This window comes from Haemaphysalis longicornis, unplaced genomic scaffold (assembly GCF_048455015.1).
Source record: "Haemaphysalis longicornis isolate Haplotype H1 unplaced genomic scaffold, Haemaphysalis longicornis Haplotype H1 scaffold_1, whole genome shotgun sequence".
Taxonomy (NCBI): domain Eukaryota; kingdom Metazoa; phylum Arthropoda; class Arachnida; order Ixodida; family Ixodidae; genus Haemaphysalis; species Haemaphysalis longicornis.
The window spans coordinates 47,531,041-47,603,129 of NW_027526203.1; the positions used below are offsets into that span (position 1 = coordinate 47,531,041).

At 49.5% G+C, this 72,089-nt stretch overlaps 1 protein-coding gene across 1 annotated transcript; it reads left to right on the forward strand.

Moving 5' to 3' along the window:
* Window positions 1-9,905: 9,905 nt before the first annotated feature.
* On the forward strand, window positions 9,906-50,154 carry LOC144163878 (ras GTPase-activating-like protein IQGAP1). Its single transcript, XM_077694553.1, has 12 exons — window positions 9,906-10,836; window positions 11,584-11,792; window positions 13,520-13,811; window positions 16,198-16,823; window positions 19,208-19,640; window positions 22,225-22,839; window positions 23,411-23,649; window positions 32,022-32,193; window positions 36,162-36,386; window positions 37,049-37,249; window positions 37,986-38,251; window positions 49,437-50,154. Exons 1-12 carry the CDS (start codon window positions 10,375-10,377, stop codon window positions 49,744-49,746), a joined length of 4,050 nt encoding a protein of 1,349 aa, XP_077550679.1. The 5' UTR covers window positions 9,906-10,374; the 3' UTR covers window positions 49,747-50,154.
* The last annotated feature ends 21,935 nt before the right edge of the window (window positions 50,155-72,089 follow it).

Sequence of the window (72,089 nt, forward strand, 5' to 3'; positions counted from 1 at the left end):
ACTTGCAGACCATTCATTTTCCCGTGGTTTCATTAACATATACCTTGGTTATTACCCTAAGGCATGAGTGGGCACATATCTGACAATGCACAGCCTTTGAGTGTACTTAACATTTTCGCGTGGCTTATATTCCCATAAAAGGCTCAAATTTTTGTACGCTATAGGGTTATCGCATCCCCGAAACATATTTTTCTACGACGTACATATTCGAAGCAAAGCCGCATTTGTTGTCTGCGCTGCAAAACGAAACAACCTCTTACAGTGACAATGTCATGTCTAAACGAGGTGACAATAAATAGAATTCACTCGTGCTGACGTGTTCGAAGGTGCCAGCTGTGATATGCTGCTGCCGTCGCCGACGCCCGCAAGAGCGGCCAAGAAGCGCGCAGAACCGCCTCCCCGGGTAGCTCTTGTTGGCGTTCGAGCGCTCTACCAAGACGCAGCTGTTTTTTTTTGAGCGCCCTAAACGTGCAGTTAGCTTACAGAAGTCACCTTAACAAGTTGTTTAGTGCGCGGAAAGGCAAACAGAAGCGAAAGAGAACCAAAACACTGCATGACCACCTATCAGCCACGCAGCGCTAATCACGCAAACGCCGCGGAGAAGCGGCGGCAGGCGGCGCAGCGATCGCGAATCTCGATCAGACCACTCACAGTAACGTCAGTGGTGTATAGATTCGTAATGTGGGCGATAAAATCGGAAATTCAAGCATGGATGGAAGAAAATGAAATAATTGGGGAACTGCAGAATGGATTTAGACAAGACAGGCGACTGGATGACAATCTGTTCGTGATAAGGCAATGCATTGAAATTGCGAAAGCACAGAATAGACCACTATTGATTACGTTCTTGGACATTAAAGGGGCATATGACAACATAAACAGAGAACGGCTGTGGAGAATGCTGAAACTCCAGGGATTAGATGACGGGTTAGTACAGTTCCTTATAGCAATCTATAAAGACAATAGAGTGCACCTTACTTGGGAAGGACAGAAATGCGTCCAGCAGGCCAACATCCATCGGGGACTGAAACAGGGATGCCCTTTGAGCCCAATACTGTTCATGCTTTACATGGCAGGGTTAGAAAAGAAACTGGAAGAAAGTCAAGTAGGGTTTAGCCTAACCCATATGCTGCAAGGCGAAGTGGTACAACAGCATATTCCGGGAATGTTATACGCAGACGACATTGTTCTTTTAGCTGATAACCAAACCGATATGCAGCGGCTAATAAATATTTGCGGCCAGGAAGCCACTGACCTCGGGTTAAATTTCAGTGCAGAAAAACCAGGAGTAATGGTTTTCAATGACGCTACCGCCGACGTAGTGTCTATCCAGCAAGGCGAATTACCTAGAGTGAATGAATATAAATATTTGGGAGTGTGGATAAACGAAGGGGATAACTACTTAAGTACTCACGAGGAGCAACTTAAGGTTAAGGGAAAGCGAAACGCAGCTATAATGAAGCATAGAGCTGTGTGGGGGTATAACAAATATGAAGTAGTAAGAGGAATGTGGAAAGGAGTAATGGTTCCGGGCCTCACGTTTGCGAATGCTGTACTCTGCTTACAATCAGACGTTCTATCAGGCCTTGAAGTAAACCAGAGAACGGTAGGACGTTTGGCCTCAGGCGCGCATGAAAAAAACAACTAACGAAGCAGTTCAGGGAGATATGGGCTGGGCGTTGTTTGAAATCAGAGAAGCTCAGAGTAAAATATGCTTTGAGATGAGGTTGGGGGCAATGGATCAACGAAGGAGGGCAGCTAAGGTTTTTAGGTACCTATACTTGAAAAGCGTGGACACGCAGTGGTTAAGGAAGACTAGACGGCTAACGACTAAATACGGAAAGAACAGTGGGGAATCCAAAACAGCCAAGGTAACCAAAAAAGAGGCAAGGCAGATTGAAACGAATAAATGGAGGGAAAAAATGGAAGCTAAAACGTCGTTAGAGATGTACAGGGCTGAGAAGATGAACATCAGAAAGGAAAATTTCTACGATAATCCCCAGGGCAGTGCTTTGCTTTTTGAGGCTAGAGCAGGTTGCCTGCGAACTAAGAGTTTTGTGGGGAAGTATTCACAAAATGATAAGGTATGTGTGGTCTGCGGAAAAGAAGCAGAAACTATGCGGCACATAGTGTTAGAATGTGAGGGTATCCATCCAAATCTACATGAAGGGAATATTGGGCTTTCAGAAGCCCTAGGATTTAAGGGTATCAGAGAGGAAGTTAACTTCAAGGCTGTCGAAGGGACGAAAAGAAGATTAGAATGCTGGTGGACGAAAAGCAGAGAGGGGAATATTGCCTAGGACAGTTACCACCTGTAACAGGGAAAAGAAAGTGTTTCGGGCCTAATAAGCTTTAGGGCCTGCCATAAGCAGCGCTAGTATTAAACCAAGAGTGTAAAACATGGTTATATTAGTCCTTTTTGGTAAGATGACATGTCATCACCCCGCTTCAAAGGGGAAACCAATAGGAATCATCATCATCATCATCGAGGCATTATATAGTGCCTAGAATATACAGGCTAGTGTGCGGAGCGCGCGCATTCTCTACGGGAGACGGTGGCCCCGCCGGCGATGACTGCGCGCAGAGGCCGCAAGGGCCGCTGCTCGGCGAGAGGGTGCATGAAAGCCGCCAAGCTCCTCTGTTGCGGCGGCGTATTCGACAGCCCACGCTTTGTCGGCGGCGTGTGAGCACTGCCGACCAAAGGTAGTCCTTTTTCAGAAACTGTTCGCCCATCCTTACAGTAAATAAGCTACCAATCGCCTGGCTATTTTGTGATTTCATCCAGAAACCCAAATTTAAGCTCTCCTAAGGCAGTATATGGTATATGCCGACTGAGCGCGAAATTTAATTTGAATGGTTTATTAATAAAATATTCTGATCCTGCGGGGAGCTAAATCTTTTAGAAAAAGTGGCGCTTACAGCAAATGAGATGGATACCGAACATCACAAAAATATTATAATGATAAAACATAGTTCACTATTAAACATGTAACAGATTTACATTTTTGCAGGCAATATATATATTTATAACAAAAACGCATTCCTATTGCATGCGGCTCTTTTGCTCTTAAATTGCTAAATAAATAAACAAAAATTTTTATACCTTACGCGCGTTTCGCCGAAATCCAACCTTCAAATGGGGCCCGTATACGTATTAGCATGCTTTCTGTTTTTATTCGTGTTTTAAGAATAGATAAAAAGTTCTGCACGTTTCTACAAGCGTTTCCGTTTCACTCGCTAGTTTGTTGATGATATCCTCACCATTGACGCTTTAAAGAATCTCCGTCCCCACGCTGAGCAGCGGCAAATCGCTGCAGCAGCTGTCAGTCACCACTGATCAAAGCGGTTTTTGATCGATTTCAGCTGGCTGAATGACCTTCGCCAGTGAAATTCGTTACCGACAAGCACAACAAGAAAATGTAACAGCAACATAAACATCTTGGAATGAACCTTCAAAGTTTTCACGGATTAGAAGTTTCACCATGTCCGTCACAGAAGAGCAGCCTTCGTTGCTCGCATATGGAATAAACTGCCTAAGCTTATCGGAAAATATGTGCCAGCCAGACTCGGACGGACACTTTTTGCGATGTCCAGTGCCTGTAGGCTCCTCGGAACTGGGGAAAAGCAGTTCCACTCTTTAATAACAGCAAAACAACTGCGAGGATACTTCGGTGTACGACATTTGAACGAAATTGCTACAATGATTCACACACACACATAAAACGTGTACACGCAACTAGCAAGTGAAGGCGGGCCTGGATGCGTTACATCAATAAGAACGCCGTCAGAAGACTTGAGAAGTCCTCGAAAAGCCTCTAGCCCGATTGGCCGTGAAACAAGGCACTCACTGCACAACACAGCACTGACGAGTACCCCCTTCCTTTCCCCCCCCCCCTACCGGGGCCCGTGTAACGCCCTGCATTCGCGCAAAAATTCGTAATTGGCAGCACTAACACACTAAATCGTTATTTAGCATGAATAGAGATAATCGCACAGACAAAATACTGAGAAACCAAAAAATAAAAAAATATAAATTTTACAAAAATGTACAGATGAGAAATATGCATCCTATAGGCCTGAACTAGAAAAGCTCGAAAAAGGACGATGCGAATACGCATTAAAAATAGCGAGATTGACAAAAAGTTATGCCTTGCATTTCCACAAATATGCATAATTGGTTGAAGTAACACATTTATTTTCTTATATTGGCGTCAATAATTTTTGTACAGACAAAATTTCAAGAAACCAAAATACACCACAGTAGAAAAAATCAACTACACTTTTTCTACGACCTCAGGGGTCGTCTACTTGCGAAAATAAATCCAAAAATTAAGAGGGGGGGGGGGGGGGAAGGACATTCCGCATGCCCACATTGTGCATCTTGCCTTTGTGTGACTCCAAATGACGGAAACATGAACGAGAGCTCTCACTTCACGGCCCATTTTGACAACGATGGGCTTGTTTATCCTAGTCCTGCCCTGTCCACTGCAGTTAAGCTAATAGAGGACGAATTGGCAGTCTTCTTTAGAACATTCTACGTGAAGAGAGTTTGCTCGATTTGACAAAGTGCCTACGTTTTCTCTCACTGCCGCAACTTGGCTGCTCTAGCCATTAAAAAGGAAAATAAGTCTGAAGTGGTCAAGTTCCATGTCTTGTTAAGGTTCACATTTTATGTTAAGGGCCTGAACAAGGAAAGAGAAGGTCAAAGGCAACGACAAAAACACCTTGAGTTGTGCCGCTGCCAGTAGTGTGAAGTGTGTATAGTTCTCATTTGACTCCTTCCTTGAGTACCTGATTTGTTTGTTCGAGATGCCGACACTTTTTTTTCATATTACCGTTCTTTGCCTTGCAGTTAGTAGTTGAGCGCGTCCTTTTTTTGTGTAGAACTATGTATAAGTGTGTATATGTGTGCGTAGGCAAATATATTCATTTTTTGTTTATTTTTCGATGACAGAGAGTTCTCTCAATTGTGCTGTAATTTTTTGTTGTTGTTTTTTTTTTGCTCATATTTCTCATACTTCCTTCCTAATTGCTTTATCATTTTTTCTTATTCCCCTATTTGTAAGTACTATTTGCTCTGGTCGATTGCATGCATAGACAAGAATGCTGAAATTTACGTTGCTGAGTGTTTAGAGGGCCGAGGACCTCCGTCAGGCCATCTGTGCCTTTAGTCCCAATGTCCTATTACTCAGACAAGAAATAAAGGTTTTTTTAATGTTCCATTTTCAATTACTGTATTCAGTGTTCTGTAAATAAAGTACTTCGTTTCATGTCAGCAGTAAATTTATTGCATATTAGCACTGATTTTTGTTTTCATATTTTTTGTCATTTTTATAGTTTCCAGATTCCCTAGATCTAATTCATACACTTGCCAGTGGCCCGACTCATTGAGTCAGATCACTTAGACAGTGGTGTGAAAAAAAGGCTTTCTCTGAAAAAGCTTGTTTTTTATAATGGAAAAAGACAAACAGGTTAAATAGTTGGCCTGTTTCGGCATACACCAGCCGCTACATGCTGCATTGAACACAGTGCTTGGGTTCTTAACATCACACTGAGCTATCTGGTAAGTAGGTTAGTTGAATCACGAGGAAACTTTTGGGATTGGTTAACGTGTAATAACTCGTGGTTTATATTGTTGGTCAGGCCCTTCGTGAAAAACAATTTAAAGTAGCAGACATAACAATGTTTTTAATTTGCTGCCTGGTGAAGCACAACAGCTGCTTTGAGATTTCGAACGCCAATATTATTGTCATTACGACAGAGCTCTGAAATATAATTCATGCTCTGTGCAGTTATATAATGCCGTAATAGGTGAATTGTAGGCTGTTAATTATGTCGTGGGTAACGACCGTCCTTTGGAGACATTTACAAATATCCATGTTCATTTTAAACAAATCGAAGGTGTCGCTTTAAATGTAGCTGCCATAATGTTTTCTGTTTCACCTCTGATATTGCCGCACATGCTATCTTATCTCCTTTGATTGAGAGAGTGTCACGAACTAACGTCACCAGCCCAGAATAATCAGCGCAGCGCAGCAATTAAGGCACTTCTGAATCTCAAACGTTGCTTTAGTGTCCGGTTATTTCTGGACGTACTTGCCATTACTATTTTGTTTTCACTTCATCTCTGGCAGAATGCAGGCCATGTGGTAAGGGGTTTCAAACTTCCTGTGATATTTCTGCTCTCAGAAGCAAAGTTAATAAAAAATCGGTTGGGTGGTTACTGAGAAGTTAAGTTTTTTGAGGGCTGGAGGAGACGGCGAAGTTTACGCCACACATTCATCTACATTGGGTTTAACAAAATGCGTGCATTTTAAACGCACTCGCGTAGTTCTTATATAGCATGGCGTTTTATAACGAACGCACCAAATACACGGAAATTCATCGTTTACGCGGTCGATAAAGCGATATTCATTTTATAAATTCTGAACGAAAAATTTTGTAGAATTCAAATTTGGCGCCCTTCGAAGACCGCCTCATAGTCTCTACAATGGCAGAAAGAGGGCGCCAGGAGTCCGCTAGAAGTAGGAGTTCCTGTATAAACATCCCCCTCTCGAGGGGCACGATCACATGCAGAGCATTTCCGGGGGCGCACGACGTTAAGTAGTTTGCGTTACGTTAATGTTGTTGCACTTGTGGCAACTGCTGACGAGAGAGCGCTCGTCAGCAGTAATTTGAATGAGTCAACGATATAAGGCGCGTCCGTAGCGTTCCATTCTGTGTCGGCTCTGTGGCGCAGTGGGTAGAGTGCCATGTACATTGCGTTCCGCCCGCGGGGTCGAGGGATCGAAACCTAGCGCCGGGTAGTATTTTCTTTTATATAGTGTAGGGGGAGGGGTGCGGACAGCGACAGTTCGGACTACGACGGGACAACGCGGGTGACATCGTGAGTTACTGAAATGCTCTGCATTTAAAAGTAACCGCCCGCTTCGCGCTACTCGGCTAACTTGAAGCTTCGCAGCGCTTGGGGAGCCCACGGAGCGCTGCGCGGACGGCGCGCAGATGCACCTTCTCGCACAGCGCCTCCCCAAGCGGGCGCCGCCGCCAGTCATCACGGTCGGGGCCTCCTCCGCCCCCGCCCTCAACACACTAACCAGTATATACACCGTTTTCCTTGTTAGAAGTGGGCGCCGCCATTTGCTTTTTCTGACCGGGCGCTAGCTCCGTCTATGAAGCGACCGCCGAAACCTCCGCGGTGGGCTGTTGAGTGCCCCGTTGTTTCCGTGCGTCTGCTCGGTATCCGTGCATTACCGAGTGAACCGTAGTGGTTTGGCGTTAAGTTAGCGGTTTGCGATGCTTGTGTGTTTGTGTGTTCTGTTGTTTTCATCATCTGCGGATGGATGTTAGGTCCTAATTTGCTGCCAGAGCGGAAAATGCCGACCCCGGCTGTTGCGAGCAGCAGTAGCAGCGGTGGTGGTACCGGTGGTGCTCCGCAGTTCCTCGATGCAAACGTACCGGTATGGCACCGACTGACAAATAAATGGATATCGAGGAGTAAATACGTGTTTTCAATGCCACCGTGCTTGTTATGTTCACCGAAAAGTCATGTTTACGGAAGCGCGGACGTCGAATGCGCAGCGCGCATTGCATATGTGGGTCACGGTGATCCGTGCTCGCGAGGGACTTTCGACGAGGCGATTGCTACGCTGTTGACCTTGCAATGCAATAAAATCTTTATTAACTAGACTTATGACGGTTACTGACTAAACGAAATTACCTGGGCGGAAAAACAACACGACTGAACAACCAGTCAAATTACTATTCGAAGGTTGAGCAGAATGGTCGACGTTCGGGCGAGTTAATATTGGTTGATCATGATCGTGATCATGATTGACCTAACTCTGCACAGCGCATGTGGCCTGTCGCTCGGAGCCCACCTTTGTGAAACCGCTGCTTGCACAACAAATGCTTTACGCGACCAGCAGTAACTGTTTTGTAATTGTAACATTTTAGATTCCGTTACAACGCAAAAGGATTAGAAGCTTTTCCTTTGACCGCGTTGTGGACAAGTTGAGCTCTTTTCCAAATGCAGCGTTCACGCGTATTTCGAGCTGCGTTTCCACATTGGGCTGCCTGCTTATCCTGCTATCGACCAGCAGTGTGCGATGGAGAGTTATCCTTTCATATCGTTTGTCAGTGTAATGCGTTGGCCTGAAAAAAAGTAAACAAAATGCCATGATTTTAAAGGTTAGATTAAATGAAAATGGGATTGTTTAATGCCAATCGGCTCTAATGACCAAACAATATATGGTATTTTAAATTGACTACAAGGAACCAGAAGTTATTGTAATGTATTGTATCGGCGCTCGTGAAAGATCCCCAGGGGGTCAAAATTAACGCGGGGTCCTCCACTACGGCGCGCCTCATCACCCATGAAGCGTCGCGGCGTTAAACACCATATCAACCAATCAATCAATGCTGTATTGTAAAGGATAAAGTTGCTTCTAACATTTCAGGGGGTGGTGTTCCCTGTCGCAGCTTTGCGTGTTATAAATGGATTTTGCTCCGTCTGCTTTCCGTCCAAGTGCATCCAACAAACCCTAGAGTTGGCCGTTGGCACAAAGTCGTGGCAATTTATCAACGGCATCCACCGATGTCTCAACTCGGTGTGCGTTGGGAAGCGATGCAGCAAAAACACGCCGAAACTGCACTGCATTTTCTCCAGGCAGTGTCGTGCACATGCGTGCTGTCAGCGACTGTTTCTCGCTTTGTCTGGTTGTTCAATAACCCACCACCGCGCAGTGCTGACCAAGCGACGTTTGCGCCTTGAACGGCATCGCAGCATTGGCAAAAACAGTTGAAAGTTCTGCAAAAATCAAGCACACGGTGCGAAAGACTCCTGAACTACGCAGCGGAGCACACCGAGCCGAGCGATGTTAGCAGCCCAGCGCGCACAGGCAACGCTGGTCGGCCGCCGAGAGAACTGGTTTGAGAGTATTTTCCTCCTTTCCCGGCTGCCTATGGAAAATGGTGTTTTCCATAAGCAGCCGGGAAAGGAGGAAAATACTCTCAAACCAGTTCTCTCGGCGGCCACACCGTCGCCAATTCATTCATTCGTCAAGGTCAACTTCAATCAACGCAGTAATGATCAAAATAGTCCCTTTTATTTCTTATTTTTCTCTTGAGTTGGATCTTGCGACCCAGCAGCTTACTAGGAGGTGTATGGAGAAATGCCATGCATTGGGTTCTCTTTGTCATCGAGAGGCTTGTACTGCCCTCTTGTGTTGCGGTTATGTCAAACAAATAATTTTTATTTTTTGCCAAACATAATGCTGCACGTTATTTGCATCCTCCGTGATCGCTGTCTTGGAAACAGTTGAAACTTATTTCTTTAGGTAGAAAACATGCTTTAAACCGCGCGTCATGCGAAACTGCGCCTGCTGCAAATTCGCCGACGTTTCACGGCGCCGAAGGTCGGGGAAATTTTTTGCCCTATGTCGCGGCAAAAGTATCCGGCATTTTCAGTGTACATAATATTACGTTGCTTTTTTTGATGGGCTTGTTCCCGCCAACTCTTTAAATTATGTCATGCTTTTCCAGCCGATCACAGAGACGGCGTGTATTACAAGCAGTGTTGTTCTTAAATAGCAGAGACAGGCTTACGTTGTCATGTCCGGTGCATTTATTGTAGTTTTTCATTGCCGGCCAACAATTATGCGCTTCCAGTAAAGACAAATAAGGCAAACTTTAAAACTGGTGCCCGTAAACGTCATAACACGTCAAAATGATGAAGGCGCGCACAACCGCTTTGTCAACCGGAAGCACCTGACCAAAACTGAAAGCCAATCAGAAAAGACTTCCGGCAAATTCCCAGTTTCCCTGGGAATTTGTGCAGTGGAGAATAGGGCCCCTAGAAGTATCTGCTATGCCGTCCGCGCTGGGAAGGCGTGTCCCCGCCGCTGATGCACGCGCAGCGCTGCACATAGGGCGCTGCGAGCAATCCGAGCGCCCGAGCGGCCTCCAATCGCAGCCCGCCAACGGGCAATGCACGCGCTGGCCGAAATCTTGCATCCTGACGTTCCTTTAAGGGAGAGAGAATGAAGATTATACCGATCAGCCACCATCCCAGAAACAGGGCTGAACAGAGCTGAACAAAGAAGCCCAGTCTGTTGCCTAACTCGCAGCGTCGGTGTGGCCGACCCTGGCTCGAGCGAGCTGCGCCTTCCAATCGCAAGTGGCGGAAGCCCTGCGCGAGAGCCATTTCTTCGTCGTTCTTCAGCTGTGCTTTGCAGCGGCAGCCAGTCGTCCTGCCGCTGAGCTGACCGCGCGGTGTCCGTGGCAAAGTCACCGTCGGAAGCACACAGCGCACGTCTCCGAGACGTGTGGTCGGTGGGGGAGGACGGGCAGGGCGATCACCGGCCGTCGTACGACGAGATGGACGAGCAGCGTGAGCTCCGAGTGGCGTACCTGTACCTGTGCCACCTGGAGGAAACCCGCCTGTGGCTCTCATCGTGCATCGGGGAAGAGCTGCCATCGGCGACGGGGCTCGAGGAGTCGCTGCGCAACGGCGTGTACCTGGCGCGGTTGTCGCACTTCCTCGCGCCGGACGTGGTACCCTTGTGCAAGATCTACGATGCTGACCAGAGGGTGTACCGGGAGCGGGGACTGTGCTTCCGACACACGGAAAACATCAACCTCTGGCTGAACGCGATGCGATCCATCGGTTTTCCCGAATACTTCTTCCCGGACCCGTTCGACCTGTACGAGAAGAAGAACTTGCCCAAGGTCATCTACTGCCTGCACGCGCTCAGTCTCTACCTCTTCAAGCTGGGCAAAGCGTCGAGGATGAAAGAGCTTAGAGGCAAGCTTCACTTTTCCGACGACGAGGTCGAACAGGTAAGTCGCTCTGTACAAGTTTTGTGACGTTTGCAGCTTAGGCCGCGAGGACCTGAAAGCAGCCACGCTTTACGAGTATGTCCGAGCTCGGGAGATTTCACGCGAGTGTTGGTCAGTGCTCGGTCAGAATATGGGGGACGGCAAACGGTTTTAAAAGAATCTGCGTAAGCTTGCTGGGATCGAGTACCCGCCCCTTTCCAAGGTGCTTTTTTTTGAGTAGTCGGTGCTGCCGTTGCCCATATGTTATTTGTAAAAGACCCAGCACAAACAAACCGCTAGCAGGGCCCTGTTCATGGGTTTTCTTCTTGTCAGTTTCGTTGACTACCTTCGCGCTCATTCACGCCCAATTTCTGTATGTCTTGTGTTGAGCCCTGACGCGAGGCGTTCTCGGACATGCGCAGAACGGGAGGTTGGCTGGCTATCGGCGCACGCTTTTTTGTTGGCCATGCAGAGCGGCATTGCTCCGTGTATTCCATGGTGCTTATCTCAGTCACCGCCGATACAAGGCACATCATCCTTATCGTTGCGTATTTTATTGCTCGCCGGTTCAAGTCAATCTTCAACGCCATTTCCAATGTATGCCCACAAGGGCTAAACTGCGGCTTCACAACCAGGCATCCCACCTCAACCTACCTTTCGCCACGAAACGCTTACAGCTCGCTGCCGGTGGTTGCATATGCATATTCAATGCGCGTGCCTTTATGCTAAGAAACCACAGTTCAATGAGCGTCGCCATTTCTTCCGCAGGTTCAACGGATGTTGCTCACGAACTCCTCGGCTCCCATGCCGGCGTTCGACCTCATCGACGGCAGCCTTGCCAAGGCGACAAGCGCAGACTCCTCGGCGGTCGTCGCCATCAACTCTGCCATCGACAAAGGAGAGTCCGCTCTCCTCTTCGATGCACTTTCGACGCCCCCCGCCCATCTCAGGGGGGTGCGGCCCGAGAACAGAGACAGGTGAGAGGTGGTTTCGTACACCAGGAACTGTGCACGACACTTTACCGTCGCCATACTTGGTTTTATTAGATAGCACCCGTTTATTTCTTCGTGTTCATGGTTTTATTAGATAGCACCCGTTTATTTCTTCGTGTTCAAATCGAATTAATCCAACCAATGCCGTGATATCTTTATACAGCAGGCATAGTGTTCCTTAAAGGTGGTAAAGAAGCTGATGAGAATAAAGAAAACGTTTTGGGAGGATGCGCAGTGCAAAGGCAACCCATTGGTGGTCGGCCTCCTGGCCGTGGACTGGTGATTCTGTCCAAATAGGGTTTTTAAGCTCCATGCGGTATTTGTATACTACATTTATGTGGTAAAAACATTCTGGTGCAAGACTAATGTTAACTTGATAAGTAGTGAACTGGATTTGTTTAACGAATTGACGAGACCATGTTCTATGGGTTTGCACTTCGGTTGTATAAAACAACGAGCTAAGGCGTCCCTTTCAAAGATGCTCCGTCTGCAGTTGCAAAAAAAAGATTGCCCAAACCCAAGTCGTCTTTAACTAATCAGTTCGAGGACTCCGTGGTGCCTGGGTCAAAGACCAGGGTTGGTAAGCGCGGCGAAGTACCGTAGCAAACTTTCATGGAAGACTATACAGTTAGCATTAGGGGAAAGAAGTACGCCTGGCGGATTCTTTAAGAATATCGCAGTGGCGTCGACCAGTGGGTGGGTCAGCGCCTTATTACGGTGGTACGTGGAGGAATGAGCGAGAGTAGTCCACAGTCGCACACGATTCGGTCGTGGAACCGCCGTCTGCTAGCCTGTTCCTGCAAGCCCGACACAACCCCTTCCGCTATTAATCGGTCAGCTATCGTTCGTGGTGGGCAGTGACAGCGATTTCGCGTGCGCCTTGTTCACGGCAATGACGATAGCTGAATTATTACCAGCTGAAAGTGGATGTGTCGTGCTTGAAGGATCAGGCTAGCAGACGGCGGTTGCACGTTAAGTGCACGCGATGGATCTTTGAGCGCAAGCTAAGTACTCTTCTTCGTTTTGCCGCTTCTCATCGTGATAACGCGCTGAACCACCAACCGGTCGACGCCTCCACGATATTCTTGATGATGATTGTGGGGTTTAACGCGCCGACGCAACGCAGGCGATGAGGCGCGCCGTAGTGGAGGGCTCCGGGTTAATTTTGACCACCTGGGGATATTTAACGTGCGCCGAAATCTCGTACACACGGGCGTTTTTGCTTTTCGTCTCCATCAGAAAAGCGGCCGCCGCGGCCGGAAATCGAACCCGCGACCTCGTGCTCAGCAGCGCAACGCCTTAGCCATTGAGCCACCGCGGCGGGTTCCACGATATTCTTAAAGAATTCGCCGGCTGTAAAATTGAGAAGGCCATGTGGATACGTGGTGCAAATGCAATGCTCCACCACAAAGTAAAGGGCCTCAAATCTCTAGTCCTGGACAGCCCGAGAGGATTGCGAGGATTGGTGTTTCCGTAGGAGTACACATGAAAATGAATAGCTGACTGCATATCCAACTATAAATTCGCGATTCAGCAATGATGATTGATAGATGGTGCTGAAAACAAACCATGAGACGAGCAGATACACCAGAGTATAAAGGCAACGATACGGCACAGTTCAGGTAGAATCTATTGGACTCTCGAGCGGTCATCCGTAGGGTGACTGCAGAAACTTGTGGGCTCTTCAGAACTTGATGTCACTCCCGCCGCAGGTACTGCGAGGTCCTGGGGCTTGCCAGGGCGGCCAAGCTAGAGCATGGCGTCAAGCATCTATCGTCGACGGGCGGCGGTGAGGAGGCCGCGAGCGCAGACATGTACGGGCGGCTGCTGAGCCTGGCCGAAGTGCAGGGATACGTTCTCGAGGCCAACGCCGACGTCCTGCTAGGCGAGATTGACGCCGCCATGGAGCGCGGCGACCGGGAGTTCATCTCCGAACTTCTACTCACCAGGTCCGACCTGGCCTTGCGCGACCTCGTGCCCGAAAACGTGCCCGCCTACTACGAGGTGAACTCCGACCTCCACGTTTCATGTCTCCTCTGGCGCTCGGCGCATGTTGAGGCCTGCTTAGCCTCCGGAGTCTCAATGACTACTTACTGCAAACAATAGAACGAACTCATTTTTAAAGGAGAGGCGTAGATGGGAGCAGCCAGAAATTTCTTTCGGGGATCGATATCAAAGGGCGTGCCAAGGCTATGCACTAAACAGTGCCCGTTATATTTCAAAACCTAATAACGCTCAAAGAACGCTTGTCAACTGTTCTAATATTGAAGCCTGCGTAATCGAGATCTGCCGAACGTACAGGTGGGGACTTAATTTTGCAGACCATGCGAGCGCGTGGCAAAAACCACCGATGCGCGCTCTGGAGGCTCGGCGCCTGTTGTCGAGACCGGTGCGGCGCGCATGCGCGTCCTGTTTTACTCGCAGGCACGCCGATTTTCTTGCTTCCTGCAGCGTTGCTGAGATGGTCACTGAAGCACCGCAGAGCGACGCCTTTGTAGCATTCCTTTCATCCCGATGGCACATTGGGGCCTAATGTGACGATTGCGCGGGCTTTGGCGCAAGTGCTCCTCGCGTCCTGATAAACACTTGCGTGGAATGTTTTATTTGTTTGTTCTGATCTTTATCTTTTATGGACGATGAGGCTCGCGGCTTGCGAACGGCGTCCCCGAATGAAGCGTGTACGAAGCACAATCACACGGGGCCGCGCTACGTATGTACGACGGAATGCCAGCGATATGAATCACGAACCCTTATTAATGTTGTTTATTTTGGAAACTATTTGCCCACTGGACTTATCTTTCACCTCGCTCTCCGCTGCCGATAAAGTAGGCGATTTGTACGTTTCATAAGAGAAATCCTCTGTTTTATTTTTAATGTCTGCTTCCTTACATAAAAATGATTGAAAGACATACCCATATAAATTGTCTGTTCGTTATGCGCGTCGGCATTATTCAAAACGGCACCTCGGGTTCCCATGCATCGAAGAACGCCATAACATTATTCGATACTTTTCGCCGTAATATTAATCGCGACTTCGGGCCTTCCGAATGTTTTTGTCACTAATGAACGGGTGCTCAACGAATGAGAAACAATCAGCTTGTCCTCCTGTTTTGTTGTTGACCTTGTCCTTCCGCTCCGTAGGGCATATGCAAGGTGGCCCGTTTCTGATGGCGGCGAAAAGCGAAAATGCTCAAGCGTGTTCGGGATTTCGGCGTATGCTAAACATCCCCAAGTAATCAAAATTGATCCGGAGCTTTCAACTACGGCACGCCTGTGTGGCCTCGGTGCGTTAAAACCTCATAATCAATCAATGCAAGCCGATTTTGAAGAATTGCCCCGGCCTTGGAGCAATTCCTCCCCGTAGGCAAGAATTTTTCGGCTAACAGCGTCTAGTGGCCTATTAGTAAGCTGGCAAATCTCCCTTTGAAAAACGGGTTCTCAAAAGTAGCCAATAATTTTACGGTGTTCAATGGGAACCCGAGGTGCCATTTTTACGAATGCGACGGGCAGAGCGAACAGACAATTTATGTGAGTACGTATTTCGATCGTTTTTAAACAAGGAAGTAGGCACCAAAAAAACCAAAATAATTTCTTCTACAAAACTTGCAAATCGCCTACTTTATGGGCAGCGGGCAGCGAGCTGAAATATATGTTCAGTAGCCAAATAAAAAAATAAACAAGGTGAATAAAGGTTCGCTAATCATATTACTGGCATTTAATTGTTGGTTACGTGGTACCGTGAGACTGTGCTTCGAACGCGCTTGATTTGGCTACGCCGTTCGCAAGCCGCTAGTATCATCGTCTATAAACGGTAAAGCACAAAACACACAAATGAAACATTCCACGCAAGTGTTTATCAGGACGAGAGGAGCACTTGCGCCATAGCCGGCGCAATCGTCATATTAGGCCCCAAATGTGTCATCGGGATGAAAGGAATGCTACAAAGGCGTCGCTCTGTGGTGCTTCGGTGACCATCTCAGCACCGCTGCAGGGAGCGAGGAAATTGGCGTGCCTGCGAGTAAAACAGGAAGCGCATGCGCGCCGCGCCGGTCTCGACAACAGGCGCCGGGCCTCCAGAGCGCGCATCGGTGGCTTTTGCCACGCGCTCGCATGGTCTGCAAAATTAAGTCCCCGCCTGTACATATCCCATGTCAAGCATCAGAAATTCCTTGGAACAAGACTTGAATATAGTGACACCTTCATTGAACTCCCGTTCCTTTATTCTTTATGGCGCTGTTGGAGGGAGACGGTTTGAAGCTCGGTATCCACCGCATCCTGAAGTTTTAGAAGTTCAGGTTAAATCCGGTTAACCTTCACGAACTCTTTCTGGCTCAATTCTTACTATTTGAAACCCTTCCAGCGTGTTCTTTGATGCCCATTATTCGCCCAGGTACTGTTCAAGATAAGGGAGGACGGCAAACAGACCATCAAGGGCTTCACGCTCACCCGCAGCGATCTGCAAATGGCCGTCCAGATGGCCAACGTGAAGGTAGGGGAAGAGGCACCGTTCGAGGCCTGCATCGATGCCGTCAACGTGTCCCTCGACTGCGGCCGCGCCGAGGATACGCTTGAGGCCTTCTGGGAGCCCTCGACTAACCTCCCCACCGTCTGCCCGCTCGCGGAGCCCCTTTATCACGATCAGCTGCCTTTCGGTCGGCGCAAAGCGTGCCGCGATCTAAGCCAGGACGAGCTGGTGGCCGGCGGCCGCATCCTGAACGCCATCGACGAGGTGAACTTCGCGCTGAAGGCCAGCGGCACCTTCGACGTGGTCGCCTGCCTGGAGAACCCGCACACCCACATCGCCAACGTGCGGCTGCAAAATCATGGCCGCTACGTATCCCGGCTGCGGGACGCTCTCGCGGAGAAGAGCCACGCCAGCGCGGAGGAAGCCCTCCTGACTCGGACCGAAATTCAGCGCGTGGTCAACGAGGTGAACTCGGAAGGCGACGGCCAGCCTGGCCAGGGGAAGGCCATCGATCGCATCAACAAGGCGGTCGCCCTGTACCCGTTTTCATGGTTGGATTTCGTGTTTCAAACGCGCAATATAACCTTTGAAACATAACCTTTGCACCTAACGCGAGACTTCTAGGCATACTATAAAACGCGACATCACCGATAGCACCGTTACACCGGCATCAGGTATGGTTACCGTCAAAACAGTGACGGCTGGAACAGTGTAAACAAATCCAGCCTTAAAGGAGCCATGAAGAGAAAATACAAGTTCGTTTTATTTGAAAGAACTAGGATTCAGCATCTCACTCAGCTCCATTAGAGCCACAAAAGATGTTTTTTAACGAAAAAAAAAGCAAGAAGTATTTAAAATCTTTCAAATTTTGCGCCACAGTGACGTGTTATGAGCAGGAATGACGTCATACGGGCCAACAATAAAATATAATTTTCAGTGCGTTAACTGCACGTTAGCATTCAAGTGATGCGGTCAAATGAAACTAGAGGCCCCATTACAGACGTCCAGTCATGTGTCGTCGCGACAGGTCAGTTAGGCGGCCGCCAATCGCACAAACAAGGTTCCGTGACGTCATAGAAAAGTTGCGGGAAATTGCCTAGGGGGTTGCCACGGCTTCACACGTTTTCTTTAATATCTCCATTATTTGTTCGAAGATTGTGATGATATTGGTAACATTGTTATCGGGACGAAGCAGTCTTTCTAATAAACCCAACTTGTATTTTGTCTTCATGGCTCCTTTAAAGGGACACTGAAGTGATTTGTAAACATTGCGGGATTACTAGCGCAAATTGTAGTCCGGAGTCCATAGGCCATGTTTCGACCACTCTGAGCGCGTTTACGCGAATATATTTTGTAGAAAAAGCAATTCGAAAATGCTGTTATCCTTTCAGCACCCTCGCCCATTTTTTGTGTCGTTTTCGTGTGACGTCACGAGGAGACGAGCTGGCAATTGGCTGCGCTACTGCACGGTTCGCCGACCTTTCCGATCGAGTCAGTCGGCACAGCGTTTAGACCGCCGGCCGCCGACGGGTCGTCGCAATTGGCTCGCTCAATTGAAACTAAGCCACCACACGTTTGTGAATGAAAGAATGTGCCTTTCTTTACTTTGTTAGCTTGTACACTGTATCTAGCTGTATCCAAGTCGAGTCAAGGTCGCCTTACACAAGCGCTGCACAAGTGCACAGGAAAGTCTAAGGCCACTTGAAGGCGGGAGAAGAGTCAGCGCAGTCAATATTGATGCTAAGAAAATAAAACCAACTGAAACTTCTACTGTACAGCGCAAAACTAGGGAGCAGGAAACACTTTTTTGCGCTGGGTGAACAAGCACAGCGGTCAGCAGCACGACCGCACATCTGCGAACGCTTTTCCGTCCAAGAAATGCAATTGCTAGACGTGAGATATTGTGAAAGCGCTATACGACAAATAGTCACCTAAAGTACTTCAAATGATAAGGCTAAATAAAAGTGTAAACTGGTTATACATTATATACCATATATATCCGGCCTGGGCGGAGCTAGCCTGTTGCCGAGTGGTCTGAGGCGCTAGGTTATTGTTTTGCAAGTCGCAAGTTCGAGTCCCCGAGGGTGCATTGTTTTTTTTTTTTTTTTTTTGCCAGTTGATTTTTTTCTTTTCGGCCGATGTTTTCTAAACTGAGTTCACCATTTTTGGTCCGTAACGTTCACTGTTCAACGAGCGAGTTTGCAGAACGCGCACAGACTGCCACTGACGCTCTAGCGAGTTCTCGTTAGCGTGCTGCTGCTTGCGGGCAGTGGGGACAGGCCAGAATCAGCACACCCTTGGCCTGGTGCGAACACGCTTTTTACGATACAGGCATGAGTGAGGCAAGCTCCGAATATGAGGGAAAAGCGCATGGCATTTGAGCGTCAGCAATGACGCGGAGGGCGTCATCCACTGCGTAGGCCTCGGCTAGTTATTTGTACGATTCCAAGCCGTCCTGGGAGACTTATCTCAGGCATTTTACAGCCGACAATATAGCAGAAGGGCGGTACGGCGATTACTGAGATATCGAGAAGGCCCATCCAACGATGCCGCCGGATGTCAAACGTTGTTTTAAAGAAGCGAAACCGAAACTTGTTTCAATGCTAACCTCGGACATTGTCCAATCAGGGTGCCATCTCCTCGCGACATCGCAGCTTTAGTTGGTGCAGCCGCCACAGACCGTGCATGGTAGTTTTTCTTCTTTCCCGCTTTATAAAATAATTAACGACTTATCAACCGTATAAACGATGAAAAGTGTGCTAATTTGAGCCAGTCTACGCAGTGCACGCAAAACCGGGAGCTTGACAAATGCACTTCAGTGTCCCTTTAACCACCGGAATACCAGAGGATGCAAAACTGTAGGCATGCATGTTGGTGGCATAGTCTATAGTTTCGCCCACGTTACTTAGAGGCATGTCTGTTCACCCACCCACAGTGGTCACGAGGATGCAGTGACGATCGTCCCGTACCAGTGCCGCACCACGGCGGTGATACGGGACTACCGGCTCCTCATCGACGGTGCGCCCAGCGTGCCGGTGCTGCACCAGTTTCTGCACATGCTGGACATCGGCGAGCACGACCAATCCGAGGAGATGGAGCTGCAGCGGGTCAAGGGCAAGGTCGTGGCCACCATCCGGCGCAACCAGGACCTCCAGAAGGAGGTGCTCGACATGGACATCCGCATCGGCCTGCTTGTGCGCAACTGCATCACGCTCCAGGAGGTCAAGGGCCATGGCGGGAGGCGTGAATCGGCGCTGGCGGCCGTCAAGTCCAACTGGCTGCAGGGCACGAGCGGTGGCCTCACGGCGCTCAGTCGGAGGAGTCGCGAGAGGTTGGAGGCGTACCAGCACCTATTCTATCTTCTTCAGGTATAGCATTCCCGGGGAATTTGCTGTCTCTTACTGTGTGTGCTCGGAACACCTTCTTTGGAAGAAACAGTTCGATTACGCTGTTACAGGATGTTTATTTTTTGCAGCGTATCGGAGAGGCCTTCATGCGGCACTGAGCATCGACAGACCTAGTTTTACGCCTGAGCATAGGAGGCTGAAACTGTAACCGAGTCTCGGTGAGGCGAGCGCCGAGCGGGGGAGAGAGAGAAAACCTAATTGAGCAGTCCAGAAGGGTTAGGCTCAAACTATGAGGGGCTCTTCGTCCAAGGCTCCAGTCTCCTTCCCTCCTCTACAGGCCCTTAGGGTCAGCTCCATCTGGATCCCTGGGTCAGAGCTGGCCGAAGCTGCCTACCGTAGCACAAACTGGTTGTAGTTTTTAAAGGGAAGCTTTCTATGCCTTATTAATGGCGTATGTCGCTTTGAAAACTCGCGCCAGGAAAGGGGACTCTCTTTGATGATGAGGATCATGGCGAAGTAAAAAAAACGCTTTCCGTGGTTGGTTGTAATCCAAACTGCATCCCTCGCTTTGGGAAACCGACGTCTATCCGACTGCGTAATCTCGACAATGCTCCCCTCCGCCTAACAACGACGATTGTTAAACGCGAAGCCTTCTTCGTGTAAAATCGAGTGGCGAAAGGTCAAAGCCAAAGCTGCTGCCATCAAAAGTTCAAACTGGGTCCAAGTCCAAGTCAAAGCTCAATGAATCAGTTCATACCGTCTGGGAGTCACAGTCCAAACTCGATCACATTCAAGGATTTCCTCACGAGAAACCTTCTCATTCAACCATCGTCGTCGTTACACGGAGTGGTGCATGGTTTTTCTCTACTAACGGCCATACGTGGCCGCAACCCCTCGTAGCGTGGTAACGGCTACAGGCCTTCCAAAGATAAGTTTTTTATTGTATTGTTGTGGATACATTATGGGCAGAACGGTAGTAAAGCAGGAAATACGCCTCGGGATTTGAAAAAGCGTAGTGCTTTTCTTCCGTGGGTGCGCGTGAAGTCCGCCAACCATTGGCCTGTGCCGCGCCTGCGCAGGGTGAATGTGATATCAGGGGCTGCATGTGTGTTTGTGTGTTTTGGTTGTGGTTCTGCTTTTCGGGTGACTGCGCGTGTGTATGTGCACGGCGCCCCAGATCAGCGGTGACGCATAGACGGAGCTGATCGGGATGACACCCGCCACGGTGGCTCAGTGGCTAAGGCTTTGCGCTCTGAGCGCGAGTTCGCGGGTTACATTCCCGGCCGCGGCGGCCGCTTTTCTGATGGAGGCGAAAAGCAAAAACGCCCTTGTGTGTGAGATTTCGGCGCACGTGAAAGATCTCCTGGTGGTCAAAATTAATCCAGAGCCCTCCACTATGGCGCGCCTCATCGCCTGCGTTCCGTAGGTGCGTTAAACAATAAATCAATTAATCAATCTGATCGGGAGGACCATGTATTGGGTGTGCGTACGTGCGTGACACCGCGTGGCTCACATGACATTGCGAGCGTTTGTCTTCGCATCGGTGCGTTGTCCATGCTTACTGACCCTTGCTTCAGTACATAATGATACGCGCCTCGGTGGCTGAGTGGCTATGACGTTGTGCTGCTCGAAGGACCCGGGTTCAGCTCCCGGACACCGCGGCCGCTTGTCTGATGGATGCGAAAGGAAAAACGCCCGTGTGTACGAGATTTCGGCGCACGTTAAAGATCCCCAGGTGGTCACAATTAATCCGTAGGCCTCTACTACGACGCACCTCATCGCCTGTTTAGCGTAGGCGCGTTAGGAGGGGAACGAGGGGGCACACATTGCCCTAGAGCGTATACGTGGGGCCGGCATGAATTCCTTCCCCCACCCGCCACGGTGGCTCAGCGGCTAAGGCGTTGCGCTCTGAGCACGAGTTCGCGGGTTAGATTCCCGGCCGCGGCGGCCGCTTTTCTGCTGGAGGCGAAAAGCAAAAACGCCCGTGTGTACGACATTTCTGGCACGCATTAGAGATCCCCAGGTGGTCAAAATTAACCCGGAGCCCTCCACTACGGCGCGCCTCATCGCCTGCGCTGCGTCGGCGCGTTAAAACCCTACAATCAATGGAATCCCTTTCCCACTACGGCGTCACATCCACAAGAGACAAGCTAATTACTTGTAATGACATCACGGCAATACCGTCTCTTGCATCTTTTGTACATACCAGTCACTGCGTCTCTTCCGCAAAACGCACGAATGTGGAGATTGCTTCAAACGGGAGGGCTTACAGCGGGATCCGTTTTCCATCAGATTCATCCATCAGGATTCCCTTATCCTCAATGTCTCCTCTGTGGTGCGTATGCATCGCTCACAAATTGCATGTGGGTTTCCTCTCATGTCCCTTCCCCTTTCACCAGCAGCGGCAGTGGGAGATGGCGCTGGGCAGCTCGGACCTTGCGACCCAAGAAGTCTTGGATAAACTGCCTACTTTTTCACAATAAAGTGGCCCTCTCTCTCGATGTAAAAGTTTCCTCGGAGATTTGTTATTCTCCCAGCACAATGTTTGGACGTATTGCTCAGAATAAACAAAGAATTTCTCCATTTTTCTCCCTCTCTTCGGAAGGTCCACCCACACTACCTGGGTAAACTGATAGCCATCTTGCCGGTACATGCAACGAACAACTTGGTGGAGTCCATGGTATACTCGGTCTACAACTATGGCTGGACTCGGCGCGACGAGTACCTCTTGCTGCGCCTCTTCCAGTTCGCCCTGCAAGAGCAAGTGGGATCGAAGCTGAGCCAGCCGTCGGACATACTGTGCGGAAACCCTCTGGTCATCCGCATGGCTATCGGCTTCTTCCGGAGCAGGGGAGGCCGCAACTGCCTCGAGCAACTGCTCAGCCCGCTGGTCAGGGATGTGCTCGAAGACGGGGAGCTCTACATCGACCTGAACCCCGTGGACATCTACAAGAAGTGGGTGAACGAACGCGAGACTACATCTGGAAAACCCGGCGGGCTCAGCTACGACGTCGCTGAGGAACAGGCTATGCAACACACCGCAGTCTGCAAGACCCTGCACACGTCCGTGCTATACCTCGAGACGAAGGCACTGATGTTCGCCCGGAGGATATCGGCTAGCAAGGACATGATACCCTACGGGATGCGCTACACCTGCAAAGCCCTGAAGAAGGCCCTGGAGGATAAGTTCCCAGAGTCACCACCGGAAGACATTAGCAAGGTGACGTGTAAATGTCATCTGGGTGTTTAAACTCGCTGGTGCCGCACTGAACCTCCCTGACATCTGCTACCTATAAGGTTGAAAAAAATACATGTAAAAGGCGCACAGAATTCCGCACAAAGCAAATCGAATAAATATAAGACAATCGCTGTTTTGGAGTGTTACCAGGAGACAAAAGTTTCTTTCCGATGCAGTAAACCATGAACGCTTGTGGTAGTGAAGGCAGGAAAGAAACTGGAAGAATTGCGTTCGTCTCTGCCTCTGCTCAGGCGCATGTCTATTTCGTTCTTTTACACGCTAGTAGTCTCCAAACACTCAAGCGGCGCGGTACCATTACGCTTACATATAGAGATGATGCAAGGTGAAACTTTCGCGAATTTGGGTACTTACCGAGTCCTTTCTGATTACCCTGTGCTTACTTGCTAACACGTATTGCTCAGTGCTTACTACCTGCTAGCTAACTGCTAACCACTACTGAGCTTATTTCGCTGTCATATGCGATTACAGGCTATAAGCGTCTTTGCCTCAAATCCGGTGACCTTTCCGCGCACGTGTACACAACCACCCGCAGGTCATAGGGAACATCCTATACTACCGCTACATCCACCCGGCCATCGTGGCCCCGGACACGTTTGGCGTGGTGCGGATGACGCCCGAACATCGGGTGACCTACCTGCAGCGACGCAACCTCGGCAGCGTGGCCAAGGTCCTGGCCTGCGCAACGTCCGCCGTGCCCTACAACCAGCCGCTGCACCCGTGCCTGATGCGCCTTGACAGCCTCATCGACTCCTGTGGAACGATGCTGCACAGGTAGGCTGCTAAAGTCAGTTCAACGAAACCTAGTATTCGTTAATTTCTAGTATTGGTTAAACTGTTTGTTCGAGAAGGTGTTTCGTTTCCCTGCCCTGATTAGTTTCTACTATGCAAGGCGCATATATAGTGCAAGTTTTTCAATGAAGGATGTCTGAACGGTGTAGTCATGGACAAATGAAATGTGCACACGAAGATATGAACCCGCTCATACAAATCGAATGATTTCTTTTTTCCATGCAAGTCAAATGATGCGTGGCTTAGTTGCAAAAACAAAGTTGGGAAATGTGGCTTTGCAAGCATACCGATAGCCCGCCATTATTGGACCTCAACGAACAGTATTTTTCAATTTTGCGTGTTCTGGTTCACATTTTCGTGTTCGCATTTCAGTTGTCCATGACTGCACATACACCGCAACAATGTCAATCTTCGGGCAACCTGACCACGTTATAAATGACTCGCACTGTGGACGCCATTTTCCTCGCATCTGCGAGTCCCCTCTACGTTAGCTCACGGTGGTAACACTTGAGAAGGAATTATATAACTTTCGGAATAGTCTAGCATTTACAACTGCAGCGACCTGAGTTTGCGACTCACGGATCCCGTTTTTCTTTGTGTACGTTTAGATTAGCGCCAAACTCTTTGCGTCTGTGCGCCTTTCAATGCCGATTCATATCCGGTGTTTCAAGACATCCCCGCCTTGTCTGGTCCAGGTCTTAGCGTGTAATACGGCACAATCTCCGAACCCGGATATCTGCGTTGAATGGCTGCTTTCCATTACGCTTTTCCATCTGTGAATTCATAAACGCCTGGAATAAAGCTTCCGCTTGTTCCGTTAATTATGTTGTTGAGTCGGGATAGATGTGGGTGGGAAACGCAGGTGCGGCATTCTTTATGTGGTTCACTTCAACGCTTGTTGCCCGGCCACCGCACTGCACTAACGTGTACGCAGCGAGATTTTTGTATGTATTGAAGCGGAAGCTCTACAAGGTCGTTCATACGGTCGCAAGCGACCTTCAGCCTCCGGGATCCGCCTCGGTGGCTCAGTGGCTATGGCGTTGTGCTGCTAGGCCCAACTGACGCAACTTCGATTCCCGGCCGCGGCGGACGCTTCTCTGATGGAGGCGAAAAGCGAAAACGCCCGTGTGTTCAAGGTTTCGGCTCACGTTGAAGATCCCCAGGGTGGTCAAAATTAATCCGTAGCCCTCCCCTACGGCGCGCCTCCTTGCTTGTGTAGCGTCAGCGCGTTAAACCCGACATTCAATCAAATGGAGCCGCCGGTGCGCAAGCTGTACCTTTTGCAGCGCTTAACTCGGTCGGAGGCTTCGTGCTGTAGCTCCTTGTGACTATAGGTGACCGTTTTACGGCTGCTTTCCCGGCGCAGTTTCCCTCCGTCTCGCCATAGCTGGCACGCTTGCTGGGCTGTTCGTGCGTGCCATTTAGCGCAAGCGAAAGGATCTATCCAACGATCCCTCCGCACGGGGCACCTTGAGTAATCTTGTTGACGGTATTCGCGACACCGCGGACCCCAAGCCCCCAAACATAAGCTGGAACCAACCATGGTGATGTGTTTTAAGGTGAAGGGTAGACACCTCAAACGGTGGCCGTCGGAGCCCAGGTCAAGCTCCGGCGGTTGGGCTTTCGATCTGTTAACCAGGCGGGTAGCTCCGGGACCTCTCTAGGTGTCGGGGTAACCCGAGCGTAGAAAGTACCCCCGTCCCCTGCTTTATACTATAGCATATAGTATTTTCTACCCCCCCCCCTCCAGACGTGATCGGTCCTTGAAAAGAGGGCGCACCGAAGTCTCTATTCCGCCATTTCCTTCGATCTAGCTCCCAAAGCCCGATAATTTCTCTCGCTTTTTATTTTGGAAGCCCTTGACAAATCAAAGCCCATCTCCTACCAGGCTGTCTTTTTGATTTCCAAGTTTCTTGAATGCCTTATCGGCAAGTCGTAGAAGGCTAAGAAACTCACAACGGAAAAAGCCCTGATTGAAGTAGAAAACAGACTGCAATCCCCTGACCTCCTTAAGCAAACACGCATGGTAGATGCTGACATCAAGATCACGCCCCATTGCAGCCTTAATAGCTGCCAGGGCGTGATCTCTGATCGGGATCTAATAAGTGAGACCGAAGCGGATCCCAGCAAAGCGCAATTGTGAATCCCAGAGATTCACTTGTGCGAACTGGCATGGACCGCACGCTGCCTACTCTAGGAGTTCATAAAAGTTTAAACAAGAAAATCACACCATTAACTTGAAGGTCAACGAGGACGTCACCTTCCCAGAGGCGCGAAAGGGGTTCGCCTCTTTCCCTCTGGGGAAGTACGCCGACGCAGTTCGCCGGGGGGCGGAGCGGCGTCTGGTTTCGGCGGTGACCCAGTAGTGAGAGTCGGACCTGGTCCCGCCGCCCCCCCCCCCCCCCCCTGGGTTGCCTCACGCAGCCCAACAACTCGCCACCACACCGCAGGGCCAGCCCGTAGCGCTTGCGGTGGCAAGAAGCACTGAAGGAACCGCTCCTCCCAGTCTCTGCTTCCCCGGTTCCCAGTAGGTACATCTGCGGACACCGTGGAGATGGAAGTCGAGGGTCTTTCAGCGGCTCTCACCCCCGCCGCACCGCCTCCGCCACTCATGGCGCTCCCAGGGCTCACGGCGGTGGCGGCTGAAAGGAAGGGCACTAGCAAGGGCGCAAAGTCTAGGGGTCCGGTCCGCCAGGTACTCCGCCCCCCCCCCCCCCCACCCCAAATCTAATGAGGAGATTGATTTGGGACCTTTCCTGTGCGCGTCACACGGAAGGAGCGGATCCCTTCATCCAAACCTCCAGAGAGGCCGAAAAAAAACCCTCCGAGAGTTATGGACCCGAAAGACGATACATATACAACACAGTCCGGTAGCTCTGAACACTTCATAATGGGAAGAGAAAACATAATCCAATGGAACTGCCGTGGCTTTCTTAGAAATCTTGATGTCTATGAGTTATTGCAATCCAATCAGCCAAGTGTGATGTGTCTCCAAGAAACGCATTTGAACTACAGGCCCACAAATTTCTTGAATAATTACATGGTATTTAGGAAGGGCAGCGATGGGGTGGCACATCCTCAGGCGACGTGGCCATTATTGCCCGAAAATCCTTGGCGTGCTATGGGTCGGCGACTAAGACAGCCTTGCGAATTCTTGACCCAGTGCTACACTTGGGCCTTCGTCTTTCGTCGGGTGCTTTTCTTACTAGCCCTGCTGAGAGTCTTTATGTCGAGTGTAATAAGTGGAGCCCTGAGAACCAACGAACGTACATGAACTTGCTTTATGCTTTTAAAATTTCATCGCTGAATAATCATCCTTTTTATCCTGTCTTTAACGATACATCAACATCTCTGCTCTTTGTAAATCGCCCATCCGTTCCTCTGCCCTTTTCACTTAGAGTGAGAGAGCGAGCCTCGGATCTCGGTGCTTCGTTTTTAGATGTGTACAGGTCGTCCTTTTCTAACAGTTTACCGCCTTGGCAAGTTCGCCCAGTGTCGTGCGACCTTTCTTTTATGAGACTTGACAAAAATCGTGTACCACGAGCTGCAATACTGCAGCACTTTTTGTCTTTGCAGTTTAAATACACATGTGCAGAATTTTATAGTGGCGCTTCCAAAACCTCCACTATGGTGTCGTGTGCTGCTCATGGTCCAAATTTCAATGCAGCCAGAACCATGAGCGTCCACACAATTTTTTCAGCAGAAGCGTATGGAATTTTACTGGTTGTACGACACATTCTTGAAAATCAAATTCCCAATTCCATCATCTATACAGACTCTTTGAGTGTTGTTCGCGCACTGTCATCGCACAAGCCTCCCCAAAACCACATAGTTAATCTTGTATTCAACAGTATCATGTCCGTGTATGCACAAGAGCATGAGCTGGTCCTCTGCTGGGTCCCAGGACACGCTGGGATCGCTGGGAACGAGTTGGCAGACGAGAGGGCCGCTGCTGCTGTACTCAGGAACACTGTAGACATTACAACGATACCCTACACAGACCTCAAGCCACACATAAGACAACACTTGCGCAGAACATGGCAAGCACACTGGGACGAACAGACAGACAACAAATTACATGTAATAAAGCCACACTTGGGACGGTACGCATCTGACTCACACAACAGACACACGGAAGTCGCCTTGGGTAGGCTACGGATAGGGCACACGCATGCAACTCACTCGTATCTGCTGACGGAATCTCCTAGACCCCAGTGCAGCAGGTGCGGAGAGGCCCTATCCGTAGTACACATACTAATCGCATGCAAGGCACTTCACACAACACGACACAAACTCTTCAGAGAACTCTACAGACAACATATCCCCCTACATCCATCGCTGTTTCTTGGTGACGATGCCATGTTTTCTGTGAAACGTGTCTTTGAGTATTTGTCAGACATTAAGTTTTTAAACCTAATTTCTGATCACGCATAATCAAAACTGGCCCTATACACCAGCCATGCTCATTCGCGTTTTGTGATTTTACTTTTGTTTTTGCTGACATTACTTAGTGTTTAAGGTTTCACCCCTCATATATATGACTATTGTTTTGGCGCTCTTTGCCCCAGTTAGCCTTGCGCCATAAACATCCAACCATCATCATCATCCTTGGCGTGCCACACTGTCCATCTACAGACCACCCTAGACGTTGTGGCCGTTCGAACCATAATCTTTAATAGGCTTATAACACTATGCTCTCTTTACATCCCTCCTGACCGCCAGCTGTCGAGCTCAGATTTCGAGTGTCTCGTAGATCAGTTACCCGAATCTTTCATTCTCATTGGCGACCTGAATGCATATCGCACGGATGCCCGAGGCCACATCATTGAAAATTTCTTAACATCGTCGGGAGAATTTCATTTCTTAAAAAAACAACCTTCATACTATAACTTAGGACACAGCACATACTCTTATCTTGACTTGGCCATTGGTTCCGCCATTCTCTTTCCTTGCCTTCAGTGGGGCGTGGGCACAGACCCATATGGTAGTGACGATTTCCCCACTTCACTAACATATTGGTACAGGCCCAAGCAGTGCATCTTCCCATAAGAGGTTCAATGAAGCAAGAGCAAAACTTGAATAAATTTAGAGACATCTAAGCTACAGCAGACTGCCATAGCACACTTTTTTTTATTCGAAAGTTTGCCCTGCGGCCTAATAGATGTAGGCGCTTACCGAAACACGAACAAGATAGCACACTTAAACGTAGATGAAGCCGTCCATCTCCTCAGGACGCACATCCTCGACGCTTGCCAAAAGTCCATTCCACATGCCTCCAGTGCATCGCGCAACCCAAGGAGGCCCTGGTGGAATGAGGACTGCATGCAAGCACGAGAAGCTAAGAACAAAGCGTGGGGTGTCCTTCGCCAGTACCCCAGGTCGAATAATCTCATTTTTTATACGGTCGAAGTCTTTTGGGAAGCGCGTGCGTCGTGAGGCGCAAAGGAAGATTTGGCGCGCCTTCCTTACTTCCATCAACTCATAAACAGACACACACAGTCTGGACACGAATACAAATAATAAAAGGACAACAGACACAGCCTGCCCCTTGTAGTACTACGCGGGACACACTCGTAGACCAGGCTAATACACTCGCACAATACTTCCAACACGTGTACAGTTCAGCACACTACACACACGTTTATGCAACACAAAACATCTGCAAAAAAGAAGCCCTTACGTGACAAGGACAAGTCGAATTCTGCGTACAACTCTGAATTCACACTTCATGAGCTGAAGGTTGCTCTTGCAACTTGTAAGACTTTAGCTGCAGGGGCAGACAGTATTACATACACTATGATACATCACCAACACGCTGACACTCTTTAGACGCTCCTACAACTATACAACCAGATATGGCTTTCGGGGTAGCTTCCAAGGTCTTGGATGGAGGCCATAGTTGTGGCCTTTCTGAAGGAGGGGAAAGACCCTTCCTCTCTCGCCAGCTATAGACCCATTGCCCGGACAAGCTGCCTGTGTAAGCTCCTCGAGAAGATGATAAACCGTAGGCTCGTGTTCTTTTTGGAGTAGAACGGTCTTCTCGAGGGCTGCCAGGCAGGCTTCAGGGCGGGGCAATCCACCAATGATCAGCTGGTTGGTTTAGAATCATACATAAAAGATGCCTTTATACACAAGCAGTACTGCATGACCGTATTTTTTGATATCGAGAAAGATTATGATACGGCATGGCGTTACGGCATTTTTGCAGACTTAAATCCTTTGGTGTAACAGGTAACATGTTGAACACTCGTGATAGTTACTCGTCCGAACAAACATTTCGTGTCAGATTCGGGTAGGCACTTTCAAAAGTTCACATTCGAGAAAATGGCGTACCTCAAGGCGGAGTTTCGAGCTGCACGTTGTTTATTGTCAAGGTGAATTCTCTTCCGAAACCATTGCCTCCATCAATCTCCTGTTTAGCATGTGTGTATAATGTACCAATATGTTTTAAACCTTGTAACATGTCCATATGTGAATGTCAGGTCCAGGTTAGGGTAAACAAACTTTCTCGATGGGCAGACAAAAATGGTTTCAAACTCAATCCTGCGAAAAGTACCTATGTCGTCTTCTCAAGGAGACGCGAAGTAAGGCCCGATCCTGAAAGAAATCTCAATGGTGAGCCAATTTCTGTTACAAAGGAACAAGTTTTTGGGTGTGGTGATGGACGAAAAACTCAGTCATCTCTCACATCAAACAACTCAGACAAAAATGTCTAAAAACAATGAGTATTCTCAGTCATATCTCGCCAATCATACGGTGCAGATAAACAACTCCTGCTGCGCCTTTATACCGCTCTGGTAGGGACTCGCTTGGATTACGGAAGTGTTGCCTACGGGTCAGCCACAAAAACAGCGCTAAAAATGCTCGGCCCAGTGCTGCACTTGGGGCTTCGCCTTTCGTGTGGTGCTTTCCGTACAAGGTCTGTCCAAAGCCTGCATGTGGAATGCTACAAATGGTGCCTAGAGTACCAGCGAACTTATGTTGATCTTTTATATGCTTGTAAAATATCAATCGGAAAGCATCCTTTTAAACCTGTTTTTCCGGCTACATCCACACATCAGCTGTTTTTAAACCGCCCATGCCTTTCTGTTCCTTTCTTATTTAGGGGGAGAGGGGTAGCTTCTGAACTGTGAATCACCTTTTTTGACACGTTCAAAACATCTACCATTGACTTTATAGCCCCCTGGCAATTTCGCCCTTTAAAGCCTCTACCTCAGTGCATGTAAATACGAGCATCTTCACGGCGGAAGCACATAACATTTTTCTTGTTGCTGGTCATATTGTTCAACATCACATTCAAAAGTCCATCATCTACACAGATTCACCCAGCGTTGTACGTGCATTATCATCACAAATGCGTTTCAAATATCACGTCATAAATCTAGTTTTTAACACTTTAATATCTGCGTATGCCAAAATTCCCGAAGTGATTATATGTTGGGTACCGAGTCACTGAGATTGCAGGAAATGAGACCACGGACCAAATGGCCGCCGCTGTTGCACACACGAGCACAGTGGACAGTACAAAAATATCATACACCGACAACAAGCCACACATAAGACAACACCTTCGCAGCACGTGGCAAGCCGACTGCAGTACACAGACAAACAAGTTACACCTAATAAAATCACACCTAGAACCATACACTTGTGACTATCGCAACAGTGTTATGGAAGTTGGCCTAGCTAGATTACGGATGGGCCACACACACGCGACACACTCCCATCTGCTGACTGGATCTCCAAGCCCCTTGTGTAGCAGGTGTGGGGAGGGCATATCCGTAAGCCACATTCTAATTACATGCAAAGCACTCCACACAAGACGCAAGCACTTCCCTCAACTATACAGGCAACGCATTCCACTACACCCCGCATGGTTTTTAGCGGATGATCCCATGATTCCTCTACAACGCACTTTTACGTTTCTTAGTGAAATCAAAATTTTACACCTCATTTCCTATCACGCAGAGTTTTGTAGACCTAATTTCATTATTCATACCACGCACAATCACCAACTGGCCTTCTGCACCAGCTATGATCATTGTGTCTTACTGATTTGACTTCAGTTTTTTGTTAAGTGGTTCTAGTTTGTCTTCTACCCTCATACATAACCACTCTTTGTTGGCCTTGCACCATAAACATCCAACCATCATCATTATCATCAATACAATGATCCAGTAGGTATAGCTCGAGCAAAGGCAAACTTTTACGACACTGTGCATAGCCTTTGATTTCGCTCGTGATAAAGAGGTTGTTATATGTTAAACACGAGCGGTTTTAGTTTCCCGTTTCTAAACAGTGGTACAAACAAAGCTGTTAACTGCGCGTACGTCTCGACGTCCCCTGCGGCGTAGATTTTTCGCCGACGCGTGCGCCGTTCCCGAGCCCGAGGACTGGTTCGGTGTGGACAGCTACTCCGAGGCCACCCACATTACGCCTCCGACCATCACCCTGACGGCCATGGAGCTGCGCCTCACCCACCAGTACCTGCTCGAGTACAAGGACGAAATCGCTCCAGACCCCAAGGTATAGCACACTGTTATTTTTACTGGGCGGCGCCATGTTGAATCTGCGTGGGTGTACAGTCGAACGTAAACTTCAGGAAGTGACCCCACACCCACCTGTGATGGGCTTGAATTCGGAAGTTTATAAAATGGAGCAACCATTGAGCCTATGAGAGACTGCGGGGAGATACCGATTGTATGTGAGGGATAATTTTACCGAATTGGTTCAATTTGATAACTTGTATTTGCTGATGGTTTTAGGAAAAACAGCATGTTTCAACAGTTCTCTTTGGAGATTACACCATAGCGAAACTGTCTGGCCGCACTGAATAGGCTTCTTTCTCCTAAATTTATTATTAATAGCGCAGTCAAACATGGATATAGCGAACACGGATACGTACAATTATTGTCTATATCGAGCAGTCTGACCATCTCTTAAAAATGCCACGCAGAAAATATAGCAGTGTTGTACGCGTGTATTGAATTCCTGATCACGGGCACATTCGATATATCGAACGCTACCCCGCAAGTGCCCCTGCAAGTGCGCTTCTCCTGAGGGGGTGGATGCGATGAGGATGACTTCTCACTGGCGCTGTTGTTCCCAGTGAAGAGAAGGCGACGTCGCGTCGCTTCGATGGCCTTCAACACCTGCTACTCGCACACTAGTTTCCTCCATGCCCGTTAGCATGGGGGCAGCCGCATGGAAGCGAAAACGCGGGCGTTGATCTGGTTCCCATCTGCCTTTCCCAACCGAAACGAACCAAATGTTCCCAACCGCCTACTGCTGCCTAGTTTGCATAAGTGCTAGAGTCGCTACTCTTGTGGCCTAGTGTACAACGCCGGAGTTTCTCACCTGAACGCCGTTCGTAAGCTTGAAGACAGGGTGGTTAACTTTATGACGCAGAAGATGAAGCAAGTGAATCTCGCAGTTTTTTTTTAATGTCAAATAAAGTGCGCTGGTCGTCGCGCTATGTCTATTATTTTCTGTTCTGCGAGGAACCAATCGGTAAGCTACCGACTGTCACAATCTCGGAAAGCTCTCAGTGCCGTGCAGAGTTATCTGGTAATCTTCAGAGAGGCGTATTTTATAGTTCGAATTATTCGTGTATAGAACTGTTTCGGGATCCCCATGTCGTTATATATACATGCTTCCGTGTTCGACTGTGTAACAAAATTTAAGGCTGAGCACGACCAGCGGAATTGAAGTGAATCCAAACGTAGCCTATGTTATCTCTGGAAGTCCCTTTTGTAGTCCCTAAAACAAAGCGCTGAGCCAAGGTTTGTGCCTTTTCTAGCTTCTCGATGCCAATTTTCTCACGCGGATCTCATGTAGTATAAAACCGGTCTTCATGAGCAACTCTTTAGTGTTCTTCAATTCTACCATGCGACGTAGAAAGCCCAAGCCACGGGCTTTCGCGCATGCATAGTAATTTAAGTACATCAAAACATGTCGGAGGTAAGATACGCAATCAGGCATTTGTGTTCGGATGTACTTCTAGGATACGTTCCAATAATGATATGTGAATAAACGTGTGGCGTTCTCTTTGTTGTGAACCACATATGAACAGTTTCTCTCTTGACACCAATCTAAAAACCTCGAGGCCAACTTTGCGGGGCTTGGCAAAAGCTCAGAAAACCTGACAACAGATAGCGTCCGGAGTTTGTCCCTCTTTCCTTCCTACTACCGCCTTGCATCACTTAACCAGGCCCGAACACCCGCCAAGCCGCTCCCACAAACACAGCCCAAGGGCACCTCTTTTCTCCGGTGAAGCAGGTCAAATGGCTCTGCAGTAGTCTGGCTATTGATAATTCTATGCAATACACAATTGTCTGCAAATAGAAGGCACACGCCGGAACATACACCGTAAGAAATAAAAAATATTTTGATATTGTTCCGCTTTTATAACTCCTTTCTTTGATGGCAGCGCATATTTTTTAGTAGAATAAACGGCATTCGGGGCAAATGTGGCAAAGCTCAAATTTCTAAAAGACAGTCTCTGTATATTGGGCTGGTCTGCTATACCGAGTTTAATGTCACATTCACTGCTGTACGCAAGAGCATATTGCTGGGAGAACATATATTTCTACGGGTGCTGTGGGCAGTCGTATGAAAGTACTAAGACCGCAACGGGCGGGCGCACGATTTTCCGAAGGCAGTACCCACACAGAATAATTGCGCATTGAAAGAAAGCGGGGGGATTGCTGCGCGGAGCGCAATGTGATGAGCGGCAGGTGATTACGTTCCGCCGTTCTTGGTCCTTGGAACCATAGGTCAGCAATACACAGAACTCAATCAAATTCAATAACTCTTTTTCCTTCACGCTGTCCTCACTCAGACTCAAGAGCCTCGTCTGTACTCAAAATCACTCGTACTCACTCACCACACACTCAGTCGCAATCGCAGTCACCTATACTCACTTGTACTCATATTTAATATGTACTGACTCGTACTCAATCTGTACTTGTTTTCACTCAATAATCACCCACATTTACTCGTATCCAAACCTTTTTTCTACTAATTTGTTCTCGCAATCAATTAACCACTTACATTCACGTGCTGAACTGGGTCTGTTGAACGAATAATTCGAACAGAGCAAGTTCAGGGCAGCCAGCATGCCTGCCCTTGCATTCACTATGGCAACCCCGTGTCGAACGAGTGCTGAGAGCCGCGGAAGAGGGAATGGCAAGAACGGCAGTTTTCCCCCTCATCACCTCATTTTACCCATCCTTTGAGGAATGCTGCGGCACCACGAAATGCGTGAGACTCGTGCACGCACGTTGCGATTCGAGTGCGTGATCAAACTCGCAAGTTTGTACGCGCGAGTATTGATTACAGTATTCATGAGTACTACTCACAAAGTACACATACTCACGTCTGCACTCACTCGTCATCCTACTCACATTTTTGTCTGGGTCTGCAGTCGCTCATAATCGTGCTTTTCTTTTGTCTCGGTTCGTACTCTCTCATCAGCGTACTCACGTGAGTTTGAGTACAAGCGAGTGACTACGCCGCCCTATGCTTAAAACCGGGTTTCGCTCTCACTTGACGAAGGTGTAGCTGATCGCTCCACAAAGCAGCCACGGGTTTGTTTAATGCGTTTTTCTCTCCGAAGTTCACATCCCAGCGTCTCTGGGACACACTGCCACCTATGGAACATGTGGAACTACCGATCATAGAACTTTCTTTAAAGCGGGGTGTGGTGCGGGTAGGCTAAATGAAAATACCGTGGTCCACTGTACGCGGAAAACTCTTCCGCCGCAACGCGATATGCGTGCGTCAACAAAAATAGAGAGGGAGCTGAGGGGACATAGTGTGGCTGGGTTTATCTTTGTCGCAGCAGAGCGTGTGCCCAGCGCGGAATTGTGTGCACCACAAGTGACAAAGGCCGAGAGGGGCGACCGGTGGTTCGGGCGGAGCAGCGTCAACGTGGCAATGGCAAACAATGGCAGCACGTTACTTGGAAATTGGTCGGTCGTGCGTCCTACGTACTTTCAAGGGCCAGGCAGCTCACGAAAGAACGGGAACGGGAACGAAAGAAAATACTACGAACACGCAACGTGTAGCGAAAAACACTTTAACGAACCATGGGGAGTAGTGCAGTGGTAAACACCGGCCGCGCTGTAGTGCTTCGCCGGTTTGCCACCTTTCCGGAGAGCATGGACGCATTTGGAGGCGCTTCGTCATCCCTTGCGATGGGGCACGCCAGCAATGTTTCCTTAACGGGCTCCAAGCGGTTGTTGTCTGAACTTGAAATGCTGTCATGGAACCTTCATCGTCATGTCCGGTGTCACGAAGTTGGCCACCCTCCTCTTATTGCCGGCATATATTAAAGCCTTCTTCCCAGACATTTATGCGTGGACGCCTGAGAGAAAGCATGAAACTGTAATCGACATAGGCAGAAATTACAAAAAGTACGCTCGCGTGAAATACAGCTCGTATTGTGGAACGAAGCTCTGGTTTTTAAACCTAGAACATCGCGCTCTTCACAGGACCCGCTGCGCGGCCTTTTGGCGGATCTTGGACCCGAACCAACCGTAGAAGACCTGGTGGGGGACAGCGGTGCCTCCGCGGACGGCTCCAGGGACGCGGCCGTCCTGTCCTCGGCGAAGATATCGCTGTCCCTGTACGGCAAGTTCTCCGAGCTGGAAGAGGAGTCCCCCGAGACCGACCAGGTGCTCAGAGACACCAAGCGCATGCTCGTGGAGCTGCTAAGGGTGAGCGAGGACAGTTGTACGCTGTTTTTTCGTGCCGCTCACCTGTGGCTTGTTACAATATAGCATTGCCGAGTATGTGCAGTCTTTATGCACACTTATCTCGGCCGGTCGCATGCACCAATTTACAGCGCTGTAGTTTTACGCAGCCTGGTCATAAAATAGTCTTTACGGAATGCAGGCCGAAAGTCATATGGGTTGATATCGCCCAAAACAATGCACGTCTTGGCACATCCGGCCCTTACGGCCATGGGCTTGTCTTGTAGAACAGTGTAAGATGAAGTAACGTAATAACGCAGCTCAAGCTTGATGTTGGGCTAGTGTGTGTATTATGCTTTTGAAGGTAAGGTGCGCTTGTTGTGAACACAGAGCCGGACACGGAAAAAAAAGGTGATTGCGTACGTTTTTTTTTTCCGGTGTCCGCCTCTGTGTTCACAACAAGCGCAACTTACCTTCAAAAGCATAACGCAGCTACTGTTGACAAAATCGGTGTCACGTTGGAGAAAGTGTTTGTGATTTTTCTAGTGTTTTAGGCTGCTCGTGCACAACCTTATAAGAAGGGATCGAAGTTTGTTATTGCCGGCGTTTTTTTTTTGTTGTTTTGGCGCGGAAAGCCTGAGTGTGTGTGCGAGGGCTATAATCTGTTGCCTCCTGTTTCATCCCAGGTATTTCCGCGCGTGACGACAATCCCAGAGCTTCTTGGGGAAGAAATCACCCCAGACCAAGAACGGGATTTCCTCGAATCGCAGTCTTGCATCCGTAGCCACCGAAAGTACGGCTCCTTGGTAGACTTCCGAGAGGCGCTGCAGAAAAACCTCAACATGCTCGAGGACTGCGGCCTTGCCTCGGCCGGGGACGACTACCAGGTATACGAGAGCGCATCGAATGTCTGGCGGAACTGTCCCCTAGAACCTGCAATTATTCGCTTTGTTGGCGTCCTGTTAAGACATGCGTTGTTGTCGTTTACACACGTTTATCAAGACTTCTGTGCAATTTATTTTTATGTCGGCAAGGTATATCAGTACAGAGGAGTCTACTAACTTGTCTGAAACATTCGTCAGCCCTTCCTTTAACACACCACTGTATGATTAATTGCGGGCACGAAGTGCGTGAGCGCGTTTGTACGCGCGCTCAAGAAAAGAGAACATTGCAAACGTCGCGTCGTTTTCTGTATGTCTAAAAGTTCCGTACTATTCGTCAACTAAACATCCGAGACTGTGGACGTTGAGCTTCCCGCGGACTGGCCGGTGCACAATTTGACATCCGTTTCTTGATGTACAAGTGGAGGCGAAAAATGAAAACGGTGGTGTGTGGAGGTTTGGCGGATGTTAAAGTTCCCCTGGTGGTCAAATTTAATCCAGTGCGCGCACTACAGCGCGTCGGCGAGTTAACCCCTATTTGAATAATGTTCCTTCCACTGAATGACACCTCTACGAGGGCTGCTTTCGCTGACTGTCTTGAAGGTTGAAGTATCCCGCCTGAACATTCATTCAGTGGGCTAACCACTTGCAAAATGAGCGAACGGTGTCCTCCAGGTTGCCACGCCGGAGATCCTTCCCTAAATCCCCTTATACTCCATCGTGCAACGGCGTTCACTCGCAGGACGTCATCAACGGCATCGCGGGCGACATCCTGAAGCAGCGCAACCACCGCTTGAACCGCAAGAAGGAGCTGGCACACCTCGTTGCGACGCAGCGCAAGCTCGACGTGAAGACGCGATACTACGAGGAGACGCTGGACTACTACGAGCGCTACTTGCAGGCCTGCCTGGCCAGCCTGGCGTCCTCTGGCAAGTCTCGTAGGCAGTCGTGTCCAGCGGGACAACCCCAATCCGGCAGCGGAGATGTCACCCACCCCAGGCCGCTCAAGTAAGTCGCCGTTGGACAGCTTTGCCGTTCTCGCCTCCCCGTGCCAGTGCCCAACCGTTTATGGCCCGGAGCGCGTGAGGCGAGTGCGAATTTGCGAGAGAAAAAACGCGTAACAGGGCCCTGAAACAGGTAGTTGAGGGGTCCCGTATTAAGATTCATAGCGTGCAAGATGTGAATTAAGGTTTTCCCTTTGGCCGTGAGGCCCACCACTGAAGAGACCGGCGCTGCGATCGTTCTGACGTCACTTGTGGGATCACCGTTCCTATCTTGCTGCGTAGTTGGCTTGCACCGCCTGACCATTCGCTTAGGAAGCGAATTCTAAAAGCATTTTCGTGTTAATTTCCGTCGTTTAAAGTTAATTCTCAGGGTGTCAAGCGCAGTTTGACCTCATGGGGTCATTATAACCGTATCAACTGTGGAAAATTCTCCGCAAACAAGCGTAAGCTGCTGCTCGTTTCCCCGAAAAACAATGTAGACTACGACGATCGCCGAACTAAGTTTCAAGATTTCCTCTGTTTGCAACAAATGTATAAAGCAGGAAATCATGAAGCGCTTACTGCTCCCAGAAACTTTGCGCCAGACACCCGCCGTGCCTGTCCGCACGGCCGACGGAGCAGCTCCAACCGACGCAGGTCGCGGCGGCAACAACTTGTTACCGCTTTTTAAAATAGCACTAGTCGTGGAAAAGTAATTCCACATTGGTGAATGTGGATGTTAGTGTGGGGAAAGATTGCGCTAGCTAGTGTCATCAGCTGTGGTTTTCAAAGCGATGCTCAAATATCTGCCGCGATGTACGCCGACCGGCCGCGGACGTGGATCCGGCACCGCCGGCCCGTTCACGGGCGGTGTAGCGAGTGGCTGGAGGCATAGAGTTTCTCACTACTATGGCTCGAGGATGGCGATACCTGCGCGAAGCATCGGCCGAGGCCGTGGCACGTATCTTGATCATCGATCGCTTAAACTGCAATCACCACGGATACAAAGTTACACATACAAGAAAGGGGGTAGCAGTGAGAGGAAATGTTGTATTAGGGACTGTCATTTGCAACTATAACGATAGCGGCGATGGAATATCTGCCGCGACGCTAAGCCTGAGGTTCCCAACGTTCGATTACGTGCACCCGAAGCCGTAAGCGAGCTGTTGAAGACCCTCTCGTCGCGCGCGCGCGTGTTGCGTTAGGGTTTCCTAAACTTTTTGGGTGCCCCAACGCTCGGTTCTACTATTCTAAAACTCCTCATTACCCCAAATGATTAACGACGTGTTTCGCCTCGTAAACAGCCTTGCCTCCTGTTAGCAATCGTGAGTGTCGAAACTGATGCTAGAGAAAAGCAGGAGCACTGTAAACAGACAAAAGCCCACGTTGCAATTATAAATTCCACACCGAGGTACTAACGAATTATAAATATAGCCACGTCGAAATCCGCTCGAAAGCGTTGGAAACTCGCGTTCATACCATTCATACTTTGTGAACACGTCGCGAAAAGTAAACATATCAGCCGTGCAGACTACGTGCTACGGCAGTGATCATTAATCAAATCCGGGCATAACTATGAAAAATATTGTAGGGGAAATAGGCACTGCTTAAGCCAATCTGCACATCATAGCCGCACTTTTAAGCATGTGGAGCGAAGGAATCCGATCACCGTTCTCACGTAGTGATTCATTTACCAGGCAATGCGACCACTACGCGGGGTGAGATCACAAGTCAGCGACGCGTTTCCGTCTCTGTTACAAGATGTTTCCTTGCGCACACAGTCTCGAAAAGGGGGGATCAAAGAAATACGAACAACGGAGCGCACAGCCTCCGACGCATTCTGCACCGTGTGGCTGCAAAGTCGGTAAACTGCGCGCATGCACCGTTCTTCGAAAAATGCTTGATCAAGAAGAGACACCGGCCGTTTATTTTAAGGCGCCTTTTCACGCTGCGTCGCCACTGAGCGGGATGATCGTTGAACGGCATCATGCTAGCTGCAATCATCCTGCTGCACGCTTGGCCCGAATGCAGTAGATAACAGGTTGCTCAGTGGGGAAAGAGCTTTGAAAGGCGCCTCAAATAAATTAACGGCGTCGCTTCTTCACCAAGCATTTCACTTAACAGTAGGTCACACTCTCAGACGGCCTTAAAGGAGCCATGAAGAGAAAATGCAACTTTGTTTAATTTGAAAGAACTAGGATTCAGTATCTCACTCAGCTCCATTAAAGCCACAAAAGATGTTTTTTAACGAAAAAAAGCAAAAAGTATTTAAAAACCTTCAAATTTTGCGCCACAGTGACGTGTTGTGAACAAGAATGACGTCATACGGGCCAACAATAAAATATAATTTTCAGTGCGTTAACTGCACGTTAGCATTCAAGTCATGCGGTCAAATAGAACTAGAGGCCCCATTACAGACGTCCAGTCATTTGTCGTCACGACAGGTCAGTTAGGCGGCCGCCAATCGCACAAACAAGGTTCCGTGACGTCATAGAAAAGTTGCGGTAAATTGTCTAGGGGGTCGCAACGGCTTCACACGTTTTTCTTTAATATTTCCGTTATTTGTTCGAAGATTGCGATGATATTGGTATCATTGTTATCGGGACTAAGGAGTCTTTCTAATAAACCCAACTTGTAATTTGTCTTCATGGCTCCTTTAAAGAACTACGCATGCGCGCAGTTTACTGACAGTGCAGCCAGATGGTGCGGCATGCGTCGGAGGCTGCGCGCTCCGTTGTCCGTATTTCTTTTAATCCCCCCTGTACATGTCACGTCACAAGTATTTCATAATGAATTTACAGCGTACTTTTCTCGGCATCAGTTGCATCGTCCTCGGCATTAGCTGGCTGCGTACGAGCTGTGGGTCGCGATACTACCTAAACGCCATGGCGTCACCGGGAACAAGCGAGTCGCTGATTGCTCGCCCGGATTGTTTGTAATTTGCATTACGTCCACAAGGAGGAGGGAGTCGGTGGCCACAAAAAAATAACACGCGGTCGCATACGCACAGGAAATGTGTTGTAGGAGACGACAACCCGACCCAGCGTCCAAGTGGCGTCATTTGTAGGTGGCGCCACGGAGTCAATATCCTACGCAGCCCTACGCAAAGAGCGTCGTTAGCACTGCGCATGCGCAGTGCGCTGAGGTGGTTTTGTGTTTAGCGGACGTAAGACCAACACATGCTATTTCAGCCAAATAGCCTGCGTACGTTTCTGACGGAGTACGCATGTGGTCCTCTCCTTCTTTGGTTATCCTCTTTGGATAATACGATTTTCGCATTAGACGTTCTATTTCCCGGTTCTCGTGAAAAATCTATGAGCGAGATTTCATTGTACAGGGTCGCTCACTCTTTGGTGCGAACACGGCGCAACGGGACCGTGTAGGTTTTAGGGCCATGTTCCGCGGAGCGCCAGCGCACTAGCCGCGGTCGCGTATGGAAGCTAAGCGGTGCAGGCTCATAGCATAGAGTTTCTTAGTAAGTATACTACAGAGGAAACTGCGCCTCGTAAGCCATGTCGTCGTGGGGGTTCACGGGAAGACCGCCCTTTTTGGCTTGGGCTTGGCATGACAATTGGATTCTTAAGCGTTTTTTTTGTAATTTGCTTTCTTCACTATGAATTAACACGTTTACGAGCTACAAGGAAGCTGAAATCCTCCCGTTTTTGTGGTAGCCGTGTTCAGTGAAACAGCAGGCAATGCGTGATCGCACTTGACGTTGCTCATGCCGCAGTCTAAGGACGTATGACTGAGCGGGCAATATGCCGCCGCGAAATTTGTAGCCGCCGAAAAGAAGAAACAAAACGTACTTCGACGAAGACAAGATACGGCCGATACGGGTGCTTGTATGCGTCCTATCTTGTCATCGTCCACAACTGTTTAACGCCACGTTTTCTGTTTTCTTGTTAAATTACCTGGCGGTCGGTGCACCGGTTCACCACGAAGGCAGCGTTTTCATATGCACGCTCAAAAAACTTTCGAAACTCTTCAAACTTATTATTTGAAATAATGGTAAAATTAATAAAATCACAGTCTCTAATGAGTTACCCCCCAAATGAGTTACTACAACCTTGGCCTACATAATAGCAGGCACAACCGTTCCGGCGAAAATACGCTTTACTTCCTTTTTCCTTAGTTTTAAAACAGCATGTTTTTATTTCCCACTTACACAATTGCCCACTATTCTTCGCGTTTTTGTGGCACTTTGTTTAAATTTGCGGTCACTAAAACGTTTCAATACAAGCCAATGATGAAACTAAGGCGAGCGCGATGTGTGATGGCGGCCCATGACGACACAGACGACCTTGCTGTGAGCCGCATAGACGCTAGCGCCAGATTCCTGTCTAGTGTATACTGTAAGAAACTCTATGGCGCATAGGGGCTTAGAGGCGGGGCTTAGTGTCGTCTGCTAGCGCGGGAGCGCGCCGTGCTTGCTTTGCTGTGAAGCACGCATAACGGTCGCATGCTTAGCGCGCCGCGACCGCTTTGCGGGAAAGCGCACTTTACTCACTCCGGCGCGTTCTGTAGTTTCGCGTATAACTGAGTGCTGCCTCTTTTCGGTGCTACGATCCCAGTTAAATGTACTTATTGTTGCGAACATTTCAGGACAGGCTTGGTTTTGCTTAATCAGAGGCGCTGTAGAGGAGGGCTGCGTGGAGTTTTGGCCAAGGGGATTTACTTACTCTGCACTGGCATGGCGCAGCACATGGGTGTCCGTGCATTTCGCCTCCACGGAATTTCGGCCACTGCGGCTGAGTTTTGATCCCGCGACTTCGGTCTCGATATCTGCTGTCATTTTTCATACATATGAATATCGCGCATCGTCGAGACTGTTCAAGCAGTCGCCCAGCAAGAGGGTCTCACGCACCCAACACGATCTTCCTATTCTCCCTCAAAGTCATGGGATGGTCACACTCAAGTCTGCTGCATTATAATGCATATATCAATAATTCCGCTGCTCACCCGTCTAGTTATTGGGAAACAGCGGCTCAACCCTTTGTTGCCACCTGCTACGTGTCCTACGTTCTGGTCCGACACGTACTTCCTCGCAATAGGCCTACGCGAGTAACGAAACTGCGGTCACCAGTTTCATGCCCCACAATTGTGGAACAGCTTCTCCCTTCTTGATGCCACATAACTTCTGCATTATGTGGCATCCCCACACGCATCGCCTATCTAAACGCCACGAACGGAAAAATCACCAATATGTTCGCTGTGTTTTCAATGTGCTTAATAATGCGAGCAATGCCTTACATATAAACAAACACTTGAATTGTGGACCTGAACCGATTTAGACCTTTTTTTCATATTTACGACATTTATTGTCGATTTTTATGACTTCACTGATCTCATTCGAAGTCGCATCTAGCAATCCGCGAGTGCCTTCGAGCTAGACTGATCACGTGAACACTCCGAACAAAAAAAGCGAGCCAGACGCCGCAACCGGGCAAAAGGCCAGCTGCTATAGAGAGCACACGTAGAAAATAAAGCTTTGCTCTATGACCCTCTTTAGTTCAGCAGTGTCGTCAAGTCCTGAGAGTGCCCCGCCGTGGTGGCTCAGTGGTTTGGTTGCTTGGCTCTACTGAGCCGGGATACCCATGTTCGATCCCGGTAGCAGGTGCCGCGTTTCAGTAGAGGCGAAATGCGTGTTTACTGCGTGGTATCAGTGCACGGTAAAGAGCCTGGGGTGGGTATACGGAGCCCTCCTCTACAATGTCTTGATAGTCAGAGTTGTTTTGTGGCGCAAAACCCTATAAATCAAACCAAGCCACTCCTGAAATGTTTGCAACAATACGTGAATTCAGATGGGATCGTGGCACTGAAAAGAGGAAGCACTCACTTGTCGTACGCAGAAGCTACACAACGCGCCGCAGTCCGTAAATCCCGCAACGCGGCGGCGGCGTGCTAAGACACTACAAGCATGCCGACAATTAGGCGTGCTTCACAGCAAAGCAAGCCACCCCCGGTGGTGGTTATCAAGCACGGCGCACCCCCACACTTCAGCAGACGACACGAAGCCCCGCCTCCAAGGCCCTGTGCGCCTGCGCCGCTACGCTTCGTTGCGCGGCCGCTGCTTGTGTACTGGCACTCCGCTGAGCGCCACGCTGCGCCGTGTTCGCACCAAGAGTGGACAAACCTGTACATACAATCTGCGCGGCTAAAGCCTTCTCGGCTTGCGGCGGAAAGACGCGGTTTGCTTTTGGACGTATACAAATCACGGGGAGCGAGTGCCACCTTCATGGCGGGCAGGGGGCAAAATATCGCATGTTACTAGTCGGAGGGTAGCCGGACCAGATTGCGCATGCGGGCAGCGCAACCAGAGCCATCCCTCATCGAAAAGAATGCGGGGGCACGTCGAGGCTAGCCCCTCGTCCCTGCGGAACGAATGCGCTCATGTACAGTCGGGTGCCGGCACCCGCCGACCGTAGCGTATAGCGTACGCTAGCCGCTGCGCTAAAACTCCTTATTTTAGCGTTTCGGCCTCGTAGTGCAAGCAGTGAAGTTGCGTTTGTTCGAAACCGATTTGTGGGTTGTTTCGAGTCGAATAAAATGCATCCGTCACAGCCGCTGTTTTCGTTCGTATTATGTATTTATATTATATATTCGTAATTAAGCTTTCCTAATATGTTATGCACGTTTTGCATTCAATACTAACGGGAAGGCGTCTGGTTCTACAGGGGTGGGTAGTTGTAAAGAATTCCAGGGTTCGTTCACCCACATGAGTGAGCCGCTTCGCCTTCGGGTCAACAGATGGCGCAGTAAGCGTTAGCGTGTCGCCGTACGAAACCGACGAAGCGCATTACTGAAACCATGACTAAAACTCTCCGCGCGATGCCGACGCCGATGCCGACGATGCCGAAAATTTAGCGTTTAGCGTACGCAAAAAAGGAAAACGCTGTACTAAAACTCTCTTAATGGCCGAGCAATAAATAGCTAATGTCGGCGAAATTTCCGCATCGATCCCTGTGTCATCTGCAGGCGGTAGAAGAGCACGGGACGAAAATAGTGGAGACAGCAAGCGGAGATTGCTACCTTCACACTAAACGTTTTCACACCTTTATCGCCTAAAAACGGTGTAGTACAAGTGGAATAAGGGTGTTGAGAAGTCATTACGCCCTTTGTCTTACGTTGCAACACCCTAATTTGTAGCTTTACACCCTTTTTGTGTGGCAAAAAGTGTGTTGACCGACTACAACCACCTTGGTTTTCTGTAGGATGTTCAAAGGGTATGAAATGGGTGTTCAGATGCAAATGAAACATCGGAGCTGACGGTAAACCTAGCTTCCTCAGGTTTTGCTAGCCTTTACTATGTTTTCTTATGTTTTTTCATGTTCTTGCTAGGCTAGGCTAAGTGCTGAGGGGTGCGACGCAGTTTATCCGGATTTTACGAAGCCGTTGGGGTCGGATGCCAGGGGACAAACAAGCCACGTCGATTTCCACTGTGGTGGTTCTCCAGCCTTGCGCCACTAGTGCAAGCTGCACCAATTTTCTGTTTTTTTCTGCGTCTTAGTAGCCCCAAAAACACTATCACCTTTGAAATGGTGTAGTACAAGGTACGCACACGCATATGCACTTTCTGCTCAAACTCAAACAGGCGCGAAATTAGGCTTCACTGTTATAATACCTTATGTGTGGTGGTGCACACTTTAGAGGCGGAAGTATTTTTTTGCTTATGGCACCGGGTGAAACTTAAGCTTAAGCAGCTTCGCCATTATTAAATTATGCAAATTCATGTTGTTTTAAACACCGTGAGCTACAAAACACCCCCCCCCCCCCCCCCCGAAGAAAATGTTGAAGTCCACCACTTTGGAAAAGACATCCAACTTTGGAGGTCTTTAAAGGGAAACTCAAGTGAATTGTCAAGCTCCCGTTTTTGCTTGCACTGCGTAGACTGGCTCAAGCTGAGGCCTACGCAGGGGATGAACGCCCTCCGCGTCACCGCAGACGCTCAAATGCCATGCCCTTTTCCAGCATATTCCGAGCTCCCCTCACTCATGCCTGTAACGTAAAAAGCATGTTCACACCAGGCCAAGGGTGGGCCTATTCTGGCCTGTTCCCACTGCCCGCAAGCAGTCGGTGCTTGTGACAACTTCACGCCAATGAGAACTCGCTAGCGCGTCAGTGTCAATCTGGGCGCGTTCATCGAACTCGCTCGTGGGGCAGTGAACGTTGCGGCCCAAAAATGGTGAACTCAGTATACGAAACATCGGTCGAAAACAAAAAAAACAGCTTGCAAAAACAGTACTTTCGGAGATTCGAACTTGTGACTTGCAAAACAGCCTAGCGCTCCAGACCAGTCGGCCACAAGCTATCGCTGCCGGTTCTGGAAATATAAGGTGTAAAATGTATGACTAGTTTACACTTTTATTTTGTTTTAGCGTTTTAAGCAGCTTAGGTGACTATTTGTTGTATAGCGCTCGTGCAGTAAGTGTCCCCCAAATTTCCACAATATCTCACGTCTAGCAATTACATTTCTTAGACGGAAAAGCATTCGCAGATGCGTAGTCGTGCTGCTGACCGCTGTGCTTGTTCACCCAGCGCAAAAAAGTGCTTTGTACGTGCTCTATAGTTTTACGCTGTACGGTAAAAGTTCCAGTTGATTTCATTTCCTTACTACCTATACTGGCTTCGCTGACTTTTCCCGCCTTCAAGTGGCCTTAGATTTTCCTACTAGCGTACCAGTCAGCGAAGCGTCGCTTGTGCAGCGGTTGTGTGGAGCGACCTGGACTTGGAACTTGATACAGCGTACAAACTAACAAACTAAAGAAACGCACATACTTCCATTCACAAACGTGTCGTGGCTTAGTTTCAACGGAGCGAACGAATTGCGACAACCTGTCGGCGGCCGGCGGACTAAACTCTGTACCATAAACGCTTGGCCGACTAACTCTGTCGGAAGGTCGGCGAGCCGTGCAGTAGAGTAATCAAGCCAAGTGATCTCCTCCTGAAGTCACACGAAAACGCCACACAAAATGAGCGAGGATTCAGAGAGGAGGACAGCATTTTCGAATTTATTTTTCTACTAAATAAATTCGCGTAAACGCACTCAGAGTGGTTGAAAGATGACCTTTGGACTCCGGACTACAATTTCCGCTAGTAATCCCGCAATGTTTGCAAATCACTTCAATGTTCCTTTAACACCTGTTTTGTTAGGTTCCAACACTTTAATTTGTAGCTTGACACCCATGGGACAAAAAGTGGGGCTCTTCGATTTACAGTCACGGACTCACCGCGGGTAGTCCGCGGGTAGTCCGAGGATTCCCCGAAGCCATAGGGATACATGGGAAAATCGAATGCCGGACTGCTTCTCGGGGATTCCGCGGTGAGTCCGAGACTGTAAATCGAAGAGCTCCAGTGTTGAAATATGGAACACCCTTCTTTGAGGGTGTTTTAAGGGCTGTGGAATAGGTGTTTGGTATACAATAAAATTCTTTGACTTATTGAACATGTAACCACAGCAATTTTTCCCCTCCACCTCACGATTAACAATTTTTTGCAAATCCGCATGCTGACGGGTTTAAGCTGACATTAAAATCCATATTTCGTAAATTGGCGCTAGAACATTTTATTTTTGTGACAATTCCACCGACTCTATCGGAGGACTTTCCTCTGCTGGGTATAAAAGCAAGAAGAGACAATGTGGTAGTAAAGTGATTCTTCCCACTCTTCCCACGTATCCCATTACTTTTCTTACGCTAAACATATGTGGCGCAATTAAGTTGGACTTCTCCGTGTTAAACGTGTGTATGTCGTGCGGCGCACTCAGCCTATCCACATTGTCACGCGTAGCTGAGTGGCCCACATCCTAAATTTGGGGTGGTAACCATAGCCTTACTCATTTATTTCAGGGTGTTCACAAGCACACCCTTTTTTCATCCTTACACTCCTTTTTTTGTAAAATATATTTTAAATGTGCGTGCCGTGGTACGCCCTTTTCGCCGAAATAGGGTGTAAAAAACTTACGAGAGTGGAGCGGGCGACACCACCATGGAGGTCTTCCTGTGCCTCTACGGTGTCCTTCCCCACTCGCTAGCTTTCCCGCGTGCCTTGGCCAGTTTCCGCTGGCACGCTCCTACCGTGGAGAAGCGGCCGAACTAGGCGTCCCTACTGTGACGGAATGGAAAGATCGCAATGTGCGCGCTTTCCCAGCGGTCCACCAGTGGATCTTATTTCTTCTTGCATATATGCACGTAGCGTAGGTTCGTTTGACATTTAAGTTTATTGTATGATGCCTGTAGTTGGTTTGCTTAGGCTGGGTATAGCACTCTTGGGTGGCAACCAGCTTCCAGCATCTGGATTCGTCAATTTAGCGCACTTCATGCCTCTCATTCTCTCTCTCTCTCTTTCTCTCTGCAACTTGAATTCGCAACTGGAAGTCCTCCCTGCTACAATGGCTGCGACAGAGCGTTGTAGCGCAGGATATACCATGGAAGAAAGCGAAGAAGGGTCTGCAACGCACTGTAATTTCCGTAGTGGTGTTTGGTTCGGCGCTTTGGGGTAGAGGCCCCACCCCTTCTCACTCGCCGCGGTGGCTCAGGGGCTAAGGCGTTGTGCTGCTGAGCCCAGGTACGCGGGTTTGATCCCGCGTAGCGGGGGCTGCTTTTCTGATGGAGGCGAAAAGGAAAAAAACCAGTGTGTCGACATTTCGGCGCACAATAAAGATTCCCGTATAGCGGAAATTAATACGGAGCCCTCTGCTACGGCGCGCTTCATAGCCTAAATGTAGCTTTGGTGCGTTGAGCCCCACAATAAACTAATCCCACCCTTTCCCCTTCGCTCACTACTGCTCAGTTGCTGTTCTTATTGAAGCGGAGAACACGTGTCCCAGATGTAGTTCAACATCCGCAGGTGGTATGCATCAATCCGTACCCTTCCAACACACCACACCTCATAATCCAGCTTCATCTGCCGCGCGTCAACATTCGGTTTTTTTTCACCCCTTGACATTTTCACGCCCTTTCTCAGACAGGGTGGTAGAGGCTATGCTAACGCATGCCTCACCAAGCGTTAGGATCCGTTCTGATTCGATAATTTCACGTGAGAGCCATGATTTGCACTTTCTAATGACGCTAGTAGCGAGGGAGCTGCCTAGTAAAGAGCCCAGCCGGAAAGACGTCGGGCCGCGTCACGGCACTTCGGTAACGGAGGCCGCCTGCAGGCGATTTTAATAAAGCCTGCACTCAGTCACTCACTCACTCACTCTCTACAACCAGGTCCCGAAAGGCGATCAAGTACTCCGGCGCCCGGCTGCGCAAGAAGGGCATCCTGCTCGAGGTTTCCGGCATCGAGACGCAGCACCTAAAGAAGGTTTGCTTCGAGATCGCCCCTGCAGAGGGCGCTGGCATGTTCAGCGTGCGGACGAAGTTTTTGGGTGTCGGCACCGACGAGGTCACCACCATCGACATACAGGACCTCCTGCAGCGCCAGTACGAAGGCGTCGCCGTCACGGAGCTGGCCGGGCGGGCCCGGCTCAACAACAACCTGCTGCTCTTTTTCCTAAACAAGAAGTTCTGCGGCAAGTAGGAGCCGACGAATCAACGCCCCCAGGTGTCCCAGGTGCTGGACGTTAAGTGATCACATTAAACTCACGGGAGAGCCTGTGATGGGGAGATTTCTTTCTTTTTCTCTTGGTTGGCTAAGAGGAGTCCGCTGAGACTTAGGTTAACCCCTGAGACCAAGGCTGTGCCGATTTTGTTTGTGTGCGTGTGTGTGCAACCCACAGAGCTTTCGCGGTTAACTCATTCATAAGCTCGGTTTACATGCTATCTGTGGACGTTTTCCGTAGCATGTAGTGTTGTGCGCCTGTTTGCCATTCGAACGCTTTTGGCAGCATTTTGTTATTTTTATTTTCATGACAGCCGCCACTCTAGGGCCTATGTATTTTATTTATTTATTTTAAGCTTGTTGTTTTTAGTTTTCTTAACGACCGTGCCCGCGCGAGTCACTCTTTTTTTCTACAGTTGGTGCTGTTATTAACGTGGCTACTGTGTGTATTGTAATCCGCAAATAAACAATTAAAACATGCTCCCGTCTGAGTCTTTATTGACGCCCTCCAGGCTTCGCTTGCGTAAATGGTCCAACAATTCCATGCTGTGCGGGAAGCCGTAGGGGCGGTTTCTGCCGAAATGATTTATCCGCTATTTCACGGACAGTCTCAACCGATGCCAGCGCCATCGCATTCTAGCAGCAGACGGAGAAATACGGCTGCCTGTCTGCACAGCTTTCATTCCTCCATGTTTCGCTGTTACTAAGGCCCCTAAAATCGCTAAGGTAGCACCATCCATTTTATTTTCAACGAGAATATATGTAGCCGTCCAAGCTAAGCCTTATCTGCGCATGCGTAGGAAATTTAGTTCTTTCTCAGACAGGGTGGTAGAGGCTATGCTGACGCATGCCTCACCAAGCGTTAGGATCCGTTCTGATTCGATAATTTCACGTGAGAGCCATGAATTGCACTTTCTAATGATGGAAGTGTGTTGTAATTCTGGCAAACAATCCCTACAATTTGAACAAGGGCTTACCAGGAAGCCCACAGCATCTTTCCCCTCCCGCGCACTCTTTACATTGTTCGCGTGCTCCCGTAGCTTATCGCCAGAGGTCGGCGAACTCACTCATGAGCCCACTCACTCAGACTCATTTGGACTCAATAACTGGATATTCATCATCATCATCATCATCATCACCACCAGCCTATCTACGCCCACTGCAGGGCAAAGGCCTCTCCCATTATTCTCCAATTGCCTCGGTCCTGTGCCAATTGTGACCAATTTATCCCCGCAAACTTATTGATCTCATCTGCCCATCTAACTTTCTGCCGCCCCCTGCAACGCTTGCCTTCTCTAGGGATCCACTCTGTTACCCTTAATGACCAGCGGTTATCTTGCCTTCGCACTACATGCCCTGCCCACGTCCATTTCTTCTTCTTAATTTCTACTAATATGTCTTTAACACCAGTTTGCTCCCTGACCCACTCAGCTCTCTTCTTGTCCTTTAATGTTACACCTATCATTTTCCGCCCCATTGCCCGCTGAGTCGTTCTCAATTTAAGTTGAACCCTCTTAGTGAGCCTCCAAGTTTCTGCCCCGTAGGTGAGTACCGGTAAGATGCAGCTGTCATACACTTTCTTCTTCAGCGACAATGGTAGGCTGCCATTCATTATCTGAGAATGTCAGCCGTATGCACTCCACCCCATTCTCATCCCTGTGTCAATGCACACACTAAAACAGTTGAGCTTACGATGGACAACGCAGCGGCGGACGCGCATCTGCTTCATATCGGGGACGCCCGGCGGGATTTGATACGTCGCTGGAAGAAACTAACACAACCGCAAGCTCAATCTGCGTATAGCGCAGCTAATTAAACAAGCTGAGGAATATGCAAACAGCCTCAGCCGACAAGGAACCAGGTGTGGGATCAATTACAATTTTCCTTAAGTAGTCGCCGCACCTGGCTCATTCTCCGGTCGGTACTCGGGCGCACGGAAAGCAAAGCAACTACAGGACAACATCTCCAGTGGGTCATCCACAACTATCCTGGGACAGATTAAGAACTCCTGCGCGACATCACTGCCCACCATATTGGCGCCTCTCTAAGGCTCCTTCCCCGACCACGTGCCCACCCGATTACGCTGGAAGTCCCAACCCGGACCTAGATGCCCCTTTCACAATGACAGAAATTATCGCTACTATTCGCAAACTGACCCGCAATACAGCACCAGGGAACGATCGCATCAACAATAAAACACTCCGAAACCATGACTACAAAGCTATTGACAGCCTCCTACAAAACATCAATGAAAGCTTGAAGCGAGGACAATTACCGGCACAGTGGAAACATGCAGACATCACCATGATTCCCAAACAATGCAAACGCATTACCTTCCGCAACTTGCGCCCCACTTCTCTTACCAGTTGCGTGGGCAAACTCTACGAACACATGGTGCACGACAGACTACCGCCGTACTTAAAAAACAAAGAGTACCTCCCGCACAACAGGTCTGGCTTTCACCTCGGACTTTCAACACAGGACATCCTTCTTCAAATTAAAGAAAACCTATTGAATATTCTCAGCAGCCAACACAAGAGCGCCATTCTCGCACTTGACGTCAATAACGCGTTTGACAATGTCACCCATCAAGCTATACTCGAAGCCCTGCAATCCACCCACTGCGGAGAGGAAGTCTACCGTTATATGCACGACTTGCTTACTGACCACACGGCCACAATTGGCGTGGGACATTTCTGCACGGCAACTCTAAAAACACCACCAAACGGTATCCCCCCCCCCCCAAGGTTCTGTCATTTCTCCGCAGCTTTTCAATTTGAAAATGCGATGGCTACCGCCACTCCTGAAAAATATACCAGGAATCAGCCATCCGCTGTACACAGACGACATCACTATCTGGACGCATACAGGCTGAGTAGGAGAACAACAAGACGCACTCCAAACAGCAATAAACATCACGGAAGAATACCTCCGGGCTCGCGGGCTTTCCTGTGACCCTGACAAATCGGAACATTTGCTGCTCAAGAAACGCAGCAGAGGTCGCCCACCCACCCCCATACCCGACCTTGAACTCTCAGTCAATGGTAACCCCAAACCCCTGGTTAATACCCTACGGATTCTTGGCTTAACCGTACAGAGAGACGGAGCAGGCCTTGCAACCTTCCAAAAAGTTAGAAAAGCCAGGGTCATCACCCTCAGCAAATCCTGCGGAGACAACAAACCAGCGGTCCGGTACACAGATGCTGCCCGGTACCCTCGAAAGTCTGCGTATGCCATCAGCGTTGTTAACAACCATGGCACAGAACTCACGTCGGCCACAATCCCAATCCCGGACATCACTGGGCGAGGGCGATGCCGATATCCTCTGCAGACTCTAAGTCTGCAGAGGATATCGGCATCGCCCTCGCTGCTACCACGGGCTCAGACTACCTCACTGTCATCTGTTCACAGACTTCAAAACCGCCTGCCGCAATTTCCAACTAGGTCGTGTTTCTGGTCGAGCCATCCGCATCCTGAACACTCTACAGAGCCCCCACCCCCCCCCCCCCCCAACTCCACATAGTCTGGACGCCAGGCCACGCATCCCTCGAGAGGAATTAAGTGGCCCACGCCACTGCCCGCGTACACACCTTCCGGGACTTCCCCCCCATTGGCAGACCGATCAACGACGTCCAGCGATGATTTTCCAAGAAGATAGACGGATGTCCTCACCCATTACCGACTGTAGCGCCGCATTTACCCCCCACTACACCCCAACAAGACCAGAGAGGACGCCATTACCTTCAGACAGCTGCAAACTAACACCTACCCCCACGGAACTCTACTCCATGCCATCTACCCAACAACATACACACTGACTTGTCAACACTGCCTCACACCCAGTACTCTCTACCATATGGTCTAGGAGTGCCGACAATCACCATCATTAACCCCCCTACCAAACCCAACACTGGAGCAGTGGGAGGACCAGCTGACCAGTTCACGCCCTCAAGACCCGCAACGACTGGTGGACAGGGCCCATCGGGCAGCCAAGGACCAAGGCTTCCTGCACTAAGGTGGCCTCCAACAACGGAACTCATACAATTGAATAAATGTTTATTCCTCCTCCTCCTGCAACGACGAACTTACGGCTTCTAGAACAGCTCCGCTGTTCTAGAAGCCGTAGAAGAAAGGCCAGTGGTTGTAAAATTTTCTTCTTTCAAGTTGAAACAGATGGTATTGCTTTCAAGTGCAAAACTTAAGAATGAAAGTGTGAGCATTATTAGTGAAGATTATTCGTTTGCAACGCGTCAAGCAAGAAAAAAACTCGTTGAATTCGGCAAAATGAGCAAGTGCGCATTCAAACTACGGTACAAAACACTTCACATCAATGACAAATGCTATGGCTACAGCCATACCGATAAGAAAGTGTATGAACATCTTTCCCGCAACGCGCAATCTACGACAACCTTTAAACCTGATAATGAAACTGGTTCATAGGCAGCCCTGGAGGAACGATAGCGATCAGTGAGGGGCAGTGGCCAAGCGCATGCGCGAAGCAAACGGCTCTCTTTTCTTTTTACGAACATAAGAAGTGTTGTGCCGAAACGCGAAGATCTCAACTCCGTCATTGATTCATGTGATGCCGATATCGTAATTTTAACGGAAACTTGGCTGTCTTCGAAAGTAAGTAGCAGTGAAATTTTCAGCTGCAGCAAAAGTTTCAATGTTCATCGTCGTGACAGAGGACAAAGGTGTGGCGGAGGCGTTTTGATCGCAGTTGCGGATAAGTTCAGTTCTTTTGCCGTCCATACTGCTAGTCATTTGGAAATTCTTTGGGTGGAAATAAACATCTACTTTAGGAAATTTATTTTGGGTGTTTGTTATCGCCCACCGTCATCCACATCCACATTTGTTGATGAACTGCATGCCGTTCTTAATAACATTGCCGTACGCTTTCCTACTGTTCTTATCATTTTAGTCGGCGACTTCAATTATCCCCATATTGTTTGGTCCAACGCACCTCCTCAACCTAGCATTTTTTCGAGTGAGTGCGAGAGCTTTCTTCGTTTGTGTGCCGATTTCAATCTGTGTCAGCTTGTCACTCAAGCAACCCGCATTACACCGACGACATCAAGTACTCTAGACCTTGTACTAACTACTTTGCCGGAAAATGTGTCTCCGATATCTCATTTAGCCGGATTACGTGATCATTCCCTGTTGCATTTCACTCTTGATTTCCCCGTACATTCCCGTTCAACCCATCCGAAAAAAATTAGAGATTACAGAAAGGCTGATTTCAGTTCCATGAATAAAGAACTTGGTGTTTTTTTAGATAGTTACTTGATTGATTTTTCGCAGCGTTGTGTTAACGATAACTGGGTTTTGTTTAGAGAGAAGGTTGCCTCTCTAATAGAAAAGTTTGTTCCAGTTAGGACGGTTATCTGTAGTAACCAGGGACCACGGTTTAATAAGTCTCTGAAAAGACTGCGCCACAAGAAAAAACGCCTGTTTCGCTCAGCCAAAATTTTGAACAGTGAAACACGATGGGATTCTTATAGAGCTGCAGCTACCCAATATAAAGAGGCACTGAAAGAGGCAAAGCACACGTTCTTTAATAAAACACTACCCAATATGCTAATAAATAATCCCAAACAATTCTGGAACATCGTTAATAAAAGCACTAATGTAGTTGTAACGCTTAAATATCCAGATGATTCAGCAGTTCCTGCTGAAGAGTGTGCCAATGTTTTTAATGATGTGTTTTCTCCTGCATTTTCTACTTGTAATAATTTCAACTGCTACCCTGATTACGAAATTCCTCATGCATGTTCCATGGAACCGATTGTTTTTGATAATTATGGCGTTGAATGTTTAATTGGTAAACTGAGAATTTCGTCATCATGTGGTGTTGATAATATAAACTCAAAGTTTTTGGCTAATACTAAAGTGTACTGTTCTATTATCTTGACCAAACTTTTTGCGCAGTCACTTGAAACATCCTGTTTTCCCGATGAATGGAAGGTCGGGAAGGTGGTCCCGCTGCACAAGTCTGGCGACATACATTCTCCGAACAATTATCGACCGGTGTCATTAACCAGCCTGTGCTGTAAGACAATGGAACACGTAATTTATTCTCATATTGTAAATTTCTTGGAAAGTAATTCATTTTTCACTAAGTTTCAACATGGGTTCCGGAAATTGTTTTCGTGTGAAACACAGCTAATATGCTTTACGCATGATCTTCATACTGTTCTTGATCGCGGGTCAATCACAGACTGCATATTCCTCGATTTTGCTAAAGCGTTTGATACAGTTCCTCACGAATTATTGCTTTTCAAATTTTCGAATCTGAACCTAGACCCAAACGTACTTGCATGGTTACACTGTTTCCTGACTAACCGTTATCAATTTGTAAATGTTAATGGCACTAATTCGGCTTTTTCTCCAGTGCCAGTGATTTCCAGTGATTCTGACGCTGTAGCACTTCAATCCGATATTGACCGTGTTTTGCAGTGGTGTGAGGTCTGGCAAATGAAACTCAATATTAATAAGTGTAAAAGCATGCGCGTTTCTGGAGGTAAGACCCAAGCATTCTCTTACTCTATTAACAATATTCCTCTTGAAGATGTCCTGTCCTATAAATACCTAGGCCTGCACATATCATCTACCCTGTCCTGAAAAAGTCACATCAATTATGTTGTTAATAACGCCAATCGTACCTTAGGGTATCTCCGGAGAAACTTTAATCAGGCTACTTCTTCTTTGAAATTGCTTCTCTATAAAACATTAGTTCGTCCAAAACTGGAGTATGCGGCCACTGTTTGGGATCCGAACACGGCGTCCCTCTGTTCTGAGTTAGAAAGCGTTCAACATCGAGCTTCGCGTTTCATACTTTCAAATTATCACCGCACATCCAGTGTTACATCTATGAAAGCAAGCCTATCTTTGCCTCTTCGTGAAAATCGCAGAAAAGTGTTTCGTTTATGCTTGTTCCATAAAATTTATCATTGTTATCCCATCTTCAGAAGCAGGCTATTGTCCAGTCCATCTTACATGTCGTCCCGGATCGACCACCAGCATGAAGTTCACGTTCCATCGGGTCGCACAAACCTGTTTCAGGATTCCTTTGTCCCCAGCACTTGTGCAAGTTGGAATCGCCTTCCTCGGTCCGTAGCTGAAATCGGCAATGAGACTGCTTTTCGCTCAGCCATAACCAACCTGTTTTCATAACAAGCTGTTATTTGTAATGTTTATTGTTATTTTGCTGCTTTTGTCTGTATTATTGTGTATTTCCCACTCCCCTCTGTAACGCCCTCGGGCCCTGAGGGTAACACAAATAAATAAATAAATAAATAAATAAATAAATTCCTTTTTCCTTTACACCTGTAAATACGTTTTGTGTGTTCATCTCCTGTTACTATTTTTTTTCTTCACCTGTAAATAGTTTTTTTGGTTTCTATTTCATACTTCTTCGTTTCTTCACTGTAAGCATTTTTCGCTTTCTCTTCACCTATAAGTGATTTTCTTTTTCTTCTTCACCTGCAAATAGTTTTTTTAACCTGTATACTTGGTTAATTGTTTCCTCACCTCTAAATGGTTTTTGTTTTCTTTTCACGTGTAAATGCTTTTTTGGTTTCTACGCCACCTATAAATTTGTTTCTTCTGCACCTGTAAATAAACCGTTTTATTTTTCAGTTGTAAATAGACAACTTTATGACCAGAACATATGTGTTGCTTCAATGTCTGCTATCATTTCTGATGTGAGTGGGAAAACTGCGTGCGGACTACAGGTTTGTAAGTGGTATCAGAAATTAAACAGAAATTAAACCTCGAGGACGGCCGCCGCATTTTGAGGGAGGCGAAATACATGGCGTCTATGTACCGTGCGGTGTCAGTGCACGTTATAGAACACCAAGTTTTTAAGAGCGAATGCTCTTTATAAGCGACCCCAAACCATCCACCGCCGGCGGCGGCGGCGGCGTTGGCGTCCGCAGTGCTCCTCTACATTTAAAAAAGAAACAGCATCCGGCGCCAGGTTTCGATCCGAGGACTTTGCGGCCGCAGCGCGACGCGCTACCGACTAAGCCACGGAAGCCACGCTGATATCATAGTGAGTAACGCGCCTTATATCTTTAACGCATTCAAACTACGTCGTCAGCGGCGTGCGTTGGCGACTCAGCGGCGTTATAGCGGCTTGATAACTGCGTGGTGTACACGTGATACTACAAACCCGATGGAAGAGATGGAAGAGAAGGCGGTGGGCTGCGGGGGCCGAGCGCAAGCGCCGCAAGCGGGCCGACAACCGTGCATTCGCACTTTCACATTCTCCCCCTCGGGGAAATGCGGGGGAATTTTTTTTAATGCAACTCATTTTGTGCCCTGCACCAGGCGCACGACTCGGTGAAGGCGCAGTGTTCTTTCTAGTCTCCGCGCACCCACAGAGCTCCCGAACCAATTAAGAAGCACATTTTCACGCAAATAGCGCGCCATCTGTAAATGGCCGCCGTTGTTTTAGAAAATTCGGTCCCCGCTGTGATTGCTAATAGTAGCCCGCGCTGACCATCGAAGTCGCGCGCGCCGTTTAAAAGGTTGTTTTGCACCTGAAGCTTATACATGTCATAACGTGGATATGCATTTTGAGTATAGAGCTAGTTTGAATAGGGAGAATTTTCAAGATGAGTGTCGTCAATGTAAATGTACGTGTGTATTATATAGGAGTGTGTCCTTAAGAATGTCCACTGTGAACCCTCGAGAGAAACTTTGTTCAATGCGTTTCATATAAATTCTGGGTCAACTTTGTGTTGTGCGTTACAAGGCCCCACTGGTCATCCTCAGACACAAAGTGGAATGGCATATGATTTTTCTGGACTGGAAGAAATGAAAGTGCCCTTAGCTGCAAACTACTTCACTTCAACGCCTTATCAAACTTGTTGTTACGTCGCAAAATACCTGTGCTGTAGAGATTTCAGGGACGAAGCTTTTATTGGGTGCTGGTGCACCTGCGTAGCAGTTTTGGTTTCATCAAGTCAGACACATTCAAGAGAAAAAGGCCCAGGACCCCTGTTTTTCTGGGTCCTGGGTTAACACTTTTTATGGATTGGCAGTGCGAAAGCATGATTGTCCTTTTCATCGCCCGAGAGGGCTTGCTTCTGCCTTGCGTGGTTAAAGGGCTTTGTAATCCTGCCAATTGATACATTTTGCTTCGCTGTCATTCTTAACGCTTTACAATGGTTTCGATGTATCTTCTATGCGTTGCCCCTCTCCTCGTTCATGCCACCTTGTAATAGGAGAGTTCACTACGATAGTTTATTTGGTTACTTGTCTCTCTTACGATATGGACCAACTCAGGTTCCATGGGCGAACAACAAGAATCACTTCAACGAGCCATGGCAATCACTACCATATACCTCTCTAACTACGATATATCTCTCTAAATGTAGTCTGACCTGTTCCCCGGAAAAATCCACACTGCTAACCCTTCAGGAGAGAACTCAGGGACGACACATGGCGCCGACGCCGGACCCGGCTCTTACTGTACAGACTCGTCCCGCTCCTGTAGTAACCCATCTCAGGGTACTCGGACTCACAATCCCACGAGGCGGCGCAGACTCGCACACCATCCTGGCACTTCAACGCACAGTTACACAATTGGCACAACTAGTTAAGCGCATCACCCACCAACGTACTGGTCTCAAAGAAGCTGCAACTGCCCGTCTGGTTCAAGCTTTCCTCATCTGTCGCCTTACATACGGAGCTCCTTACCTGTCCCTCAAACGAGCAGAGCACAAGAAACTGGACATTTTAATTAGGCAAGCTTACAAAACTGCACTCGGCCTCCCCACTAACACCTCTACTGGCTTGTTCTTACGCGTGGGAATACATAATACTTGGACAGAGCTGTGCTCAACGAACTTCGCAATTTCAACACCTTATGCTACGCCCACTGGCTGTAGTACCTTAGCTCGTCTGGGCTATCCGACACCGACTCAGCCTCACTGCTTGGCACGCCTTCCCCCACTACTGCCCGCTCGCATTAAAGTCGCCCCGCTACCGCGGAACATGCACCCACGCATCTACGATGGTCGTCGCACCGCCCGCACCAACTAAATCCGCACCCACCACCACCATCTTCCCGACACGCTGTACAGTCGCGCTCACTATGACCTACACCGCTCATTAGTATGGTATTAGTACGGTCTTAGGATCAGCACTCACGACAGAAGACGAGCAAGAAAAAGGGAAGGCGTTCCCGATCATGCCCGACACGGTCCGGGGTCAGTTCGAGTAATTCACCCCCTTCCAGTCCCGTGACAGAACCCATTGACATGTGAAACTACCATCTTCGCCACGGTGATCTACCACAGATTGAGCTTCGCAACACTGAATATAAACGGTTTACGTTCCGAGCAGAAACAGAATCAACTTCGCCGATTGCTTTCCCGAACTGACTTGCACTTCCTTGCAGTACAAGAGACAAAACTTGGTTGAGATGAAGTGATCGAAAGAGCTGTACGGGCCTTCCTTTCCGATTATGAGGTAATTGTCAAGCATTCAGTTGTCCTGTGGGCAGGTTATCTCTTGTTTCTAGAAAATGGAATTGCCGTACTCTGCCCTCACATATCAGGTAGATGTAGAGGGATGATTCATAAGTTGCGATTTCTTGCTGTACGGTGTACCGTGGCGATTAATCGATGTGTATGCGTTCAATGATATTAACGCATTTTTTACCAACGCAATGATAGCAACGCGATGATACCAACGCGATGATACCGACGCATAGGCCAACGAGCTATTATTTTCAGAAATGTGGAACAGTTTTTTAAGTGTGACCGTGCTGTTGTATTCATGGGTAACTCCAATTGCGTTTGTGAACCATATGATCACGCCCACTCTCTATCATCTAAAGATAGGAGCGCTGAGGTATTGTCATCCGTCATTTCGGCTTCTGGGCTAGGGGACACGTGGTTATCGGTATGAGCGGCTTGTTTATACACACATTTTCAAGGGCTTTCCTGTGCTCGGCTTGACAGGGTTTACACCTCCCATGCGCTCCTTTCCGACCACCCTGTATGTGATGTCGAACCCATTTCTTCCTCGGATCACTGTCTTATCATTGCGAGCCCTGGCGGAGGTGGTCACCGTACTTTCAGACCCCAATGGGCTCTGTGGAAACTTAACTCGTCTCTTTTACGGGATGAGAGCTTTTGGGGTCATGCGCGGGGACCATTACAGGCAAGCCTTTCCAAACACTTGCATTTACTTGCAGCATGGGAGCTGTTCAAGCAGGAAGTTTGGGGCATGCACTCTTAGTCAATGCCTGGTTATAGGACCCGCGTGCAGGCATGCCGCCGCGTCAATTTAAATCTCTTATAAGGCGCTGGTTCCACGGCCTCGAGCACAAGCGGCTCGCCAAACACGCGGCCCGTCGTTTAGGCGGCCCTAGCTAGACGGCCGCGTGTTTGGCGGGCCGCTGGGACCATTATGCTAATCTATTCCCGCTGACGAAGGGGCCCACAAAATTATATGGCCCCTCAGATAAGCGGCCTTGTTGCTTTTCACACAAAAAAAGAAAAAGAAGCCAACCAGCTAGAATTCATTTTATTCGTTTTTTTTCGTTCGCATTGCCAGGCCATTGCCAGCATACTGTGACGAATGCTCCAACAGATGTTACATCATACAAGACAGATAAAAGTACACCTAATCACACACACACAACCCTACGCGGAATCGAACGTGGGTCTGGAACACATCAAGATGCGGATATCATGACCACTGTGATACGACCCGCTTTTTTTTCTTTATCACATGAGAGAATACGCTCAAACATGACAGTACGAGGACTATATAGTCACGCAAATGTAGAAATGCAGTGAAGTTAGGAAAAGTACAATTACATCAAAATTCAGGCCAACACACGCAGAAGCGTTTAAAAGAGGGAACTAGTGAGGTGGTTGGTCAAACGAATCATACACACTATGTAGAAATGCCCCAGTTCCTCGGAAATAAGACTTTGCCTATCTTGGTGGCTCAGCATGCCTATCACATTAGCGACAGCGCCACAGACTGTACAAACCAATCCACACAAACATGTATAAGGTGGCTCACCAGGATAGTCGAATGGCAGAAATCGGATTGAGAAAGGCGTTATCCATGTCTTTTCTGAGCGTTCGCTGCAAAATGTCCCAGAAAAAGACGGCATCTCTGCAATCTACAAAACAGTGATCAATTGCCTATGGTCGACAACAGAGGCCACAGTCTGTCGACCAAGCTATAAACAGACCACGGTCTTTCATCCAAGTTTTAACAGTGAGCGTGCCAGTGTGTAATTTAAAAACAACGTTTTAGCACCTGGCGGAACACACATTTTACCCCCTCTATTGAGCACATCCTGGTACGGACACTGGAAGTACAGAACACGATATAAAGGTATGGGGAAAAACCCAGAAACCAGGGAATCGGAAACAGCCTCGCGCGAAGCAATAAATGCGAACTCAAGGCTAAACCGAGCCTGTGAAAAGCGAAACGTGTCAATCACTTCTTTGAGGAAACTCCGCGGACTTCGGACTGCTTCCAAAGACACTGAAGACACCACAATATGAGGGGTGAAATGTGCAAGACGTGCTTGCAGTACAGCCGTACATCTTGCTAATTTGTTGGAAACAGCCATCGTTCGCAGAGGGAAAGGGCTCACCTGTTTCGGGTTAGGTGCGGCCGCCGCCGCTATTCGGGCTTGGGATGGCGCCGTCTTCAAGGGTGCGCCGACGTCGTTGTGGTCCCGCGGGATCGACGTGGCACTGGAGGCTTTCGTGCTGGCTGGCGGTGCCTTTTTGACCGGTGACGTTGGCTTCATCGTTGCTTCCCTCCTCCTCATTCTGCCTTCTCCCTTCTTCAAGGTTCCCGAGGGGGGAGCCGCGTTTTCTTCTGTCTCTCGGGACCGACCAGTTGTTGACCCTTCTCGCCCTCCGTCAGTGTCTCCCTCGAAGCTTTCCCGTGAGCCCCACCGATGCACAGTGGTGGAGGAGAAAGCGTGCTTTGTGTCTGAATAAATGAATGAATTTCTCGTCAAAATGGAAAGTAAAGACCCCGAGCAGGCGTAGTGTGTCTCCCCTAAGGGTGGACACTGGAACGCCTGCTGGAGTATGGGTGTGGGGAATGGGGAACACAGGTATGCAGAAAAGGGGGGAAAGAGAAGGAGGGATAATATAGAGGACTAATAAGGAATATATGTTCAATATATACAAGACTAAACGTTAGCAACACTAAGAGAAAAATTGCTGTAGTGTAGTATTGGTTAACCCTAGTTGATAGCGAAAGCTTCAGTGCCCTGGCTAGGCCCACTGTCGAGGTGTGGTCGAGGTGTGGTGTCGTAGTGACATACAGACATGTTTGCAATGAATACACTGCTTATTCATCATATTTGTCCACCTCACGGAATTTTTAAGCCTCGCCGCTGTACGAGCGACCACACCTGGATGTTGGTTTTCCTCGATCGCACACGGCTCAGCGCCGCACATGGCCTCCCGGCCTTCCTTTGTGGCGCGCTCTTATAGCTGCGGCGGCGGCCTCCTCACCATCCTCCGCCGCATCTCGCGCACGGGTTCCGCTCACGTTCCTGTTCCCTCCTCGCCTATTTCTCCCCTGCCGCCAAAGGAAGACAAAGGAAGTGGAACACACGTTGTATGAACGTGCGTTTGAGGGAGCATGTATAGTCATTAAAGGGCCCCCATCAGCCCATCTTTCTTCACGTTGTACTAAGTGCCCCCGACGCCAACCTAATTTTCCTGCCACTGACATCTTCTTTGGGCATTGTGAACAAACGCTCAGCGAAGTTATCGAAGCGTTCCACTTAGCAGAAAGAGTAGACAAGAGTGCCAGCCAAGCAAGCGTATGTCTTATCTCAGAGACTGCATGTCTGTGTGGGCCTTGACTGCAGCCAGTGTCTATCTAGTTGCCTTATCGCTGTGGCTTTTGGAAACTTGTGCTCACGGGAAGTGTATTTTATTGTTTTGTGTTAAGTGTTTTATTCACCCTTTTAACATTGTCGGGGACCGCGGGGTCGCAGCGCAGTGCAAGAGAGAGAGTACCAGCGTGGCAGGCTTCAGGAATCGAACTGCCCGCGCCGTGCTGACGCATCAAGCACGCGCAGCTCGTTTCTTTATTGTCCTCGTCTTTAATAGCCGAGGCCTTGGCCCCGGCTAAGTGCGCCGACCAAAGGTCGCTACAGGGCCCCCCATCCAGATGGAATGTCGAACGTCACGCGACGGCGAGGCAGAGGGGTGTTAGTTTTGAGGGCGAGCAGTAGAGTGTTTAGGTCTGCGATGTCTGAGCGGAGTTTGTTGGTGGCGTCTCGAGGTAGGCCGGTTTGAGGCGGTGCAACGAGACAACTTCTTCGCGGTCATTCAACAAGATGGTGGCGGACTTCTGGGTCTTGTTAAGGACATGGTACGGCCCATCGTAGGAGGGAGTAAGAGGCGCCTTTACAGCGTCTCGCCTGAGGAAAACTTGTGTCGAAGACGTCAGGTCGGGATGCACAAAGATGCGGTGGTCATAAGACTGAGGCGGGACCGGTCGCAGGTGCTGCATGCAGTCCTGTAGGCATTGGAGGTACTCAAGCGGCTGGGGCGAGGAGGCCCAAGGGACGAACAAGTCACCACGAAGCCGCAGAGGTGCGCCTTAGACAAGTTCAGCAGTGGAACAGCCGACGTCGCGACGAAGGTTGGCACGCAGGCCGAGAAGCACTACAGGGAGGTGATCGACCCAGTGCTGTCGATCCAGGCGCGCAGTGAGAGCACTTTTTAGCTGGCGATGGAGCCGCCAACGATGCCGTTGGCACAGGGATGGTATGCCGTGGTGCGGCAGTGTTTAGTGCCAAGCAGGCGGCTGAGAGAAGTGAACAGAGTACATTCAAACTGCCTGCCTCGATCTGTGGTAACAATGCCGGGGCAGCCGAAACGGCAAACCCTTGCCGAAACGAAGGCTTTTACGACCGTTTCTGCCGTGATGTCCGGAATCGGTACGGCTTCGGGCCAACGGGTGAAGCGGTAAATCATTGTGACAATGTACCGGCAGTCACGAGAGGGAGGAAATGGTCCGACCAAATCAAGATTCACGTGGTCAAAGCGACAGCTAGGTGTCAAAAATGGCTGCGCGGGAGTCTTCGTGTGGCGGGTCACGTTGGCTGTCTGACAAGCGAGGCACGAAAGGGCCCACTGGCGGACATTAGTGTTGATGCTCGGCCAGACGTACCGCTGTATAACGAGGCTCTGAGTGGCTCGGATGCTGGGGTGGTAGATGTCGTGGAGCGAGTGAAAAACAGCACGACGAAAGGCAGCCGGAACGAAGGGTCGAGGCGCCGCCGCTGACATGTCACACCACAGTGAGCCAGGCACGAACGAATGAGGCACAAGTTGTAGACGGAGGGAACCCTAGTGGTCCCGCAGTGCTTGCAGCTCAGGGTCTTCAATCTGCGCTTGAGCGTGGCGTTCCCAGTTTACAGCAGATGCAGCACTGCCGATTGAAGTAATGCGTGAAAGTGCGTCAGCAGCCTCGTTGTCGGTACCTTTGATGTACCGAATGTGCGTCGTGAATTCCAAAATATAGGCGAGCTGAGGGACTTCCCGTGTGACATACTTGGAGGACGTTCGTACGGAAAATGTACGCCAGAGGCTTATGTTCTATAAGAACGTGAAAGGACTGGCCCTCTAAAAAGTGCCGGAAGTGCTGGATGGTGGCGTAAATGGCGAGAAGCTCACGACCAAAACCGCTGTAGCGCGTCTCGGAAGGTTGGAGCTTCCGAGAGAAGAAACCCAGCGGATGCCACTCGGAGTCGATTCTCGGCTGTAGAACAGCGCCGATTGCAACGCTGGAAGCATCCACGATGATGCGAGCGGGGACGTCAGTTCTCGGGTGGATCAGAAGCACCGAATTGGTGACGGCTTGTTTAGCAGCGTTGAAAGCGGCTTGAGCTTTGGGAGACGAGGAAATCACGGACGAGGAGCTCTTGGTTGTGCGAAGAAGCTCAGTCAGTGGATGCAGAAGTTCGGCACAGTGGGGTATAAAGCGTCGCGAGAAATTCACCAGGCCCAGGAACTCACGAAGCTTGCGGAGGATGGTACGTTCTGGGAAGACTTTCATGGCTTGAACGTGAGAGGGTAAAGGGTGAATTCCCCTCGCCGAGATGTGATGGCACAGGAACTCGAGCTCGGAAGTCCCGACGACGGATGTCTGGGCGTTGACAACCAGGCCAAATTGTTGGAGGCGTTGAAAGAGTTCTCGGAGGTGACGCTCGTGATCTTGTGGAGTGGGACTCGCGACGAGCATGTTGTCAATGTACGCAAATGCAGCTGGGAGGCCCCGCGTCACCTCGGCAATGAACCTTTGAGATGTTTTAGCTGCGTTGCGTAGCCCACACGGCATGCGTACATACTCAAACAAGCCGAAGGGAGTAGTGATGGCCGTCTGCGGGATATCGGCAGGCGAACGGGGATTTGGTGATATGCCTTGACAAGGTCCACTTTGCTAAAGATTGTGCACCCTTCCAATTGGCTTGTGAAATCCTATATGTGGGGTAGGGGATAGCTGTCGTGGACACTCTGAGCGTTGAGCGCCCGGTAATCGCCGCACGGACGCCAGTCTCCGCATTTCTTTGGAACCACATGCAGTGGAGACGCGTAGTTGCTGGACAATGGGCGGATAATACCAAGTTCCAGCATGTGCTCGAATTCACGTTTAGCAGTCGCCAGACGCTCACCGAAGAGGCGGCGTGACCGAGCTGCGACTGGTGGACCACGCGTGAGGATGTGGTGGGTAACGCTGTTCTTCGGCGGCTGCTTTAATTGCAGGGTCTCGTACCCTCAGGGAAGTCTTCGAAGATTCTTGCCTACGGGCATGAGGGAAGCAGCATGCGGATGCCAGTTGGAGCGACAGTTGACAGTACGCCCCGGAGGGAAAGGCGCGTTTTGCTGTCAATGAGCCAATGATGACACATGCTGGCGTCTAGGTCAAAATGGGCCAGGAAATCGAAGCCGAGGATAGGCTGATTGACGTCGGCTGCTCCGAAGACCCACCGGAAGACGCGCCGCAAATCAAGGTCGATGGTGAGGGCCTGCAGGCCATAGGTGGCGATACAGGTAGAGTTCGCTACACGAAGCGTAGGCCCAGGTGACTTAGAAGTACGCTCATCCTTGGTGGCTGGTAATACACTGACCTCAGCACCCGTGTCTGTAAGGAAGCGCAAACCAGAAATGCGATCCGTGACCAGGAAAATCGGCCAGGTTGTAAAGCGAGGTCACATGCCAGCATCAGTGATCTCGTGTCGCGTTTCCCGACCAGCTGCACGGGGAAGTGCAGTGACGGGTGCGGTGTTGGAAAGTGCGATGCTACCAGCAGATAGACGAGCTTCGAGGGCTGCGCGAGCAAGAACCGCCCGCGGAAGATGAACGACGGCTAGGACGTGGGGAGGAGCCGCATCGGGGATCAGAGGACGTCAGAAGCGCTTCAATGGAAGCGGCGAGTTGATCGATCCGAGTCTCTAAGCGGGTCACGGCCGATGACTCTGCTGTCGAAGCGATGGTGGCGACTGAGGGAGAAGTCGCGTGGGGTACTCTATCAGCAAGCTCGGCGGCGCGGTCGAGGTTCAAGGCCCCTGCAGCAGCTAAAACAATGCGAGCGGACTGTGGCAAGCGCTGCAGAAAGAGCTCCTTTAAAAGTGCACCGGTCGAGTCCACGTTGCTCGCGCCCACGACCTGTCGCATAGTGTTGAGCAGCTGGGAAGGGCGGCGATCTCCAAGCTCTTCGAGGAAAAGCAGGTGCCGGAGGCGCGCGCTCTCGGACGCCGTGGTTTGGTCCAGAATACTCTGCTTGAGCCGCTGGTCCGGAGCATCGTTCAAAGGTGCACCGATGACGTCTGCCACTTCATCAGCCACCTCAGAAGGCAGGTTGCCAAGCAGGTTGCCAAGACTACTCGGAGAAACCGAGTAGTCTCCGAGGTGACGCGGTGCAGATCGAAGACGGCTTCGACCTGGGCGAACCAAACGTGTGGGTTCTTGCGCACGAAGGTGGGCAGACGGAGCTGTATGACTGCGACGTCCGGCAGCCACGAGCAAGCGTCAGGCAAAAGAGGGCCCGAGGGCCCGAGGGCGCGAGGTTGCGGGGGTCGGTCATATCTTATTCCGGAGTCACCACTGTCGGGAACCGCGGGGTCGCAGCGCAGCGCAAGAGAGAGTACCAGCGTGGCAGGCTTTTGGAGAGAGAGAGAGCCATGTTCGGGCTGCCGAAAATGTGGTTCTGGTGGGCCTGGAAGACGTTCAGGTGGGAATTCCGCAGGTGTGAGGGCCCCGCACGTGGGCAATGTGCCGGGCGAGGCGAGGCCAAAGGATGGGGCGAAGATCAGGCGGAGGAGCGGCCCAGTTTTCCCATGAGTATGGCATGTGGGATGGTAAAAGGTGTGGATGAAGAAAGTGAGGTGATCGCCTGGCGCGAGGACAAGTCCAGTAGGTGTGTAACGTCGGGATAGGCACCACACACCTGACAGTGGGGCGTGCCATCTCGGGTCATGATATAGTGAAGAACGAGGTCACAAGGTAGGGAGAGAGTCTGAGCCTGGCGGATGTAAGTGCCTTCGCGGCGTGTGAGGTCAGAAGTGGGAGGAGGAAGATTACGGCGGGATCTGCGAAGGTCCTTCAGCTGTTGCCTCCGGGCCTTGCGATGGGCGGCGCGTTCTTCCTTGGGGCTGTAGTACTGGGGCCAGGGTTGAGGGTCGCTCGGGTTTCGATTTCCACGAGCAAGGGCACGAGCCCTTTCATTCCCTACAATTCCCTGGTGTCCGGGGACCCATTCTAGAAATACGTGCAGGTGACTGCGGGCTGCCATGTAGCATGTCAGCTCGTGATGAATGTGCGCAGGTAAGGAGTTAGTTGCGAATTCTCTGACGGCAGATTGACTTACCGTGCGGATGGTAATTTGGTCAGTTGAATGGGTTTGCAGCATGATCGAATCGGCAATGGCTTGAATTTCAGCAGCTGTAGAAGAAGGTACATTACAGTGTTGACGGATGGTTTCTTCACGTGGACCTACCGTGACAGTTGTGGCCATGTTGTCGGTAAAAGTGGCGTCTGTGTAATATGTGTCATGTGATGGGCTGGAAAGATGGATGGCTCTACTGCGGCGCCTGCCGGAGTCTGAAGACGGGTCCATGTGGCGTGGGATGGGCTTTACCATTATTCTAGGAATTGTGTCCCATGGTGGAGGCTTTTGGAATCGAACTGTCCATGCCGTGCTGACGCACCAAGCACGCGCAGCTCGTTTCTATATTGTCGTCGTATTTCATTGCCGGCGCCTTGGCCCTGGCTAAGAGCGCCGACCAAAGGGCGCTACAATATTAAACTCTAGTTTTTAGACCAGCAACTGTCCTTGCGTTCCACTTTCTTTGTCTCTGTTTAAGTTCACGCTAGTTTCATCCAGGAATAAGCCTCCCTCCTCTGCCACATATCTCTGTCCACCATCGGGCTGCTGCTCCGTTGCGGGCGCTTGCGGAAGGGGGTGCGGTTTGACCTCTAGCTCTGAAGGTCAAAAGTGGCCAAGCCAGGAAGAGCGCCCGCGGTAGGGTAGTGTAGCTTTCACTACAAAAAATAAGAAAAAGCCTACACACACGCACACAACAGAAAAAAAAACACGGCCACAGTTCAGTCTAACTGGGCAGAAAGCGGAGAGCCGGGAGGAGTCCCGAAGCGCCCAGGTAGGACGCCAGGGCCTCATGTACTGAATCCCGCTTTCTGGCCCCCGTCGTGTTCCGATGTAGCTTCGGCGGTCGTAGACTAGGGCAATTTCATCGTCGGGCTCAACTGAACTGCCGGAGGGAAGGTGAAAGGGGCGGGCACGGGCTCCTCTTTTCTCGACGCGTTAGGGGGTGGCCATTATGGGAAAGGCAAGACCTCCTCGGCTTCTTGATTTGTAGTGCTGATCATGGTCGCCAAGTCGTCTGTGTCTATGTATTCCTCCAACTGGAGCCGCGCGGACGCTCGCTGCTTTGTTCTGGCGGCGTAGGAGAGTGCAGTTCGCATAGTTGTGACCGAAGGAGCGACACGAACGGCACCAGGGCGTCTGCTAGCTCCTGCGGTAGTGACCCGTGTGATAGCATCGGAGGCACAATGCCGGCCTACCCGCTACCTCTATTAGTATCGGGCATTAGTATCGCTACCTCTATTAGTATCGGGCATTAGTATCGTGGGTCTGGACGGGATGATGTATATCTTGCTCGTTCTGGTCATGTGCGCGAGAGCGGGCTTTCTCCAGCCATCACGCATCATGCGTTGAACACTGCCGAAGCACTCCAACTGCCGCACAATCAGTTCAACAGGAACCCTTGACGGAACCCAATGCGCCTTTACCGCAATTTCGCGTCGGTTCTGGTTGATGACCAGGCACCATTTCCCATTTTTAATATCTCTGTACATGTTGCCAAGGCTTCTATCTCGTTCTGGGAGTTCATTGTGATCATCCAGGCGTAATTGCACGATACATTCGATTTGCCTTACGTCCGTGATGTTCTCGAGCGCAGATGTGAAGTTGTCGACCCCGTAAGGCCGCGTCGAAGCATCTCCATGCACGTACAACGCATTCTCGCTGAGCGTGCCGGTGGGGAGCGTAGGCAGAAGGGTTCGGTAGACAGACGGGCCGAACAGGCCCGACGTTGCGGGCGGGTCGCGGGAAAACCGGTCCGACGAGGCTGCGCCGTTCGCCTGTGGGGAGCTCTCGCTCGACAGGACCTGCCCCGACGAGAGGTGTGGGGAGACTCGAGCTGCGCTACTTCTCCCCTAGCATTATAAACTACCACCCCTTGCCCATTTCTGGTTTTCCGGCTTCAGTGCCTTCATTGGAAATGCCCTTCCTTTTGCCACTATGAAAATATTTTATTTCACTGATTTCACTGTACCCCTGGGCTGCTGCCTTACGCCTTCTCTCTCTCTCTCTCTCTCTCTCTCTCTCTCTCTCTATATATATATATATATATATATATATATATATATATATATATTGAGAGACAGAGCTCCGAGATGCTGAAGGACCACTTTTAATTAGGCTCCCGAGCACAGGCCACCGAAAGACGGAACTGTCCGGGGATGATGGTTATACACAGATGACAGTGGCGATGGGTTTGGATGGGTAGAAGGAACAGAGGGATTGACCCACCGTGTTCCACACTGGATATTACAATGGTCCTGTCGCTTCCACGCATAAATATCACAACCGTACACCCCCAATGCCCACAATATATATGTATATATCTTACGAGATAGAAAATAGAACCACCGTGCGCTCGCCATGCCAGCACGACCGGCTTGGAATATCGCCAGTGCTGCTGCGCCGTGTGACCTTCAGTGGGCGCCGCTGCTTGCCAGCTGTGTGCGACTCACGTGCGCCCTGTTTACGTTATCACTTCGGTATTGGTGGACGCCTTCTACTGACTCGACGGCGGCGATGATACTGAACTGCTCTCCTGTTAAGTTCGGGCCCCTCACTTGTTAATTAAAACCGCCCGGCAACTAGATATCTTTTGCTAGGGTTAGCTTGTTTACTTGTATGGTGTTTGTTTTTACGCCGGCCGAGCTGACTTGGGCGCCAGGGGCGTAAGGAGAAACCGCGGAGGCTTATTTGTTCTTCGCCGTGCTTTTGCGTCCACCAGACAGACGAGCGGGCCCGGAGACGACGCATAGAAATGCGTGAAAGCGATGTAAGCTTTCGAAGGAGGATTTCCTTGCGTTATTTTGAGAAGCCGGCGGAGGCGGACCGTTGGCATTTTAACGAACGTGATTACCGCCACGAGAATCCTCGAAGCGGACGGGAGCTGAAGGTCGGCCAAGGGGTGAAACCTTGGGTCAAACATAGAAAGAGGTCACCAGACGTTCTGTCAGTGACAGTTGCACTGCTCAAGGTTACTGGGCGAAGTTTCAGTTTGTCACACGTCTGAACATGGCGACTTGGCGAATGGGATGCGTCATTAGGTAGGCGACCAGGCTTTGTTAGGCGCACCAGGGGTTTACAAAATAAAGGAATTTGAGCGGCATGGTGCACAAACATAGGGGTGCACGGTATGCACAATACTTTAAGAAGTGCCGCCCGAGAGCCGATTCCCGTCATTAGGCCTGTTTTAGTTGGTTGATTTTCATTTCTGTTATATTTGTGTTTTGCAGAATACGTCTGGGTTTTTGTATGAGAGTGAGAGAGGTGGGTCACGGGAATATTTAGAACCCACCTAGCTTTGTTTGTCATGGTTCCCATTCAGTGGCCTAGTGTGGGCTAATCAATAAGCCATCCTCACTCTCAAGTTGTGACGTGCTTTCTGCGGGCGGGGTTTTGCGGATAAAACCGAGGAGTTGCAG

Excerpts from the sequence above, each read along its gene's own strand:
- LOC144163878 (XM_077694553.1), top strand. The coding sequence starts at position 10,375 with ATGGACGAGCAGCGTGAGCTCCGAGTGGCGTACCTGTACCTGTGCCAC. Across the intron at positions 36,387-37,048 it reads TGCTCGTGGAGCTGCTAAGG|GTATTTCCGCGCGTGACGAC; the intron begins GTGAGCGAGGAC and ends GTTTCATCCCAG. Across the intron at positions 38,252-49,436 it reads ACCCACCCCAGGCCGCTCAA|GTCCCGAAAGGCGATCAAGT; the intron begins GTAAGTCGCCGT and ends CTCTACAACCAG.